Source organism: Dendrobates tinctorius, unplaced genomic scaffold, assembly GCF_039654945.1.
Source record: "Dendrobates tinctorius isolate UK_male_01 unplaced genomic scaffold, ASM3965494v1 ptg000069l, whole genome shotgun sequence".
NCBI classification, from domain to species: domain Eukaryota; kingdom Metazoa; phylum Chordata; class Amphibia; order Anura; family Dendrobatidae; genus Dendrobates; species Dendrobates tinctorius.
In genome coordinates, this window is record NW_027361737.1 from 18,956,468 (window position 1) to 19,028,556 (window position 72,089).

Here is a 72,089-nt window from a genome sequence, read left to right on the forward strand (position 1 = left end):
CGTGCCTATTAGCTAGTTAAATCCCGCTGTCAAACGCTGACTTTGGGCTTTAAATAGAGCTTCCGTCCAAGCGGCTGGAAATTAGCGCATTGCCGACCCCGTCACGTGATCGGGGGTCAGCGATGCGTTGCCATATCAACCTGAGGTCTCATAGAGACCTCTGTGGTTGTTGATGAGGCATTTCTATGAACACCACCCAGTGGTCAGCATGGGCAGCACGGTGGCTCAGTGGATAGCACTGCAGCCTTGCAGCGCCGGAGTCCTGGGTTCGAATCCCACCAAGGACAACATCTGCAAAGAGTTTGTATGCTCTCCCCGTGTTTGCGTGGGTTTCCTCCGGGTACTGATAGGGAATTTAGATTGTGAGCTCTATCAGGGACAGTGATGATAATGTGTGCAAACTGTAAAGCGCTGCGGAATATGTTAGCGCTATATAAAAATAAAGATTATTATTATGCTGTAATTCTGCTACATATAGGCACCTACAGTTGTGGCCAAAAGTATTGACACCCCTGCAATTCTGTCAGATAATACTCAGTTTCTTCCTGAAAATGATTGCAAACACAAATTCTTTGGTATTATTATCTTCATTTAATTTGTCTTAAATGAAAAAACACAAAAAGAATTGCCCTAAAGCCAAATTGGATATAATTCCACACCAAATATAAAAAAGAGGGTGGACAAAAGTATTGGCACTGTTCTAAAAATCATGTGATGCTTCTCTAATTTGTGTAATTAACAGCACCTGTAACTTAGCTGTGGCATCTAACAGGTGTTGGCAATAACTAAATCACACTTGCAGCCAGTTGACATGGATTAAAGTTGACTCAACCTCTGTCCTGTGTCCTTGTGTGTACCACATTGAGCATGGAGAAAAGAAAGAAGACCAAAGAACTGTCTGAGGACTTGAGAAACCAAATTGTGAGGAAGCATGAGCAATCTCAAGGCTACAAGTCCATCTCCAAAGACCTGAATGTTCCTGTGTTTACCGTGCGCAGTGTCATCAAGAAGTTTAAAGCCCATGGCACTGTGGCTAACCTCCCTAGATGTGGACGGAAAAGAAAAATTGACAGATTTCAATGCAAGATTGTGCGGATGTTGGATAAAGAACCTCGACTAACATCCAAACAAGTTCAAGCTGCCCTGCAGTCCGAGGGTACAACAGTGTCAACCCGTACTATCCGTCGGCGTCTGAATGAAAAGGGACTATATGGTAGGAGACCCAGGAATACCCCACTTCTTACCCCGAGACATAAAAAAGCCAGGCTGGGGTTTGCCAAAACTTACCTGAAAAAGCCTAAAACATTTTGGAAGAATGTTCTCTGGTCAGATGAGACAAAAGTAGAGCTTTTTGGGCAAAGGCATCAACATAGAGTTTACAGGAGAAAAAAAAGAGGCATTCAAAGAAAAGAACACGGTCCCTACAGTCAAACATGGCGGATGTTCCCTGATGTTTTGGGGTTGCTTTGCTGCCTCTGGCACTGGACTCCTTGACCGTGTGCATGGCATTATGAAGTCTGAAGACTACCAAGAAATTTTGCAGCATAATGTAGGTGTTAAGACTTCTGCCTCTCCTGTGCTGAAATCTAGGTCCTCACATTCTGCAGTCTCCTGCACTTTTCCTGCTGCAGAGGAGATTGCCCTACGGCAACTCTCTCCAGAGGCTAAGTCCTTTGTTCCCTCATCTGAGCATGCTCATGGGACGAACTCCCATTGGAGTTCGGGAGTCAGATGCCCAGGACCTGTGTCGAATCCCATTGGCTCTTCCTGGAGCCTTGGAGATTTCCGGAAGGTCCCGTTCGGTATAAAAAGCGCGCATGGCTGTTCCGCCATGCGCTAGTATTTTCATACTTGCTGCTGTATGTATGGTCATTGATGCTTGGACTGGTGACTGACTTATTAAGAAACCCCTTCCCTCTGATAATACGATTGTATGAGTGTTAGGGTTCAGCCAGTAGCAGCGCTAGGGCCAGCGCGCCTTAGCTCCATCTTGCTCAGCAGCTTAGCGTCTGCATTGCGCCAGCCTTATTGCAGCGCCTTGCCGCACTGCAGTTGCAGCTTATCTTTGCGTCCGCAGTTGCGACGCCACACACCTCATTTTACGGTAGGTCTAGACGGAGTAGTCCTGCTGTCTAAGGCTACTCCTGTGACCCTTAATACCGCGTCTGCGTCGCTGAAAGTCTGTGACGCTGAACAGACTCAGCGTTTAGTTTATGCTTTCTGCCTGCAGCTCTGTGAGCATAACAGAGCTTGCTTCAGTACACTCTGTGCAGTTAAAACCCTGTGCACATAACCGCCATAGTGCTGTGCCTCTTTTAGCAGCGGTTTTTCCATCCACCACACGGTGGACCCCCGAGTGGCGAAGGCACTTTATTTATTTTTATTTAGTGTCTTCCGCCACTCCTAACTTAATACTAGTGCCAGGGTCTGGCTAGAGATGGCAGAGCAGCAGCAACTTCTGCAATGTGTACGTCAGCTCGAGACTCGCTTGGTTACCCTCGAGAGGTCCCTCGCTGCTGCGCAAGCCACAGACGCTGCTGTTCAGGCACTCACAGATGCGGTAGGGCATATGTCCATGTCTTCCCTTGCGCCGACAGTTACCCGCCTCCCGATGCCCGATAAATTCTCTGGGGATGGCGCCTCCTGCAGGGGTTTCATCAGCCAGTGCTCAATACACCTGGAGCTGCTGGCTGCGCAATTCCCTACTGAGCGGGCTAAGGTGGCTTTTATTATCTTCCTAATGTCGGGCAAGGCCTTGGAATGGGTCACGCCTTTATGGGAACGTGGTGACCTCGAGATTCGGACCGCTGCCAACTTGCTAACTGCCATCAAGCAAGTATTTCTCGGTCCTTGGGTCACGCACGATACGTCTCTGCAACTACTCACCCTTACTCAGGGGTCACTCTCGGTTGGCCAGTATGCCGTCCGTTTTCGGACACTGGCGTCCGAGATGGAATGGTCCGACAAAGCCCTCGTCCCCATTTTTTGGCGAGGTCTAGCAGAGCACGTGAAGGATGCTCTCTCCACTAGAGAGATCCCCACCAGCTTGGAGGAGTTACTTTCCGTCTCCTCACGTATCGACCTCTGTTTTTCGGAGCACGGTATGGAGCGGGCTCACTCCAAGCGAAGAGCTGTTTCGGTTCCTAAATTTTTTGAACCTCTTGAGCTGTCTGAGCGGGAGGTTCTACCCCCTGAGCCCATGGAGGTGTCTCGTACCAATCTTAATACGGACTCGGACCAGGAATCCATTTGCGGTTGTCACCATGTATGTGCGGTTTCTCCGGAAGCCAGCTCCCCGCAATGGTAGGAGTCTTAACCAGTTATCGAGACTTTTGTCCCTCCTCATCTTAGGGCTCAGGTTCTCACCTGGGCACATGTGTCCAATGCGCCCCACCATCGGGGTAACATGCAAATCTCGAAGCTATTGGCTGGAGCGTATTGGTGGCCCCATATGGCTTGGGACATCAAAAAATGTATCTAGGCTTGCACCTCATGTGCTCAGAATAGCCTTCCTAGGCAGAGGGTGGCGACGGCCGCCGACTCACGGCGACGCTCTGTTGCATCGGGCGCTCGCGCCATTTCCCAGGTGTCTCTTCTGAAACCTGGTGACCTTGCCTCCATTGATGCCGTCCAGGTGTCCCAGTTTACCGTCTCACCTATCGGGACACCAAGCTCGCCTTCGGACGAGTTTGTGCCCTATGCCACCACAGGGCACAGGTTGATGGTCCGGAGGGCTCAGGGAGGAGGGGGCCCTAGGAGGGGGGTAATGTTAGGCCTCAGATTTCTGCCTCTCCTTTGCTGAAATCTAGGTCCTCACATTCTGCAGTCTCCTGCACTTTTCCTGCTGCAGAGGAGACTGCAGAGGAGATTGCCCTGTGGCAACTCTCTCCAGAGGTTAAGTCCTTTATTCCCTCATCTGAGCATGCTCATGGGACGAACTCCCACTGGAGTTCGGGAGTCAGGTGCTCAGGTCCTGTGTCGAATCCCATTGGCTCTTCCTTGAGCCTTGGAGATTTCCGGAAGGTCCCGTTCGGTATAAAAAGCGCGCATGGCTGTTCCGCCATGCGCTAGTATTTTCATACTTGCTGCTGTATGTATGGTCATGGATGCTTGGACTGATGACTGACTTATTAAGAAACCCCTTCCCTCTGATAATACGATTGTATGAGTGTTTGGGTTCAGCCAGTAGCAGCGCTAGAGCCAGCACGCCTTAGCTCCATCTTGCTCAGCAGCTTAGCGTCTGCATTGCGCCAGCGTTATTGCAGCGCCTTGCCAGCGGCTCAGGTCTTGCCGCGCTGCAGTTGCAGCTTATGTTCACGTCCGCAGTTGCAACGCCACGCACCTCATTTTACGGTAGGTCTAGACGTAGTCCTGCTAAGGCTACTCCTGTGACCCTTAATACCGTGTCTGCATCGCTGAAAGTCTGTGACCCTGAACAGACTCAGCATTTAGTTTATGCTTTCTGCCTGCAGCTCTGTGAGCATAACAGAGCTTGCTTCAGTGCACTGGGTGCAGTTAAAACCCTGTGCACATAACCGCCAAAGTGCTCTGCCTCTTTTAGCAGCGTTTTTTCCATCCACCGCACGGTGGACCCCGAGAGGCGAAGGCACTTTATTTATTTTTATTTAGTGTCTTCCGCCACTCCTAACAGTAGGGCCCAGTGTGAGAAAGCTGGGTCTCCCTCAGAGGTCATGGGTCTTCCAGCAAGACAATGACCCAAAACACACTTCAAAAAGCACTAGAAAATGGTTTGAGAGAAAGCACTGGAGACTTCTAAGGTGGCCAGCAATGAGTCCAGACCTGAATCCCATAGAACAGTGGTCCCCAACCTTTTTTGCACCAGGGACCGGCTTCAAGCAAGACCATTTTTCCATGGCCCGGCAGGGCGGGGATGGAGGTGTGACAGGGGCGGGGCTTTAGTCATAAGGGGGCAGGGCTATGGACGCGGTTGTAGTTTAGCAGTGCATACTTATCATGTAATTATAACATTTATAATGTGACTCAACTCACCATAGGTTTTGAATGAGTGGGAGTACCTGGCTTGTGTCTCTGTTCCAGTGGGAGCACTGGGCTACTTCTACTGATGACCGTCACTACTAATGATGATTGGAACCTACAAGGAAATGGAGCATTGAGCACTGGAGTACTGTACATGCTGATTATTTTCTAATCATCAGAAAATGTATGTGTGGTTCCCCCCGTCCTGTCCAGCTCTGTGTGGCTCCCCCTGTTGTATGCATGGCTCCCCTGTCCCATCCTTGTATACATGGCTCTGCTCCCATCCTCCCATCCTTGCATACATGGCTCCGATCCCACTCTCCCATCCTGTATACATGGCTCTGCTCCCACTCTCCCTCCCTTGTATATATGGCTCCACTCCCACTCTCCCCTGTATATATGGCTCCGCTCCCACTCTCCCTCACCTGTATATATGGCTCCGCTACCACTCTCCCATCCTTGCATACATGGCTCCGCTCCCACTCTCCCATCCTGTATGCATGGCTCCCCTGTCCCATCCTGTATACATGGCTCTGCTCCCACTCTCCCTCCCTTGTATATATGGCTCCGCTCCCACTCTCCCCTGTATATATGGCTCTGCTCCCACTCTCCCTCTCTTGTATATATGGCTATGATCCCATTCTCCCTCCCCTGTATATATGGCTCCGCTCCCACCCTCCCTCCCCTGTATATATGGCTCTGCTCCCACTCTCCCTCCCTTGTATATATGGCTCGGCTCGGCTCCCCCATCCTCCCCCATCATACTTACCCTCACATCACTGACCTTCATTACACTGGCTACCCATCCACTCCAGAATCCAGTACAAACTTATTACCCTCACCCACAAAGCACTTCATTGCTCAGCACCACCCTACATCTCCTCCCTTGTTTCAGTATACCATCCTACCCGCGCCCTCCGTTCTGCTGATGACCTGCCTGAGGTTAGCATCCTCAATAATCAGAACCTCCCACTCACGTCTTCAAGACTATACACATGCTGCGCCAATTCTTTGGAATGCACTTCCCAGGTCAATACGATTAGTCCCCAATCCCCACAATTTTAAGCGTGCCCTGAAAACTCATTTATTCAGACTGGCCTACCGCCTCAACACATTAACCTAATCTATCCCTATGTGGCACAGCCAAAAGTTTTTTACCATAACCAGTTTCCCCGCATCATGTTCCCACATGCTTTATGCATCCATTAGCCCTCTGCATCCGTACTGTTACACACTTAACACTATGGCTGGTCCATACAATCAGGGCAATTGTTACCACCCACCTTTCGTGTCTCCTCTTTTTTTCCTCATAGATTGTAAGCTTGCAAGCAGGGCCCTCATTCCTCTTGGTATCTGTTATGATCTATGTGATTATTGTTATGTTGTAATGTCTATTGTCTGTACAAATCCCCTCTGAAATGTAAAGTGCTGCGGAATATGTCGGCGCTATAGAAATAAAATTTATTATTATTCCTTCCCGTCGCTGAACTTCCCTCCCTGCATCTCACGGCGCTTCAGCTCCTGTGCGGAGCGGTCACGTGCTACCGCTCATTAAGGTCTATGAATATGGACGCCACGCCTATGGGAGATGAGTGGCGTCCATATTCATGACCTTAAATGAGCGGTACACTTGACCGCTCAGCGCTGGATGAAGCCGCCGCACCGACAGGGACCGCTAGGTGAGTATCAGCTGCTGCACCGCCGCCGGCTCCCCTTGTGTCGGCGGACCGGCAAGGGCACTGCAACGGCCCAGTGCTGGGCAGTGGACCGGTGGTTGGGGACCCCTGCCATAGAACACCTGTGGAGAGATCTAAAAATGGCTGTTTGGAGAAGGCACCCTTCAAAAATCAGGGACCTGGAGCAGTTTGCCAAAGAAGAATGGTCTAAAATTCCAGCAGAGCATTGTAAGAAACTCATTGATGGTTACCGGAAGCAGTTGGTTGCAGTTATTTTGGCTAAAGGTTGTGCAACCAAGTAATAGGCTGAGGGTGCCAATACTTTTGTCTGGCCCATTTTTGGAGTTTTCGTGTTTTTTCATTTAAGACAAATTAAATGAAGATAATAATACCAAAGAATTTGTGTTTGCAATCATTTTCACGAAGAAACTGAGTATTATCTGACAGAATTGCAGGGGTGTCAATACTTTTGGCCACAACTGTAGAGAGGCTGTGTGGGGCTCATGCTGTATATATAGGGAGGCTGTGTGTGGCTGATACTGTATATGGGAAGGCTCTGGGGTTCATGTCACATATGAGGGAGTCTGTGTGTGGGGCTCATGCCGCATTTGGGGGGGCTGTATGGGGCTCAATACTTTTGGCCACAACTGTATATGTAGCAGAGCCAATCGAGTCATACACATATTAGGTATCACCGCGCTCAAAATCGTCCGATCTATCAATAAAAAAAAGGAATTAACCCGAATACTAAACGACGTAGCGGGAAAAATAATTGAAACGCCAGAATTACAGTTTTTTGGTCACCGCGACATTGCATTAAAATGCAATAACGGGTGATCAAAAGATCGTATCTGCACATAAATGGTATCCTTAGCCCCCAAGGGTGGTTTGCACGTTCATGACCGGGCAAATTTTTACAATTCTGACCACTGTCCCTTTATGAGGTAATAACTCTGAAACGCTTCCATGGATCCTGGTGATTCTGACAATGTTTTCTCGTGACATATTGTACTTCATGTTAGTGGTAAAATTTCATTCAAATAACTTGCATTTATTTGTGAAAAAAACGGAAATTTGGCAAAAAATGTTAAAATTTCGCAATTTTCCAACTTTGAATTTTTATGCCCTTAAATCACAGAGATACGTCACACACAAAACTTAATAACTAACATTTCCCACATGTTTACTTTACATCAGCACAATTTTGGAACAAAAATTTTTTTTTTTGTTAGGACGTTATAAGGGTTAAAAGTTGACCAGCGATTTCTCATTTTTGCAACACCATTTTATTTTTACGGACCACATCACATTTGAAGCCACTTTGAGGGGTCTATATGATAGAAAATACCCGAAAGTGACACCATTCTAAAAACTGCACCCCTCAAGGTGCTCAAAACCACATTCAAGAAGTTTATTAACCCTTCAGGTGCATCACATGAATTTTTTGAATATTTAAAAAAAATGAACATTTAACTTTTTTCGCAAAAAAAATACTTCAGGTTTCTTTATTTTACCAAGGGTAACAGGAGAAATTGGACTGCAAAAGTTATTGTGCAGTTTGTCCTGAGTACGCTGATGCCTGATATGTGGGGGGGAACCACTGTTTCGGCGCATGGCAGAGCTCAGAAGGGAAGGAGCGCCGTTTGACTTTTTCAATGCAAAATTGGCTGGAATTCAGATCGGACGCCATGTCACGTTTGGAGAGCCCCTGATGTACCTAAACGGTAGAAACCCCCCTACAAGTGACACCATTTTGGAAACTAGACCCCCCAAGGAACTTATCTAGATATGTGGTGAGAACTTTGAACCCACAAGGGCTTCACAGAAGTTTATAAAGTACAGCGGTACAATTAAAAAAATCATATTTTTTCCACAAAAATGATCTTTTCACCCCCAATTTTTATTTTCCCAAGGGTAACAGGACACTAAAAGTTATTGTGCAATTTGTCCTGAGTATGCTGATACCCCACATGTGGGGGTAAACCACTATTTGGGCGCATGGCAGAGCTCAGAAGGGAAGCAGCGCCATTTGACGTTTTTGGCTGGAATTGAGATCGGACACCATGTTGCGTTTGGAGAGCCCCTGATATACCAAAACAGTAAAAACCCCCCACAAATGACACCATTTTGGAAACTAGACCCCCCAAGGAACTTATCTAGATGTGTGGTGAGCACTTTGAACCCCCCAGTGCTTCACAGAAGTTTATAACGCCCGGGCGTGAAAATAAAAAAAATCGTATTTTTTCCACAAACATGATCTTTTAGTCACCAAGTTTCCCAAGGGTACCAGGAGGAATTGGACCCAAAAGTTGTCCAATTTGTCCTGAGTACGATGATACCCCAAATGTGGGAGAAAACTACTGTATGGGCACACGTCAGGGCTCGGAAGGGAAGTAGTGACGTTTTGGAATGCAGACTTTGATGGAATGGTCTGCGGGTGTCATGTTGCTTTTGGAGAGCCCCTGACGGGGTGTATCCAGGGGGGGGCAGCCGGGGCAGTTGCCCCGGGCGCAGCCAGCAGGGGGGTGCAGTCAGGCCACCTAATGCAGCGGTCTGCAGTGTCCTCCCTGGCGGCTGCGTTCTGCCGCCCTCCGTCCTGTGTGTCGGCTGTTCTCTGTGTCAGCTGTCAAGCTGACAGCCGGCGCAGAGGAGGCCGCGCCGGCTCCCAGGCAGCAATTGTTGTACTTGGCGTCTATACAGACGCCAGTACAATTGAAGCTCTTACCAGAGCGCCGGGTCAGAGCGACGTCAGCAGCGTGATCAGGTCATGTGATCACGCTGCTGACGTCACTCCCCGGCGCCCAGAGCGAACGCTGGTGGTAAGTGTGCTCCTCTGTGGAGCTGAAGAACCACCGAAGATGGGAGATGGGGGGTGTTCATGAGTGGGGGGTTAATGAGTGGAGATGGGGGCTTAATGTGGGGATGGGGGTTAATGAGTGGGGGGGATTAATGAGTAGAGGGTTAATGAGTGGAGATGGTGTTAATGTGTGGGGATGGGGGTTAATGAGTGGGGATGGGGGTTAATGAGTGGGGATGGGGGTTAATGTGGGGATGGGGTAAATGAGTGGGGGGGTTAATGTGTGGGGGTTAATGAGTGGAGATAGGGGTTAATGAGTGGAGATGGGGTTAATATGTGGGGGTTAATATGTGGGGGTTAATATGTGGGGATGGGGGTTAATGAGTGGATATGGGGGTTAATGTGGGGATGGGGTTAATGAGTGGATATGGGGTTAATGTGTGGGGGGTTAATGAGTGGAGATGGGGGTTAATGTGTGGGGGGTACATAATGTGTGGGGGGATTTGGGAGTAGGGACGGGGTTATTGAGTGGGGATGGGGGATACTTAATGTGTGGGGGGATTTGGAGTGGGGATGGGGGGTTATTTATTGTGTGAGGGATTTGGAGTGGGGATGAGGGATTTAATGTGTGGGGGGATTTGGAGTGGGGATGGGGGGTACTTAATGTGTGTGGCGGACTGGGGATGGGGGATTTGGAGTGGGGGGATTTAATGTGTGGGGAGATTTGAGGACACAATGAAGAATATGTATGTATGAGGAAACAGTATGGGGGATGGGTGCAGACAGTAAGGGGTGTGAACGGGTAAATGTATGTGGACACAGTATGAGTAGCGATGGGAAAAATGTATGTGGACACAGTATGGGGAGTGAGGATGATGGGATGTGTGCAGACACAGTATGGGGAGTCAGGGGAATGTGTGAGCAGACAGTATAGAGAGTGTGGGGGTAAATATATGAGGAGACAGTATGGTGAACAGGTGGGATGTTAGAGGAAACAGTACGAGGAGGGAGGGGAATAGTGTGAGGCGACAGTATATTACAGATATTTTTATTTGGGAGAATTATAATGACACTTCTATCTTTAAGGGCATCGTGTGGAGATTTGCTGCAGAAGACCGGAGAAGATGGAAGTCTGCAGAGACGAGATGTGGATAAGAAAACGCATCATGGGGTCTGGACAAGAAGAAGAAAAGGAGGACGACTCCAGAGACGACGTCATCTATAAGGTACCTGGATGTAAATAATATTTGTGACACTGACTTATTCTCTTAATTTTATTTATGTTAGGAACATTAAAGGGGTTGTCCAGGTCAGTGATGAGTCTGCAGTCATTCTATGTGACTGCAGACTTCTGAATTCTCACAGTGCCGCTTGAACGCTGTTAGGATTCTCTTGTGCTGGTAATATACATACCTACGGTCACATGCTGACTAGACGTGTGTGGCGTCACTCAATGAAAATGAACAGAGCGAGGCCGGACACGTCTAGTCAGAATGTGGATAGAAATATATAAATCACATACTTGTGCTGTGCTGACTGTACATCGGCAAGGGAGAATCCTAAAAGTGTGCAGTGCATTCGTTGTGAGAATTCAGAAGCTGCAATGTCAGGATTCAGCTCTGCAGGTTCCAGTGTCATCACATGGACACCTCACTCATATGCGATTTTCATAGTTATGGTCTTGTGACAACGAGCATCTCATCCTGCTTTCAGTATTTTACTGGACATTGAGAGCATTAGGGAGAGCAGCTCGTGGGTACATGGCTAAGTGTGCAAGTCGCATATGTACCTGGGGGGGGGGGGGGGCGCCGAAACAAATTCTTGCCCCGGGTGCCAGAAAGCCTAGATACGCCTCTGGCCCCTGATGTACCTAAACAGTGGAAACCCCCCACAAGTGACTCCATTTTGGAAACTAGACCCCCTAAGAAACTTATCTAGATGTGTAGTGAGCACTTTGAACCCCCCCAAGGGCTTCACAGAAGTTTATAACGACCGGGCGTGAAAATAAAAAAATCGTATTTTTTCAACAAACATGATCTTTTAGTCCCCAATTTTTTTATTTTCCCAAGGGTAACAGGAGAAATTGGACCCCAAACGTTGTTGTCCAATTTGTCCTGAATACGCTGATACCCCATATGTGGGAGAAAACTACTGTATGGGCACACGTCGGGGTTCGGAAGGGAAGTATTGACGTTTTGGAATGCAGACTTTGATGGAATGGTCTGCGGGTGTCATGTGGCATTTGGAGAGCCCCTAATGTGCCTAAACTATTGAAACTCCCCACAAGTGACCCCATTTTGGAAACTAGACCCCCCATGGAACTTATCTAGATGTGTGGTGAGCACTTTGAGCCCTCAAGTGCTTCACAGAAGTTTATAACGCCTGGGCGTGAAAATAAAAAAATCATTTTTTTCCACAAAAATTAAATTTTTGCCCCCAATCTTTTATTTTCCTAAGGGCAACAGGAGAAATTGGACCCCAAAAGTTGTTTTGCAATTTGTCTTGAGTAGGCTGATACCCTATATGTGGGGGTAAAACACTGTTTGGGCGCATGGCAGAGCTTGGAAGGGAAGGAGCACCATTTGACTTTTTCAACGCAGAATTGGCCGGAATTGAGATCTGACGCCATGTTGCATTTGGAGAGCACCTGATGTGCCCAAACAGTGGAAACCCCCAATTCTAACTCCAACCCTAACCCCCAACACACCCCTAACCCTAGCCCTAGCCCTAACCCTAATGGTAAAATGGAAATAAATACATTTTTTTAATTTTATTATTTTTTCATAACTAAGGGGGTGATAACGGGGGGTTTGATTTACTATTTATTTACGGCGGGTTTTTATGTTTGGCAGCTGTCGCACGCTAAGAGACGCTTTTTATTGTAAAAATAGTTTTTGCATCACCACATTTTGAGAGCTATAATTTTTCAGTATTTTGACCCACCAACTCATGTGAGGTCTTATTTTTTGCGGGACGAGTTGATGTTTTTATTGGTATCATTTTTGGGCACGTGACATCTTTTGATCGCTTTTTATTCCGATTTTTGGGACGCAGAATTAACAAAACCTAGCGCTTCATGAATTTCTTTTGGGGGGGTGCGTTTACACCGTTCTGCGTGCGGTAAAATTGATAAAGCGGTTTTATTCTTCGGGTCAGTACGGTTACAGCTATACCTCATTTATGTCTTTTTTTATGTTTTGGCGCGTTTATGCAATGAAAACAATTTTATATAAAAAATAATTATTTTTGCATCACTTTATTCTGCAAGCTATAACTTTTTAATTTTTTTGCTGATGATGCTGTGTGGTGGCTCGTTTTTTGCGGGACAAGATGACGTTTTCAGCGGTACCATGGATATTTATTTGCGTCTTTTTAATCGCGCGTTATTTTACTTTTTGTTCGGCGGTATGATAATAAATCATTATTTTTTGCTTCGTTTTTTAATTTTATTTTTAAAGGGGTTAACTAATGGGACAGTTTTATAGGGCGGGTCGATACGGATGCGGTGATACCAAATATGTGTACTTTTATTGTTTTTTTATTTCCAAAAAATGAATTTATTAGGGAATATATATATTTTTTTTAATTTATTTAGCGATTTTTTAAAAATTATTTTTACACTTTTTTTCCTTTTTTTTAACTTTATTACATTGTCCCAGGGGGGACATAGCTGTCATGTGACAGATCGCTGATCTGTCACATCACAGATCACTGCGACAGATCAGCAATCTGTCACAGGCACTGCACAAGGCTTCCTCGTGCCTGCGCTTTGCACATTGCGCTGCTGTGGGGGGCTCAGGGAAGCACGGAGGGAGCCCCCTCCCTGCTGATGCTTCCCTTTAACCCACGGTACACCGCGATCATGTTTGATCGCGGTCTGCAAGGGCTTAACGTGTCGGGGGCGGTCCGTGACCGCCCCTGACACATTGTGCCGGGTGTCAGCTGTGATAATCAGCTGACAACCGGCCGCGATCAGCGGCGCTCACCACGTGGGCGCCGCTGATCTCTGTGACGTACTATCCCGTCCCTGGGAATTAAGTCCCAGGGCACATGGACGGGATCGTATGTCACATGGCAGAAAGGGGTTAAAAACGTCAGCTCGTCCTGCAAAAAATAAGCCCTCAATGGCCATAGTGACGGGTGCAAGGGTCCTAAGTAGTGATGAGCGAATTTGTTCAGAAAACAATCGCCAAACATAAATTCGGCACGAATATGGCACATTTGGATTCGTGATCGGAAACACGAGCAAAATTTTATAAAATCGGTAAAAATCGGTAACATTCGGTAAAGAAATCCGGGAAAATATCTGCGTTGCCACAGAAGTATTTTCAGCACTTTAGCAACGATAATGGTGGTGTATCATGAGCGTTTGCCACGTGTTTGATGAGGGGAGGAGTGTCATGCTCGCCATGTCTGTTATGTCCGCCATGTCTGTTTTACCTCATGACCCTGGAGCGGTGTGCACGCGCATCTCATGTCTGCTATCCTGCTTGTTCCCTAGAGCAGTGGGCACACTCACCTCATGTCTGCTGAGCTGCAAGATGCCTGCGTTTCTGTTTTGCCTTCTGTGATCTTCGCGTCATGTCTAGAATCCATGATCATCATGTGTCTTTCCTAGGATCCTGCACGGTCTGGTTCTGCAATCATCTCGTCATGTCTGAAACCTTGATCATGTGACGTTTCCTAAGATCCTGCACTGTCTGGTTCTGTGGTCATCTCGTCATGTCTGAAACTCTGATCATGTAACCTTTCCTAGGATCCTGCACTGTCTGGTTCTGCAATCATCTCGTCATGTCTGAAACCTTGATCATGTGACTGCGCTCTGTGATCCTGGAGCATCTGAACTAGGAAGTGCTCCCCTGGTCCTGACCCAGAAAAGGAGGTGCTGTGCCCTATATTAGACCGCCCCTTCCTGTGCTCACAGCCTGAGTATTGTGTGGTGTCCCTGCATGGCTGCTTGGTCTGTGGGGCGCGCCCTCTATTCTGTGCGTCTCTGCACACGCTTCGTACTCCATCTCTTGTCCCGTGCCTTGTCTTATGTTTGTCCGTTGTGCCATGTTCGTCCTTGTCCTGCTTGGACTTGTAGTCCTTCAGTTATTCTCTTCCTTGCCTGTTTTCGCTATGCCTTGTTCCTCCCTATGGTCTCAGTCTTTGCTTGCTCTGCCTTGCTCTCTCCTATGGTGCTCTGTAGTGCCCCCTGGCACACGCACCATCCCTCCTTTCTTTCCTTTTGTGCTCTTTTCCATGTCTAGTCCCAAGGCTCTGCCTTGGCCCGACTCTGGGCTTCAGCCTACGCTCCGCTGCTAGACTCTTTCCTATTATGCTCTCTTGCACATTTCTAGGCTAGTCCCAAGGTTCTCCCTTGGCTCGGCTCTGGGCTTCGGCCTACGCTCCGCTGCTAGCTCTGTTCTTGCTCTGACCTGTTTCCATGTTTCTGCCTATGCTTCCGTCCCTGGTTCCGTACACTGCCTAAGCTCTGTCTTGTTTCTCTTCTTGTCTTCCCTTGCGCTGTTTCTTCATGTGCCCTTTGCATGCGCCTGGCCTTCCTAGCCTCCTGTTTGTGCCCTAGCCGTGCCCGCCTGCTTGTGCCTCAGCCGTGCTCGTCGGTCAGTGACAGCTGTGTCGCCTGCCATGCCTTGGCCGGGTTCGCTGGAGTCTTGCCCGTCTGTCAGTGCCGCAGCCTGATCAGCTAGCCAGTGCCCCAGCCGTGCCCTGTGTGCTCCCTTGTACTTCACGCTGTTTCCGCACTGTGCTCTCTAAAGCACGCGCAGGCCCTCGCCTGCCCATGGCATACCTCCCCGTGCTTCTGTAAAAGTACGCGCAGGCTTTGCCATGTCCCCTGTCGTGCCCTCTTGCACGCACAGGCCCTAACCCTGTCCTGGGAACTTGAACCCTGGCGTGTCTCCAAGCACGCACCCTGCCTTGAACCCTGGCGTGTCTCCAAGCACGCACCCTGCCTTGAACCCTGGCGTATCTCCAAGCACGCACTCTGCCTTGAACCCTGACGTGGCTCCAAGCACGCACCCTGCCTTGAACCTTGGCTTGCCTGCCGGATTCCTGAAACCTGCCGACCGTTGCCAGAGGTCCGGAACCAGGTGACTACGGCCTGATATCCGGGGCTGATGTCTGCAGCCTGATTCCTGGACCCTGTCGGTCGTTGCCAGTAGTCCGGAGTCCGATGCCATCGCACCCTGTCTTGGATCCTGGTGTGTCCTAGCATGCATCCCTTCTAGGAACTCTTGTGTGATCCCTATCACGTATCCTGTCCTGGACCCTGGTATGTTTTCATGCACGTGCTATGCCTGGAACATTTGGCGTGCCCTTGCACGCATCCTGCCGTGTTTCACTGTTTGTGCCCTGCACCAGATTCCCTGTTATGCCTTGCACCTGAATAAAGTGTGAATCCACGTTTGAGGAAGAAACTGTGTGACCTCGCTTTATGTTTGGTATCCTGTCCGTCCTGTTGTCAGACACTCAATAGTGTCCCCTGAGCCGGCCGTCTGGTCCAGCTGCCGTGGTGGCTCACCCCCTCGGTCTTGCCCCTGACACTCCCTGTACAGGGGGTGGGTTCTCACTAGGTCAGCTTGCCCTAGGTGGGTGGGTGCCACGGCCCAGAGGGTCCACTCTAAAAAGGAAAATGGGCTCAGCAGTAGCCGAGTCCGTCACAAGGAGGTTTTCAGAGCTCAGAGGGGCGGAGTCCTTGTAAACAGTCTTTTTTTTCCATAACTCTGTGTGCACATTGCGGCTAGCCAATCAGGGAGCAGGAAACACCCACAATGTCCTGACACAATGGCTTGTGTCATTGGCTGCTGAAATCACGTGTCCCTCTCCATATAAATAGCGGACATCTTGTTTTAGCGCCATTTTGACAATGTAGCAGTGCAGAGAGGCTGCTCCTGATGCTGGCACTGTTAACAGCAAGATTTTAGCTAGTTAGGTGGTTGTATATCAGTTAGATAGTATAGCGCGCTACTGTCCAGCACTTTTTTTTTTTTTTTTTAGCCATTACTGATGTCCACAGACAAAGCGGCAGGACACATGTCCTCCAAGTGTGTCGTGCACTGCTTCTGTTGTTCTCCATGCACGAGTATAGCATTCTAATTAATATTTTTTCACAAGCTAAATGTGAAAGAGCCTGCTGTATCCCACCTTGTCATTTAATGCTGTGATGATATGAAACTGTCTGCAGACCTAAGGCGCATTAAAAAAAAGATTAAAAATTTTTCTGCTGCTGAATGCCACGTTGTCATTTTGTGACAGTGATATGAACCTGTCAGCAAACTTAAGGCACATTAACCCCTTTCTGACATCAGACGTAATATCCCGTCCATGGGACTCGGGCCCCTATGCCCATGGACGGGATAGTACATCTAGCGTGATCAGCGGCGCCCACGTGGTGAGCGCCGCTGATCGTGGCTGGATGTCAGCGGATTATCACAGCTGACACCCGGCACTATGTGTCAGGGGCGGTCACGGACCTTCCCCCGACACGTTAACCCCTTGCACACCGTGATCAAACACTATCGCAGTGTACCGGGGGTTAAAGGGAAGCATCGGCAGGGAGGGGGCTCCCTCCGTGCTTCCCTGAGCCCCCCACAGCAGCGCAATGTGCAGCGCTGCTGCGGGGGGCTCTTTCCCTGCAGGTCCCCGGATCCAAGATGGCGAAAGGGACCTTCGGGGGCCTGCAGGGAGCTGGCTTCCTCAGTGCCTGCAAAGTGCAGGCAAGGAGGAAACCTGCTGATCTGTCACAGTGATCTGTGATGTGACAGATCAGCGATCTGTCACAGGACAGTGATGTCCCCCCTGGGACAACCTAATAAAGTTAAAAAAAAGTGTAAAAATAATTTAAAAAAAAAAAATTCCCTAATTTTTTGGAAATAAAAAAACAAAACAATAAAAGTACACATATTTGGTATCGCTGCGTCCGTACCGACCTACCCTATAAGACTGTCCCATTAGTTAACCCCTTTAGCGAACCCCTTTAAAAAATAAAAAGCGAAGCAAAAAATAATGATTTATTATCATACCGCCGAACAAAAAGTGCAATAATGCGCGATCAAAAAGACCCATATAAATATCTATGGTACCGCTGAAAACGTCATCTTGTCCCGCAAAAAAAATGAGCCACCACACAGCATCAGAGAAAAAAATAAAAGTTATAGCTCGCAGAATAAAGCGATGCAAAATAATTATTTTTTTATATAAAACTGTTATTGCATAAAAGCACCAAAACATAAAACAATTACATAAATGAGGCATCGCTGTAACCGTACTGACTCGAAGAATAAAACCGCTTTATCAATTTTACCACACGCGTAACGGTGTAAACGCACCCCCCAAAAGAAATTCATGAAACGCTGGTTTTTGTTCATTCTGCGTTCCAAAAATCGGAACAAAAAGCGATCAAAAAATGTCACATGCCCGGAACATGATACCAATAAAAATGTCAACTCGTCCCGCAAAAAATAAGACCTCACATGACTCGGTGAGTCAAAATATGGAAAAATTATAGCTCTCAATATGTGGTGATGCAAAAACTATTTTTACAATAAAAAGCGTCTTTTAGCGTGTGACAGCTGCCAAACATAAAAACCACCATAAATAGTAAATCAAACCCCCCATTATCACCCCCTTAGTTAGGAAAAAATAAAATTAAAAGAATGTATTTATTTCCATTTTCCCATTAGGGTTAGAGGTGTGTTGGGGTAAGGGTTGAAGTTAGAATTGGGGGTTTCCAATGTTTGGGCACATCAGGTGCTCTCCAAATGCAACATGCCGTCTGATCTCAATTCCAGCCAATTCTGTGTTGAAAAAGTCAAATGGTGCTCCTTCCCTTCCAAGCTCTGCCATGCGCCCAAACAGTGTTTTACCCCCACATATGGGGTATCAGCCTACTCAGGACAAATTGTAAAACAACTTTTGGGGTCCTATTTCTCCTGTTGCCCTTAGGAAAATAAAAAATTGGGGGCAAAAATATCATTTTTGTGGGAAAAAAATATGATTTTGTTATTTTCACGCCCGGGCGTTTTAAACTTCTGTGAAGCCCTTGGGGGTTCAAAGTGCTCACCACACATCTAGATAAGTTCCTTAGGGGGTCTAGTTTCCAAAATGGGGTCATTTGTGGGGGGTTTCCACTGTGTACATCAGGGGCTCTCCAAAGGCAACATGACACCTGCAGACCACTCCATCAAAGTCTGCATTCCAAAACGTCACTACTTCCCTTCCGAGCCCCGACGTGGGCCCATACAGTTGTTTTCTTCCACATATGGGGTATCAGTGTACTCAGGACAAATTGTACAACAACTTTTGGGGTCCAATTTCTCCTGGTACCCTTGGGAAAATATAAAAATTGGGGACTAAATGATCATGCTTGTGGAAAAAATAAGATTTTTTTATTTTCACGCCCGGGCATTATAAACTTCTGTGAAGCACTGGGGGAGTTCAAAGTGCTCACCACACATCTAAATAAGTTCCTTAGGGGGTCTAGTTTCCAAAATGGGGTCACTTGTGGGGGGATTCTACTGTTTAGGTACATCAGGGGCTTTCCAAACGGGACATGGTGTCCGATCTCAATTCCAGCCAAAAAAGTCAAATGGCACTGCTTCCCTTCCTAGCTCTGCCATGCGCCCAAATAGTGGTTTACCCCCACATATGGGGTATCGGCGTACTCAGGACAAATTGCACAATAACTTTTAGTGTCCTGTTACCCTTGGGAAAATAAAAATTGGGGATGAAAAGATCATTTTTGTGGAAAAAATGATTTGTTAATTGTACCGCTGTACGTTATAAACTTCTGTGAAGCCCTTGTGGGTTCAAAGTTCTCACCACATATCTAGATAAGTTCTTTGGGGGGGTCTAGTTTCCAAAATGGGGTCACTTGTGGGGGGTTTCCACTGTTTAGGCACATCAGGGGCTCTCCAAACGTGACATGGCGTCCGATCAGAATTCCAGCCAATTTTGCATTGAAAAAGTCAAACGGCGCTCCTTCCCTTCTGAGCTCTGCCATGCGCCGAAACAGTGGTTCCCCCCTACATATCAGGTATCAGCGTATTCAGGACAAATTGCACAATAACTTTTCCAGTCCAATTTCTCCTTTTACCCTTGGTAAAATAAAAACAATTGAACCTGAAATATTTTTTTTTAAATATTCAAAAAACTCCTGTGAAGCACCTGAATGGTTAATAAACTTCTTGAATGTGGTTTTGAGCACCTTAAGGGGTGCAGTTTTTAGAATGGTGTCACTTTTGGTTATTTTCTATCATATAGACCCCTTAAAGTGGCTTCAAATGTGATGTGGTCCGTAAAAATAAAATGGAGTTGTAAAAATGAGAAATCGCTGGTCAACTTTTAACCCTTATAACTTCCTAACAAAAAAATGTTTTGGTTCCAAAATTGTGCTGATGTAAAGTAAACATGTGGGAAATGTTACTTATTAATTTTTTTGTGTGCTGTATCTCTGTGATTTAAGGGCAAAAAAATTCAAAGTTGGAAAATTGCAAAATTTTCAAAATTTTCGCCAAATTTCCGCTTTTTTCACAAATAAACGCAAGTTATATGAATGAAATTTTACCACTTACATGAAGTACAATATGTCACGAGAAAACAATGTCAGAATCACCGGGATCCATGGAAGCGTTTCAGAGTTATTACCTCATAAAGGGACAGTGGTCAGAATTGTAAAAATTGGCCCGGTCATGAACGTGCAAACCACCCTCGGGGGTAAAGGGGTTAAAAATTTTTATAATTTTTCAGTTGCAAAAACTTAGAAAACCCGCCATGTCACACGTCAGTTTGTTGGGTTTAATTAAGCTGTAGAGGCCTGATCCAGAGGCCAAAAAAAAAATCTTCTGTTCCTAGTGTCATACAGTAGGGGACCTGACTTTCAAATACATGATACAGAACGCCATATTTCATCTTGGAATTTACTGTTGTTGAAATTCAGCTGTTTGCAGAGGTGGTGCAGAGTTTAAAATCTAATTTTTTGTTGCTAATACTGTGCTCCTCCCACACTATCTGAGCAACATGACTGGGAAAAAGTGAGGCCGTGATGGAAGGGGAATTAGGTGTTCAAGTTGTATGTGCGGTAGGTGGTAATGTTTGTGAAAGCACTAGTGATGCAACGTCACGTCCTATGCAAAGACAATTGACAACTTGTGTTACTGTACAGGCTATACCACTACCTTTCTTTGGCAGACGCACAGTCTTGTCGATGATGCAAGAAGGAAATACAGAAAGGGAAAAAACATTTTTAATTTTTAAAAGGTAGATTACGCTTTCAGCTAAGGAACAAGAGGATTACTCAAAAATATAACGTGACTTATCACTGAGTATAATAAAATACCATACATGTATAGAAACTGCGACAAAGATTACTGATTGCATTTTAAAAATAACCATTATTATAAATCAAGGAAACTGTCCCTGTGTAATCACAGCATGTAAGAATATATGTGTGTACTGAATGTGTGTAATATATATATATATATATATATATATATATATATATATATATATATAGCGTATGTGTGTATGTTGTATAGCTCTATGTTGTAGAATGGGTGTGTACTATATGTGTGTATGTTGAATATACTATGGTGTGCGTGCTGTATGTTTGTTATGTGTGTTGTATATGCGTGTGTGCTGAATATATGTGTAGTATGTGTGTTATATGTGTGTGCATGTGTGATGTGTTGTGCTCACACACATTTTGTTACCTGTATTATAAATGTAAAATAAATATTCATGAAATTCACTCTTCTTTCCTTACTTCAGGTTTGTGCCATGTTATTATAGGGTTGTCCAGGAATACTATATTACCTAATGTGACAAGAGAAATGAAGAATTGATAGTGCGCACTGAATGGCTCAATTGCCAAGCCCACACTCCAAAAAACAGCGAGTACACTACTTAGGTGCAATAATTTTGAATTAATGGCATCCATTCATATACTTGATGGCCGTGGGCAAGCCTCAGCAATGTTACCACCCAGCGCGCCTAAGGGCCTTGGCACCGGTGGCAGAGTATGCCTGAACATCCACCTTAAATTCATGCTCACAAATAGAAGTGTTAGGCTGTGTGCACACGTAGCAATTTTTAAGCGTTTTTGCCGCGATTTTCGGCGCGAAAACGCTTAAAAATCGTGTACAGAACGCACCCCATGCATTCCTATGGCATTCCACACATGCTGTGCTAATGCTGCGCTTTTTTCCGTGGCGGAATCGCATCACGGAAAAAAATCGCAGCATGCTCATTCTTTTGTGCGGAATCGCAAAGAATTGCCGCGATTCCGCACCCATAGGAATGCATGAGAATCGCTTACTTCCCGCATGTGGCTATGCCCACCATGCGGGAAGTTAAGCGTCTCATGTGCGGTTGGTACCCACGGTGTGGAGGAGAGGAGACTGTCCTCCAGGCCCTGGGTACCATACCCCTGTAAAAAAAAGAATAAAAAATAAAAAATCGGGTATATTTACCTTCCGGTGTCCCGCGCTGCATTCCCGGCCTAGCGTTCCCAGTAATGCCTTGCGGCAAGGTCCTGTGATGACGTAGTCTCGCAAGATCGCTATAGTAACGTGAGTCTACTTCATCACAGGTCTCGCAAGGCATTACTGGGAACGCTGAGGCCCGGGATGGCAGCGCGGGACGCCGGAAGGTAAATATACCCCGATTTTTTATTTTTTTTTTAGCATTTTAACATCCTATCTTTTACTATTGATGCCGCATAGGCAGCCTCAATAGTAAAAACCTGGTCACACTTGTAAAACACTGTTTGACGAGTGTGACCAACCTGTCAATCACTTTCCAAGCGATGCTTCAAATCGCTTGGAAAGTGCTTGAATAACGCACGCGAAAATCGCGAACATAATCGCGGTGAAAAAACCGCGCGATTTCTGGGAAGGAGTCCGGTTTTTAGTGAGCGTTTTAAAACGCTATGTGTGCACATAGCCTTAAAGTGTTTTTTGATGAATGACCCTTAGAGCTTGTCTACCAAAAATGTTAGCAGCTAGGACCCCACCTTTGTTGGGATCCCAGTACATGGCAGTGGATTGTCACCTCTATTGGGAGCTTGCAATACCAGGAGGTGCTTCACTGTGTACTGTACATAACTCCCATTAGATCAATCGAGAGTTCAGTATACATATATACCCCCCATTCTAACAGTATAACTGACCACGGCATTTACCATTCAGCACTGGTGTCCATGCTTCAAATCCGCCGCGCGTCACATCTCTGACGTTTTCATTTGCCGGTTTCCTTTAAAAATCTGACTGATGTGTCCTAAGAGTCATTCATCCAAAATCGCCTGAACTATCTTAGCTACGTCCTTTATATTTATGTCCAGTGTCCTCAGGTAGCGCCACAATTCACATAAGTTTGTTAAATAAAAAAACTACAAATTACAACACATTTTTTACATCCACAAATACATTTTTAGAGGTTTGATAAATGTTATTTGGGTGCTTGTTCATGTCACCAAATTGAAATATAAAAGTAAAATATAGTATTAATAGTAAACGTAAACCCTGGGAGCTGTGCTCCAACGTATAGAAACTGACATGGTTCAGGCTTGTACAAAATGCTATTTTTATAGAATGATCCTGTATCTAGCTGTTTCTTAATATTGCTAACTAGTCAGACTGACGGCGGCCATAGATACAAAGATAAATTACTGGTAGGTGACGTTCACAACAAAATCATAGGAGTATCATTCGGAAAACTTAGGCGATTTTTTTCTCAATTGTCATGCGTATAGAATCCGCTTTTATACTTCAGCAAATATTAAAAACTGAAAAGACCTAATAGTTTCCTGTGTTAAAGAATTGCAATGCATCCATTAAAATCAGATGCTGTACGGTGGTTCCATTTCCTTGTGCAAGCATAGACTTGAATGGGTGAGTCTCATCTGACACATGGAATAGTGCATTATGCGCACATTTGGTCCAGGAGTAAAATATCTGCACCGTCCCATTGAATAACATTGCTCTGGGTGTTTTCCATTTGCTGCCTGTTTTCTCACGGACAGCACTCCGGCAGAAGATATGGTCGTGCGAACTTGGAGTTGAAGAATTTTTTCTCAAAAAGACATTTATCACCAATTAGTGTGAAGTTTTGATGGTGTTATGATTGCACCTGTAGGGTATGTGCACACGTTGCGGATTTGGCTGCGGATTTTTCTGAATCCGCAGGTAAAATGACCTGCGTTTTACCTGCAGATTTTGTGCGGATTTCACCTGCGTTTTTACACCTACGGATTCCTATAATGGAAGAGGTGTAAAAACGCTGTGGATTACTCACAAAGAACAGACATGCTGTGGAAAATAAACCACAGAAAGTTTGAGCAGAATTTTCTGCAGCATGTGCACAGCGGATGTGGTTTTCCATAGGTTTGCATGGTAATGTACACCGCATGGAAAACTGCTGTGGATCTGCAGCATGTACACATACCCTTATCATCCCGCTCTGCTCATAGTGTATAGGACTGCAGCAGACAAGCGTGTACGGGCGCTTAGGTCTGTTTCACACATCCGTTTTTTGGCATCCGCCATCCGTTTTTTGCATCCGTTTCTGTGTGAAAAAACGGATCCGTTTCGGTTTTACCGCAAACGGATGCAAATGGATCAGTTTTTTTGACGGATACGCGGTAACCGCGAATGGAAGTCTATGGGACCAAAAAACGGATCCTCCAAAAAAAATGGCGGATCTGTTTTTTAACGAAAAACGACGGATTTGGACGGATTTTAAAAAACGGAAGTGTGATCCAGGCCTAACCTGTTTCCATCAGCCCTAGCAGAATGAATGGAGCAGCATGGCACATGTTCAGCCATCTTTCCACTAAAACTTGTGTTCATGTGATTGCTGCACTAAGATAAATAGGGGGCTCTTCACACTCAACTAAGTAATTGGTGGGAATTCCCCTGCAGATCAGCTCCTATCTAATCTGCAGTGGAGCGACCACAGTTAATTTTTGCAGTTGGGTTTTATTAAAAGTTTTGCAGTGTTTGACTTCTACAAGCTCTCTGTTTCCCGCACATTGCTGGCTGCTGACTTAGATTAACTAAGAATCTGTCAGTGACCTTGTTCTGAAGTTTATTGTAACTCTTGTATCAGTCTTTTTCTGAGCTTCTTCCAGCTGATTTATGACTGCATGAAAGCTCACCTCAACTTTAATATGGGTTATGTTAATAAATGAGCCGAGAAGAGCTAAGAAAAAGTCAGAAGAGTTACAAACTCCCTGTCGAACTGTCAGATCTTTGGTTAACTTCAGTCAGCAGCCATCAATGTGCAGAAAAACAAAGAGCTTGTAAAAGAAAATAGTGGCAAAATGTGTAATGAAAACCACTGAGAAAAAAATATTTGTAGCCCAAAATACATTGCATTTAAAAGGAATCTGTCAGCAGGTCTTAGCTACCTCATCTGAAAGCAGCTCACCGACACAAAAAGAGGACTTAGAAATCCTCCAAAAATTTTTCGAAATAAGGCAGAGATGCTTACCTGCTCAGGCCTCCAAACAAATGCAGGGTGCAGTGCCCCGATTAACGATGGCAGCAACACAGGTGCAGTAATACCGATGAAACAACCACTCTCATCTGAAAGCAGCATAATGTAGGCAAAGAGACCCTGAATCCAATGATATATCAGTTTACTAGGTGCAGCGGTTGTGACACAATCAGTTTATAGATTTATCATGCAGCAGAGCTGAGAAAGCTGCCCCCGTCCCCACCAGTCTCAGGTTGTATAATGTCTATAGACAGTGAGCTGCTTATCAACTGTGAGCTGCTTATCACAGGAGTGAGCCGAGTCAAACTAACATAAAGAAACAGTGGTAGTTCGGGCAATGATAATCACCAGGTGATAAAACCTTCATTGTATGTAAACAGCACACAGCCTGACATGTGACACATTGCTGAAATCTGTTTTTTAACCCCTACCTCATGCATGCTGATGTCAGATTATATAGCAAAAACCTGCTGACAGATTCCCTTTAAGAATAAAAAAAAAATATTCCCAAAGGTGTCCATATCCTTCCAAGTGGTAATATTTCCCACTGGATTTTGCAGTATCTATGAGATGTATAACAGGGGAGGATTCCCCAACATATACTTCTGATGGGGGCCACTATACAGATGTAGGTTTTGTACTGGATGCCTGTGTATGGACCAGTGCAGCCTGCTGCATTATATTCCATGCAGTCATACACATACTGGCCCGTTAGAACACTCTTCTAGCCTACGTTGGGTGACCAAGTGACCACTGACATGTTAGATGTATGCGTCCAGAGCAATACTGAAGTTTAAAGGGAATCTGTCACCTCATTTTTCCCCTATGAGCTGCAGCCACTGCCATCTGGGGCTTAGCTACAGCATTCTGTAATGCTGTAGATAAGCCCCCGATGTATCCTGAAAGATAAGAAAAACGTGTTATATTATGCTCACCCAGGGGGCGGTCCGGTTTGATGGGTGTCACGGTCCGGGTCCGATGCCTCTCATCTTCTAGCAATGATGTCCTCATCTCAACAGGGCAGAGAATTACGCCTGCGCAGAAGCCGTGACAGAAGCAAGGAAGAGGACTTCATGGCATGAAGATGGGAGGCGCCGGCCCGGACCGCGACACCCATCGGACTGGACCGCCCCCCGGGTGAGTATAATATAACTTGTTTTTCTTATCTTTCAGGTTACATCGGGGGCTTATCTACAGCGTTACAGAATGCTGTAGATAAGCCCCTGATGGCTGTGGCCACAGCTCATAGGGGAAAAATGAGGCGACAGATTCCCTTTAAGACAAGAGGATGTTGCAAAACGCTACAGGAACACAGCCTAAACTATTCTACCCGATGGAGGTCTTGGCTGTTCTGCTTGTGCCTGGTTATTCTGGTTATTACCACTATGTGCTGGGTATAATAACCACTGAGCCTCGCCCTTATATTTTATGTGCTGTGTATAATAACCACTGAGCCTCACCCGTATATGCTATGTGATGAGTATAGGCTCATTCACACGTCAGTATTTGGTCAGTATTTTGCATCAGTGTTTGTATGCCAAAGCCAGGAATGGAACTTACCGAGAAAAAAATATAATTGAAAGACTGACTCCTGTTTTGGAGACATTCCTGGTTTTGGCATACAAATACTCATGGAATACTGATCAAAAATACTGATGTGTGAAAGAGGCCTATAATAACCACTGAGCCTCGCCTGTATAATCAATGTGCTGGGTATAATTACCACTGAGCCACGCCCGTCTATTCTATGTGCTGGGTATATTAACCACTGAGCCTTGCCCGTATATTATAACACTGTTATATCGGGGTAATATCAGAGCCGTGCCTTATCATATTGATACTTTCGCACAGCTGAGGACAGATCTTTGCATCTATGGCCACCGCAGGGTTAAAATAATTCCTCTCTACTGCATGGTTCACTCGGAGGGGCTGGCCTGTGATTTAGGGGACTCTCCGGCTGGTTGTCCCCCTGCTCACCTCTGCAGGGTCCGGCCTGTACTTCAACCAGCAAATCACCCAAGTGACCACCACAGAGAAGAGGGCCAGCACACTGGCCACTGACAAGCATATAGGTCCCGCAGGGGAGGGCGCAGGGGCCCCGCTGTATCTGTTCACAAACACCAGGCCTGCAAACAATAAAACCACCATAGCTATGAAGGAGAACACCACACACACGCAGCCCGCAGTCAGGACGGCCCTTTTACAGCTCTGGCAACTCTCATAACCTCTGCTAGGAGAGGGAGCAGTTGCTGGTTGTGCTTGGTTCGAGGCCGAAAAGGATCCCTGGCCTCGAGTAGCTGCTGCAGCCGCTGAGGCGACGTCGTGCCCCGGCTGTAGCGCGTAGCGATATTCCGCAGCTGCATGGAGCACAGCGCCACCTGCCGTGCCGTGGTGGTAACGCAGTTCCCGCTGCACAGGCGGATGATGGTGGTAGATGGGAGGGAGGATGTCCTGCGGGTACGGGTCGTCCTGCCGCACGTACATGGGGAAGGCCTCCGCCACCTTCGTGTTCACAGGCAAAGCTTCCACCCTGGAGTCCGGGACTACGGTCCGGTGCCGGCATATTGGGCAGCAGAGGCGCCATGGCCGGTCTTCCCTGCGGTGGAGGGTGCTCAGACACTCCTGGCAGAAGGTGTGCAGGCACTCCAGGAGCTTCGGGGCCCTCCTGTCCAGGTCAAAGTAATTGTAGCAGATCTTACACTCGTACTCCTCGTAAGAAGGGGTGAGGTCAGTGCACTGGGTCACGGCCATGCTGGTCTTCATGCCATGCCGTGTGCCCTCTATGGCAGGTGGCGCGGCCTGCAACAGAAAGCACCATTAATTCTGGACGGTACATGTCCGGGTACTCACAGTGCAGGTGGGTGACATGCCACAGGGGTCCTAATGTGACATTGTGCCTCCTCACCTAAGGATAGGGGCGACATAGCTTACGTCTTTAAAGGGGTTTTCCGATTGCAGAAGACCCCTAGATGCAATTTATTTTTAAAAAATGTCTTTTATTCCCCCTCCCCTGGTCCAGCACCAAGTCTCCGCCGTTTCTCTCAGTGTCTCGTCAGCGCTGCAGCCAGTCAGAGAGCTCTTCGGCACTGCCCTAGCAAACGACATGCAATGCTCAGAGCCCAGTGATTGGCTGCAGCAATGTGATGTCAACACTGATGGACAATATCAGACATCGGGAACAATGGCAAAGACTTGGAGCTGGACCTGGGGAGGGTGACTAGGGCAGACATTTTTTTTCTGAAACCAGAAACCCCTTTAAGGTGAGGGTTACATGGCAACATTAAGATCAGTGTGGCATAACACAGCCTGTGACTGCAACACAAAGTAGCAAATGTTTCTGAAGTTGGGACAAAACAGTGACTTTGGCTACAACAGGAGTCACATTGGCAGAAATCGCTCCGTGTCGCTGTTAGATGGCAGCATAATTCAGGTGTATGGGGGGTCACACTGCGGCTGTGCATGGCATCCCACCGCATTCACCAGCATTACGCTGCAGTGTAACAGCGGCACAGAGCAGTCCTGGGAAAATGACATAGACGGGCATATAAATCGGAACGCCGGCAGCTCTCCTGACCTCAGGGTGCCAGTGGCATAGAAATATAGGTAGCTGCCACACTTCGGTCCGGAGAGCCGCTGGCCAGTCCGTGCACAGCATTCCGATCTTGCTCCACGTGACTTTGCCCTAAACGTGTGGGATTTACTGTTGCTGGTCGCTTGCGACTTGTCTGCAGTTTGTTTTTCTTAGGCTCTTTTCGCAGGGCGTTTTTGCTCACGTTCGTTGGGCCCCGTCAAGGCTTGTGTCCAAACCCCCTTCAAAACGGGATTCAGACGTGCCGATGGAGTTGTAGATTATAATGGCGCTGATGGAGAGCGCATGCGCTCTGCCGTGTGCCATTTTCGGGCGTGTACACCTACTGGAGACGGACACTCAGACGCAGTCTGCTACATCCGGGGGTCCACCTCCAGTAGGCATATACATCAGAAAACGATACACAGCAGAGCGCACGCTCTGTATGCACCATTATAGTCTATGGCCCCGCCGGCACATATGTCTGAAACTTTGTCTGCGGGGGGTTCAGACGCGAGCCTTGACGAGGCCAACAAACGTAGCAAAAACGCAGTGTGAAAGGATCCTTATAATAAGGCTACGGTCACATGATCAGTATTTGGTGAGATTTTTACCTCAGTATTTGTAAGCCAAAACCAGGAGTGGGTGGTAAATACAGAAGTGGTGACGTGTTTCTATTATATTTTTCTCTGATTGTTCCACTCCTGGGTTTGGCTTACACATACTGAGGTAAAATACTGAACGTGTGAACGTAGCATAAGATCGCATCTCAAATATAGTCTCCCAACAAGCTGGAGTAATGTTTTTGGTCGTGTGACATGTTGCTATGTAGCTACAGCTTTAGATTGCAATGCAACATTACAACATTGTGTACAAGATGAGGGCTGCAAAGCGACTTTGGCCTTCAGGCATCATGTCAGAGACAGGTCCCTTAAGCGGAAAATATGAGAAATTTATGACTTTGCACAACTGATTTACAATTCTAGTTTGGCCGTAAAATAGAAACTAGTCCACTCCCACACAACTTGTGATCCATAATGACAAAGTCGCTTGTGCCCCTCCACAAAAATTGTAGCAGGTTTGGATTTCTGTCCACAGTTGGATTATGCTGCAGGGCGACTACGGAGAACAGCATTAGGTGCAGTGTGACATGTTGTGGGACCGTAGTCGCTATGGTGGTAGTACTGGCCCGAGTTGTGCTAAAGTTGTAGTAAGCTGAGACTTTGTCTTGTCACAGTTATAGTAAAATGCGCAAATTAAGTGATGTACTAACAGAAAAACTCCCGCCGCCGTGTGCGACTGTAGTCATGAGTCTTCTATAGTTACCTACACATTTCTGCTTTAGCAGTGCCATATAGATGAAGACTTGGGTGTGAGCTGCCCGCATCCGGCACATATGTGTAACAGCATAAAGGGCTATGGATATTTTTATTCACCATCTTATAAACCAGGCGGCCTGACGTTAATTCTAATACTAAGCCGCCCATGATGTTAATATATTGAATAAAGTGACTAGCTGATCACAATGCAGGTGTACTCACAATTCCCCGGAGGAGTAAGGAGATGTCACTTGTAGAGATGCACTGGCCGCCCCGTCCGGCGTTAGTGAATGTGACCAGTCATCGATATGTAGTGATGTTCAGGGTATCAGCGTCGGCTCTGGATGACAGTATTGCTCTTCATCCGGCTCCTTCCTTTGTCTCCTCCTTGTGATGCTCGCTTGGAAAGATGTTTTTCTCTCTTTTGAATTCATCTCATTCTTGTGCCACCTCGAGCCGTTGTCGCTTGCTGAGAAGCCATGGCAGGCTACATTTCTCTCGCAGGCTCGCCATCACTATATTGTCATCTTCCCCGGTTGCCAATGCCTTTCTGGTTTTATAACAAAGGCTGCATCTGCCGTGCTCTTTGCTTGGTGTCTTCTGCTCGCTGCCCAGTAATGTGATGTAACGCACAGGCTTTGTATGCAGGATTCCTCTTGCTAATGTGCAGGATCTGACTGGTCTGGAGGAGAAACAAATAGCAGCATCTTTCACCTTTTCTTCTCCTTCCTTGCAGCTGATTTATTTGTATACAAAGGCGAAGCGTCCCCGTGCGTGATATTTATACAGCATGCAGTCAGTGTATACTGTACATAGTCTGTGCCGCCTCTTATTGGATAGAGCGGAGCGTAGGAAAAAAGCCATAAGGTAGAAATGTCTACATGTCCAAAATGGGGAACCCGACTGGGGAATATTTTAAGAATTCACATTTTAATGCTTGGCAATCAAATGGTTAATTACAATACAGTAACTCCACACTTTAGACTTCTAACTCCAGCTCTGATTACTGCAGAAGGTACAGCTTCCAAAAAAAGCACCTGCTCTATGTGGCCTAAGGGTGTGTTCACACAGAGGATATGCAGATCCAAAAAATCCACAGTTTGTTTTGAAGTCCAGGGAAGGACATTGAATCTGTATGGTGTTACCTGGGAAGAAGCTGCTTTGCAAACCTCGGCCTACAAATGGCAACGCAGCTTTTCCCATGTAAAACAATTGGATTTGTTGTATAAGCGATTTTTACACCAAAATCTGTGCGAAAATATTCAGTGTGAATTTAACAGTACAATTTCACTTGACAACTGGTCTCCTGTAGGAGGTCTAACTTTATAATGGTGCCAGCATTTTCGCTTTAGCAACTAAGATGAGCACATTTGGGTGGAGTAAGACGACACCAGTGACCTGCTCATTGTTACGGCAGCTCTGTAGCATGTCTGTTTCAGAAGTGGACCAGTGGGATTAATATTGGAAAGCCCTTAGGCCTCTTTCACACATCAGGTTTTCGCCGTCAGGCGCGATCCGGCGCTTTTGACAGAAACCGGATCCGGCGAAATGCAATGCCGGATCCGTTTTCCCCCCCATTGACTTGCATTTGCGCCGGATCGCGCCGGATGGCCATGCGTTTCATCCGGTTTTCGCAGGATCCGGCAATGTGTCGCGATCCGGCGTCTGGAAAAAACGGTGACTGTAACGTTTTTTGTCTCCGTCGAAAAAGCCGGACACGCCGGATCCGGCGCGTCCGGCTTTTTCACACAATGAAAGCCTATGAGCGCCGCAATGCGCCGGATCCGGCGAAAGCCGGATCCGTCGGCCGGATCCGGTTTTTTGGTCTGAGCATGCTCAGTAGCTCTGCCCACAAGACATATATATAAAAGCAAGACAGTGGGACCCACAGCCACACCCAACATGCCACCCAAGACAGCAACCAGGCGCAAGAGAAGGCAGGAGACCACTGCAGCACCATCCGCACCACCACCACCCCAAATGGAGCAGCAAATAGAACATGCTGAGGAGGGGAGGCCAGCAGCAGATGAGAGACGGTAATTATCAAATCCCCCATTCCTCCAAACTAGGGCTATTGAATATCAAGATATTCATTGGCCCTTTGTTTCTCTTTATTCAACAGCCGCCCAAGAGATGCAGCAGCAGCAGCAGCACTGGCTTCACTGGCAGCAGCTGTAACACCACCCACAGCCATGGAGTCTGGCCAGCAAGAGGACAGCACATCTTCTGGGAGCCCTCCCTCGCATCGTCAGCGTTTGACGGTAAGTTTTTATTTCCAAAATCCATCTTCTCTGTAATATATGTCTATTCATTGCCTTTTATTTCAAAACAGGAATCACAAGATGAAGAGGAGCTCCCAGAAGAAGAAGGAAGGGGTGGACAGACACTTGGAGTGGGCTCACAATTCGTAAGTTTTTTGCATCAAACGCAGAAACACAACATCACACTACACACAACACATAGAAAACAATGTTCTGCAGACCACACACAGCAAACAAATGCCTACATCCAAAGACATAACTTTTTTTGTTTTCTTCTCTAGTCTTCCCAATCTGGTGCTTGGCCAAGAGGTCCTCGCAGTGCCTCCCAGGGTCGTCGGCGACAGCAACGCGGCGGTCACCAGCGTGTAAGTATAAATATTTTTGCTTTGTTTTTTTGCACTTTTTATTTCATTTCTTTTGTGGAGGCTAATTATGTTATTTTTGTCTTTTTCTTTAACAGCCTTCACAGCGTGCTCCCGACTCTGACGGTGAGGATGGAGGGATTGATGTGGACCGCCTCATCGATCTCGTCAGAGAAAGGGAGCCGCTCTGGAATATGGCTGACCGCCGCCACGCTGACCTGATTGTTACCCGACGACTCTGGGAGGAAATCTGTTCTCTCCTTGTGGGCCGCTGGGAGGACCTCAAAGCTCGGGCCCAGATTAAAGAGCGTAAGTATATACAGTACCGGTTGCTTGATGTAAACCAGTGTTTCCCGAACTCCAGTCCTCGTGGTCCCCACGGATCATGTGTTCAGGATTTCTATTTACTATAGAAATCATGAAAACATGACCCCTGGGGACCATGAGGACTGGAGTTTGGGAAACACTGATGTTGTATACTAACCACTCCTTTCTTGTTTCAGGGAACAGAATTGTGAATCGGTGGCGGTCTGTGAGGGATCGTTTCAAGAAGGAGTTCAATAAAGAGATGCGGGCCCCGAGTGGATCTGGAGGACGCAGGAGCAAGTACAAGTACGCAGAAGCCCTGTCGTTCCTCCGGGAAACAATGGTCACCAGAAGGTAAATATTACACACCACATGTGAAAAAAAATGTTATATGTAAAAAAATTTTTCAGCCAGGGCCATACCATGTCAGTATTTTAATTGTTTTTTTTTCTCTTAATTCCACAGCACGGTGAGCAGCACTCGGGAGCCGGCACGATTGGACCCTTCTGAGGCGATCCCTGAGGAGACCGGCACCGAGGGACACTTCGACCGCCCCGGTACATCTGCATCTTCCCAGCCTTCCCACACATTTGACCCATCTGTCCCATCCACCAGCACAGGAGCATCGTGGCCGCCTACATTACATGAAGCTGCTGGTGAGGAGATCGCTTTCCCTTTACCCCACCCTTCTGCCCCTGCCACCTCTAGTACACCTGCGGGTACTGGGCGGCAGCGGCAGAGGGGTCAGGAAAAGAGTTATGCGCCAGAGTTCTTGCATCTGAATGCATCTTTCCAGAACTGTCTCAAAGTCTTGTCAGAGCAAATATCCGCAGGCTATCAGCAGATCAACTCCAGCATTCTGGAGGTGAAGACACTTCTGCAAACCATGCATTCAGAAGCAAGATCTTCGCCAAACCACACCTTTTTCAGGTCTGTTGTGGAGCGCATGGAAACGCTCTCTCCTGCCCAGCAGATGCATGTAATGCATTCATGCCACGCTGCTCTCCAGCAAGTTACCTCCCAACCTCCTCCTCCTCCCACCACAGTAGTTCCTCCACCTGCACCCCCTCCAGCCACTTTCCATTCTCCCCCTCCTATTACATCTACACCCCCTCCAGCCACTTTCCATCCTCCCCCTCCTATTACATCTACACCCCCTCCAGCCACTTTCCATCCTCCCCCTCCTATTACATACCATCCACCTCCAGCCACTTTCCATCCTCCCCCTCCTATTACATACCATCCACCTCCCCAGCACCATCCACCTCCCCAGCACCATCCACCTCCCCAGCACCATCCACCTCCCCAGCACCATCCACCTCCCCAGCACCATCCACCTCCCCAGCACCAGCAACCTCCCCAGCACCAGCAACCTCCCCAGCACCAGCAACCTCCCCAGCACCAGCAACCTCCCCAGCACCAGCAACCTCCCCAGCACCAGCAACCTCCCCAGCACCAGCAACCTCCCCAGCACCAGCAACCTCCCCAGCACCAGCAACCTCCCCAGCACCAGCAACCTCACCAGTACCAGCAACCTCCCCAGCACCAGCAACCTCACCAGTACCAGCAACCTCCACAGTACCTGCAAACTCCCCAGTACCAGACATCTCCCCACTTCCAGCAACCTGCCCCGTACCAGACATCTCCCCACTTCCAGTAACCTGCCCCGTACCAGACATCTCCCCACTTCCAGCAACCTGCCCCGTACCAGACATCTCCCCACTTCCAGCAACCTGCCCCGTACCAAACTCCTTCCCCATACAACTTGCCATCAACATCATCTGCTCCTACAGTCCCTGCCCAACCCTCCACTCCACCACCCACCACCTCTTCTGCTTCCCACATGTCCACCCATTCTGTAGTTTTTTCAACACCTTCACCTCTAACTGTTCCTTCCCCACCACGATCCCAGTCCTCTCTCCACACTCCCAGTGTCGAAGTGTCCCGCAGCCCCTACAGCAGTATTTCCACCACACACTACACAGAATTATAATGTGTGTATTTAAATAAAAATGACCAGTTTTATGGTTTCAGTTTTATAGTTTCAAAGTTTTATTAAACAAGTTTATTAAAATTTTAAAAAAGTTTACTAAAAAAAACATTTTTCAATAAAAGTTAAATTATTTTACACTGGTTGTCTGTCATTTCTTTCTGCGGCGAAAAAGGTTAAATACAGGGTATTTAAAAGGTGAAATGGTATTCAAAACTAGGTATATAACTGTGGGTAAATTTTAGCTTTTTGCCACAGTTGTGTTCCTGGTTGTGTTTGAAGCAAAGTATTTCACCTAAAAAGTTGTGTTTATTGTTGGTGATTTCCTAACAATGTACACAACTTTTGTTAAAAGGTGAAATACTTTGCATAAAACACAACCAGGTTCACACCTGTGGCCTAAAGCTAAAAATAGAGACCATGACAAGATAGCCAACTTTGGTTGGCAAAGGTATATACTGTTGGTCCAGAAGGTACACAAGTTTGGTTAGGGCACAAATCTTTCACACTCTGTCATCCTGCCAGTGTACTCTGCCTTGAGGTGACATAAAGTATAGTGCAAAATTGTCCCTCATTACTGAAACCGTCACAGAACTTCTAGTGGTAATGTCATGGTAATCTTGCAAGGTGGTTTCTTCAGAGGTGTCCTCAATGGAAATGGGTTCCTTGCAGATAACAAAATTGTGGAGTACCACGCACGCTTTGATCACCTCGTCCACAGTTTCTGTCTTGAGGTTGATCGCAGTCAATAGGACCCGCCATTTGGCTGTCAGAATACCAAAGGTACATTCAACCATTCTTCTTGCTCTTGTGAGGCGGTAATTAAAAATGCGTTTTGGTCTTGTCAATCCTCTGCTAGAGTACGGTTTCAAAAGGTGTTCTGACAGCTGGAAGGCTTCATCCCCTACACAGACAAATGGCATAGGTGGACCAGATGTTTGCGGCAGCGGTCTAGGTGGTGGGAACTGGAAGGTGTTTCCATACAGTTTACGCCCCATGGCAGACAGTTTGAAAACTTGAGAGTCATTGGAGCGGCCATAGGCCCCAATATCAACCGCAATAAATTTGTATTCCGCGTCAGCGATGGCCATGAGGACAATTGAAAAATATTTCTTGTAATTGAAATATTCCGATCCCGATCCAGCTGGCTTTACAATGCGGATATGTTTCCCGTCCACAGCGCCCAAGCAGTTTGGAAACTGACATATCTGTTGAAACTTGTCAGCAATTTCAATCCACCTCTCTGTTGTGGGCTCTGGTAAAAACTCTTCAGCTAAGGAGTCCCACAGTGCACGGCATGTGTACTTCACAATTCCAGATATGGTGGAAATCCCGAGTCTGTACTGGAAATGCAGTGACGAAAGGGATTCTCCAGTTGCAAGAAATCTGTGGGGAATTAAAAAACAATAAATTAGTTTTAAATCACAGCATTACATACCAAAACTGACCTATAACACTTGGAGATACAAATTACCACCAACAAGATTGCAGTGAAAGTGTGCTCTGATGCGATCACATCCAATAAATGTGGCTTACCTTAAAGTCACCATCAGACGCTCTGCGGGTGAAACAGAGAAGCGGCAATAGGTGTCCGCTTTTCTTATGAGGTGTGCAATGCACTCCACCAAGTAATCAAAATTCTCCATTTTCATCCTAACATATCCAAAAAATTTATCCGGGTTTCGTCGAAGGTCCATGCATAGTGTAGAATAGACCCCACGCGTCATTCTCTTGGCTGTGATGGGGTGGATCCACAAACGTCGTCTACGATGCCTGATGCGCTGCTGTCTCGCTCTCTCCTTCTCCAGAACAATCACCCTCAAACGATTCGCCTCCGCTGTAAAATCCGCCAAATTCTTCAAAATATTTCCAATCACAACATCCATCTTCGCCAGTAACTTGCTCTTCTCTCCAACCTGCACTTTCTCCTCTACAACCTGTCAAAGAAGGGCTGTAGGAACACGCTATATATAGTTTTCCAGTAGCCAATCCCGTTCGGAAGGCCACAAGGGTCAATTTTAAAAACCGGATCCGGCGTAATCCGTCGAAAAAACGGATAGAAAAACGGATGAACCGGATGAGACGGATCCGGTTTTGTCTGTCCAGAAAAAGACGGATCCGGCAGAAAACCGGATCCGTCACATCTGGTTTTCAGAAACATTTGCCGGATCCGGCGTTCCGGCACGACGCCGGATCGCGCCTGACGCCGAAAACCTGAAGTGTGAAAGTAGCCTTAGGCTGTGTTCACACAGTGCTTTTTGCAGCATTTGTTTCCTTCCCGCATGAAAACAGAATGTTGGAAGGAAAAGCACTACATATATTACTTATGGTTTTCATGTGGGGGGTTTTTATGGGTTTTAGCCAGGGCTGTGGAGTTGGCAAACCAAACCTCTGACTCCGACTTCCCAATTTCCATGACACCGACTCCACAGTCTGTGGAGGGCTGTGGAATCTTAAAGCCTCTTTCACACTTCAGTCTTTTAGAATCAGTCACAATCCGTCAAAGTGTTGAAAAAACGGATCCTGTGCAGAACCGGATCCGTTTTTTTGACGGATCCGTCAAAGCAGGAGTTGTAGGAATTTTAAAGGTGGAGAGAGAGAGAGAATTTTTCTGTGCCAGAAAGGCTGTGGGGGTTAAACTAAATGAAGAGAAATTGTTTCGGGCATGCTCAGTTTGAAAAAACGGAATCCAGTGACGGATTCGGTCTTTTGACGGACAGAGACGGATCCTGCGCCCATAGGCTTCCATTATAGCCAACGACGGACGGCTCTGGATCCATCGCTTTCTGACTTTTTGACGTACACAAAAAACTTTATCCATTACTTTGTCCGTTGTCTCCGGCCGACGGACAAAGAATTTATGACGGATCCGTCAAATGACGGATGAAACAGAGGGCCATCCGTCACAATCTGTAGCTAATACAAGTCTATGAGAAAAAAACGGATCCAGCTGGCAAATTTGCTGGATCCGTTTTTTTTTTTTTTCACAAAACGACAGATTTTGACTGAAACAAAAAGACTGAACTGTGAAAGAGGCCTAAGCCTAACCTCCGACTCCTCAATTTCCATGACTCCGACTCCACCAAAATGGGCTCCGTCTCCGACTCCACAGCCCTGGTTTTAGCAACTTAGCAAAAACAGTGAAACATTTGATGTGGTTTTTTCCTGAGGAAGGAGTTCTGTGAGACTCTGAAACGCGTAGAATAAAGACCACTGTATTATTAATCCGAGTTTTTAGTGATTCGCAGCGCGGATTGTCTGAGCACATTTTTCCTGTTCTGAATCTTCCACGTTGGTCCCTCGTGGATCTGTGGTTCTGCAGCAGCGAATCCTCCATTGCCTGTTACAAAACTCCATTTGGTGAGTGTGTTACTTGCAATTGTTTTCTGCACACTGGATAATGCACTATTGCGCCATTTCTCTTTTACAGCAATCTTAGGGCAAAAAATGTGTCATGTGAATGAGATTTTAGAAATGTTATTTGTTGTTACTGTAAAATGCTGTGTTCTTTACCAAAGCACATACAAATATACACTGTGTGAACATACCCCTAGTGTACCATAAATGCAAGATCTGGATTGTAAAGGGGATATTACAACACGCAACATTTAGGACATTTCCATAAGATATGACTGGTCCCAAGTCTCTCATTACTCTATATCGGAGGTAAAAGGGGAGAGCAGCCACCGGTGTCGTAATTGGGAGCAATGTTCTTTTCCTTTCCTGTAAACCTGATTGGAGACCAAATCTAAGATATGAACAAAATGAGCATATACCCTGCTGTAAGTAAGTAAAAAGTAATACTACATATAAATAACATAGGGTACTTAGTAAACATTGTTTATGATCAAAAAAGCGTAAAAGCCAACCCTCCACGACAAAGTGTGCCCAATAGGGACGGTCCTATAAACTAATATTAAAACCTTCCCGTGTGTCAGGCAATGTCAATGTAGAGGGGGGCAGAGCAGGACCAGAGCCCAACTGTTCGGACCCTCAGCCATGGGTGTTGGAGCCCAGCACAATCTTCCGTCCTCTCTTCTACCATTGCTCCTAATTGTGCATAGTATCAGGGTACTAGGGGTCCTGACTATTGTTATGGATGTAACAAAATGCTTTTTTTTATGATCAAACCAGGTTACAAATTAATCATTGCAAGGCCATTTCAGAAATTACAGGCATTGTTTAAGGTGTCAACCTTGTGTAATGTATTCAAGCCAAAAGCGGAAAATGAGATAGATATAGCAGATAGGATCAGAAAATGTGAAGAGATGACAGAAGGGTCAAAGAAAAGTGAATACAAATAATACAAGAAACAAGGATACGACGAAGGGAAAAAGCAAGAGGGAGAGAAGAAGGAAACAAGGACTCCACAAGAGGCAACGCACCAGAGACATAATGAGCTGTCATCTATGTAGCGCAGTACAGAAGGGAGAATAAGCACCTGTCACCACATAGCATAATGCACGGAGGAGCCGGGGAGACGTCCAGCATTTCTCCTGTCTGGTGTCTCTTACATGATGGATTGCAATGTATTCCTATTACCAGGACCTTAGTTTTATTATTTATGTTTTATTTTCTTTACTCTTCACCCTTTTTTGGAGGAAGTCTTGGTAAAGAATCATTTCGATAATTTTGCATAATGTACGTACAGACATTTCTAGATTTCTGGTCTCACTTTACAATTGTGACTCTGGAAATAATATTGTAATGTGGGGAATTACTATATATAAGCTTGGGATGATGTATAAGCGTACAGCAGTCTGCTGAAAGTCACAAGGCTCCGCAGTCAATGTTTACTATACAGTCACGAAGGAGAATGATAAACGTTACGTGATCTCCATAATGACAGGGAGTAATTCATTTATGTTTACCTGTAGACGCATACAGGATCTTACATGCTGCGTGTTATTATGTGGTAGGGTAGGTCACCCGTTTCATCAGAGTGGCATCAGTTTTTCTCGGTAGTGGGGGGGAAATAAAGTTATAAAGTTACTTCACCTCCTCTAGTCTGTCAGTCAATGAAAATTGGACTGCACTCGGATGTTATCTGACTGTGGTCCGATTTTTTTCACAAACCCATGGACTTGTATTAATGATTTTGATCCGATCCCCTTCGGATTAAAATGGGTCATGTACACGAGCCCTTACTGTTAACATTTGGCAAATTATATTGTATGTGCATGTAGTTCTTTCAAAGAAAAGTCCAGTAATACCTTTACCATCTCCTGGTTTTCATGGGCCCCAGGCGAAAGACTCTCAGTGGGCTCCTTTAGCACATACCATGATTCATGATGCACAGATACGGCAGAGAAATATAGGTATAGTACAATGCCAAAGATTTCACTTCTCGCATTACATTGGTGATATTGTAAATTCTACAATATCGTACAGCAGAGGGGACTTTGATGATCCAGGGTGCACAGGTTTCAGGGTTTCAGTATCTGTAGTATTAGAGGTAAAGGGGATATTGATAAATGTACCCTACCAGGAGAAACTGTACTCAGCAGTGCACCCTTTACAAAAGTCAGTTTCCTCCTATATAGTCCTCCATACAGTATAATGAGCCCCATATATTGCTCCATACAGAATAATGAGCCCCATATATTGCTATGTACAGTATAATGAGCCCCATATAGTATAATGAGCCCCATATTCTGCTCCATACTGTATAATGAGCACCATGTATTGCTCCGTACAGTATAATGAGCACCATATATTGCTCCATACAGTATGAGCCCCCATGTATTGCTCCATACAGTATGAATCCCATATAATGGACCCCATATATTGTTCCACCCAGTATAATGGGCCCCATATATTACTTCATACAGTAAAATGGGCCCCATATAATGCTCCATACAGAATAATGAGCACCATATAATACTCCAAACAGAATAATGGGCCAAATATAGTGAACCATACAGTATAATGAGCACCATATATTGCTCCATACAGTATAATGAGCACCACATATTGCTCTTTACAGTATGAGTCCCATATAATGTTCCATACAAAATAACAGGCCCCATATATTGTTTCATACAGTATCTTGGGCCCCATATATTACTCCATACAGTAAAATGGGCCCCATATAATGCTCCAAACAGAATAATGGGCCCCATATAATGGTCCATACAGTATAATGGGCTCCAATGCCTAATATAATACTCTGTACAGGATGGACTCCATATATTGCGCCATGCAGAATGGGCCCCATATATTGCTCCATACAGAATGGACATCATACAGTGGGTATGGAAAGTATTCAGACCCCTTTACATTTTTCACTCTTTGTTTAATTGCAGTCATTTGGTAAATTCAAAAAAGTTCATTTTTTCTCATTGATGTACACTCTGCACCCCATCTTGACTGAAAAAAACAGAAATGTAGACATTTTGCAAATTTAATAAAGAAAAACTGAAATATCACATGGTCATAAGTATTCAGACCCTTTGCTCAGACACTCTTATTTAAGTCACATGCTGTCCATTTCCTTGTGATCCTCCTTAAGATGGTTCTACTCCTTCATTGGAGTCCAGCTTTCTATATAAGACCTCACAGTGCATGTCAGACCAAATGAAAATCATGAGGTCAATGGGACTGGCCAAGGGGCTCACAAACAGAATTGTGGCTAATGACAGTGACAGTAGGTGCGGATGATGGGAGTAACAGTCCCAAAAGCCACCACCTGCTGTCGTTCGGACTTTAATATAACGCTCATAGGAAGCATTTAAGGAAACCAGGATGGATGAACACAGAACTTAAGCACATGCTAAAAAGGAAGAAAAAAATGTTTATAAAATGGAAAGAGGGAGGCATATCTAAAGAAGAATATAATGCTGTCTGCAGAACCTGCAGGGCACAAATCAGATTAGCTAAAGCTGAAAATGAACTGAGGCTTGCAAGAGATGTCAAAAGCAATAATAAAGGATTTTGGGGATATGTCAAAAGTAAAAGAAAAGTCAAAGATGCTATAGGATTTTTACAGGATGAAAATGATGAAATGGTAAGACAGGATGTTGAGAAGGCTGAACTTTTAAATTCCTATTTTGCATCTGTTTTCTCTCAGAAAGGAAATGCAACATCAACTGTTATTCACTGTCCTATTAAGGGAATAGAAGAATCCAGGATATCTATAAACAGAAAGATAGTGAGGAAACACTTAGCTAACCTAAATGAATTCAAGTCTCCAGGTCCAGATGAATTACACCCCAGAGTACTGAAGGAGATAGCAGAAGAAATTTTTGAACCCCTCTCCATAATCTTTGAAAATTCTTGGAGAACAGGAGAAGTGCCAGAAGACTGGAGAAGAGCAAATGTTGTTCCTATCTTCAAAAAGGGGAAGAAGGTGGACCCAGGCAACTATAGGCCGGTGAGTCTGACTTCTATACCAGGAAAGATCTTTGAACAAATTATTAAACAACATGTATGTCAATACCTGGATAAGAATGAAGTGAGGGGATTCATAACTGGCTTAGTGATCGGACCCAAAGAGTGGTCGTAAATGGCTGTACATCCAGTTGGAAGAATGTCTCAAGTGGGGTACCACAGGGCTCTGTCCTGGGCCCTGTATTGTTCAACATCTTTATCAACGATTTAGATGAAGGAATTGAGGGTAAACTGATTAAATTTGCTGATGACACAAAGCTAGGAGGGATAGCTAATACTAGAGAAGAGAGAGAGAGGATTCAAAAAGATTTAAATAAACTGGAGAAGTGGGCAGCAACTAACAGAATGGTTTTTAACAGGGAGAAATGCAAAGTACTACATCTGGGCAATAAAAATGAAAAAAGCATATATAGAATGGGAGGAATAGGGCTAAGTGACAGCACATGTGAAAAAGACTTGGGTATACTAATAGATCACAGACTGAATATGAGTCAACAGTGTGATGCAGCAGCAAAAAAGGCAAATGCAATTCTAGGATGTATTAACAGAAGCATACAGTCTAGATCACGTGAAGTCATTATTTCCCTCTACTCCTCTTTGGTCAGACCTCATCTGGAATATTGTGTCCAGTTTTGGGCACCACATTTTAAAAAAGACATCAACAAACTGGAGCAAGTTCAGAAAAGAGCGACCAGAATGGTGACCGGTCTGCAAACCCTGTCTTATGAGGAAAGGTTGCAGGATTTGGGAATGTTTAGTTTGCAAAAGAGAAGACTGAGAGGAGACTTAATAGCTGTCTACAAATATCTAAAGGGCTGTCACATTGTAGAAGGATCAACTTTATTCTCATTTGCACAAGGAAAGACTAGAAGCAATGGGATGAAACTGAATGGGAAGAGACACAGATTAGATATTAGAAAAAACTTTTTGACAGTTAGAGTGATCAATGAGTGGAACAGGCTGCCACGAGAAGTGGTGAGTTCTCCTTCAATGGAAGTCTTCAAACAGAGGCTGGACAGACATCTGACTGGGATGATTTAGCGAATCCTGCTTTGAGCAGGGGGTTGGACCAGATGGCCCAGGAGGTCCCTTCCAACTCTACGATTCTATGATTCTATGATTCATCATTCTCCTCTGCTCGCTAGCAGAGCAGGGGAGAATGATGACAGTCGGCTTCAGCACCAGCCGCTGGGGAACAGCGCTTACTGTAGCGCTTCTTCCCTGGCAGCTGTTTGTGTGGTACTGATGTGGCTCGATGTTGACACCAGGGCTGTGGAGTCGTGGAGTCGGAGTCGGTGCTCATTTTGGTGGAGTAGTTATAAAATGGACCGACTCCTAAAATATATAATACATTGGGTACAATAGTTCAATGCAGAATGTGCTGAATATTTTTTTATAAGAGTTTGGGAAGTTATGAAATGTCCTATAAATGGCTGTTCTATTCCTGATCTAAGGCTACATTCACACACAGCGTTTTTTGAGGATACGTTTTTCAGCTGTAAAATCAGCTTTTTAAAAAACAGCATCACCTGAAAAGTTTTTGAGCTCATAGATAATGTTTTCAAAAGCACAAGCAGATTAGAAAAACGCCACACAAACTGACATGCTCATTCAGCCCAAAAACGGATCCTCACAAAACAATGTGTCTGAATGTCATATCTTGAAACCCATTGAATTTGCAGAGATTCCCAGAGTCACTGTAAAAAACAGATCCGTAAAAAAGCTGTGTGGGAATCATGGCTGTAGCCAGCGAGGGGTGGGGGGGAAGGTGCCCCCCCAGAAGCAGGGGCACGCGCCTATCAAAACTCACTAGTATGCTGCAGTGCTTCAGGGGGCAATCTCCCCTCCTCTGTCTTGTCTTCTGCCGTCTTGAGAGAGGAGGGGGAGGGGTGCCTGCCCTGCACAGGATCCGATTCCTGGGCCCTGAGCTGGAGAAAGTGAGAAAGTTGTGCACACGCTGCAGCTGGAAATAAGAGATAGTCTGCAAGAGGGATATTCTGCCTTCAGGCACGATGACACAATGTGCAATCCAGCATACAGCATAAACCACAGCTCTGTCTTCCAAAATAAGCAGACTGTTCTCTGTAGTCTAACTTGTTTATTTGTGAAGAGTATAGAACATGCACGGTAAAACTACAAGGAATACAAATAACATGCATAAGTATTGGACAGATGATCAGAGCTAACACAATCACAGAAGTGTACATTGTGATGCAAACATTACATAGGAATACATTAGTTTACGATTACATTACTGAGAACTGGCAACTAAAGGGTTAATGACATCTCTTGGCTGCTAGACAGTAAATAACACCTCTCTGAATCACTGCATTGCAAGAAAGATTAAGCTTACCAGATATGCTTTAAGCGGATAACGAATTCAAGTTGGAGATTTAAGATGGAGGACAGGTAAACACGTGCATCCTATGATATACACAGAAGCAAAATGGCCCTTCTTAATCCCAGAATACATTGCTTCCTTCCCACAAAGCACTGCTTCAATCCCATAGTGCATTGCTTCTGTTAAAGGCACAGACTATATAATGCTATCAAAGACACTGCTATAAATTCAGCCACCACTAGATGGTGCTATAATTAACCCAGCACATAATACAAACAGACTGCCCTATATCAGAGGGCAGAATAAGGGACATGCTGGAAATCTGATTGGAAAAGTGAGGAAATTGGTTATTGCCGCCAGAACCCCTAAAATTGATTCCATCTTGAAGAGACGTGCTGAGAAAGGGGCAATTGGCGATCAAGCCACTCGGTGGGGCAGCACTTATTTAATGAGTGAGCGATTGCTTGAACTAAAACCGTTTCTTATAGATATGGGCAACCCTCAGGTAACCCTAAATGAAGGTCAAAGGACACAGGTGGCTGAATTGAAGGAATTGCTTAATCACCCATTTACCGTGACTAAAAAATTACAAGCTGAGGATTTAACTCCTGTCATTTTCATAAGGGAGTGGAAGAACTTGCTATTTTTTGCCTGTCCCAAAGAGGAGGTTTAATCGCAGATGGCATTTCTGCTTCAATGAAACGGAGAGAGACACTGCTATTGGAAAATAAAATTTTTCTGGCAGCTGTTTATGTGGACCCTAGTCATCGTATACTGCTTGATGATCAACAGCTTACTAATAGAAAAGAAGCACTGACTGAGGTAGCAGTTAGGATGAGTGGCCTACAGGAGGACTGTCAGGCGCAAGTAGACTTGGGTCCTGACAGTGCTACTGCTGCCATATCTTCATCCTCATCAGATGAGGAGTTTGACTTTTGACAAGTATTTGGATGACATGGAGCAGGCAAAGCGTTGCCGCAAGGAAAAATTTTTTACTCCGTCTCCTATAGCTAGCAGATTGACCATATTTCAGCAGAATGTTTCACTTGCTCTCAAAGAAATAGAAAAATTCAATCGTTCATCAAAACTGACTGTGCATGAGGCAATTCCTTTATACCCGGAAATTGTTAGAGATGTTGCCCATGTGGTTACGGCTTTGCCTCAAACTCTAGTTAGCGTAGAGAGGTTATTCTCTAGCCTTAAAATTATTAGGTCAGATTTGAGGTCATCTATGAAGGAGGATCTGATGGAGGCAATTCTATTTCTTAGAGCAAGTTCATAGACCGCACAAATGTTATTTAGTATGTCTTTGTTGAAAACTGTTTTTTTGCCACTTACATAGTTTATTACATAGTGTTTTATATATATATACACTCACTGGCCACTTTATTAGGTACACCATGCTAGTAACGGGTTGGACCCCCTTTTGCCTTCAGAACTGCCTCAATTCTTCGTGGCAGAGATTCAACAAGGTGCTGGAAGCATTCCTCAGAGATTTTGGACCATATTGACATGATGGCATCACACAGTTGGCGCAGATTTGTCGGCTGCACATCCCTGAAGGGGCCCAAAGAGTGCCAAGAAAAAATTCCCCACACCATGACACCACCACCACCAGCCTGAACCGTTGATACAAGGCTGGATGGATCCATGCTTTCATGTTGTTTACGCCAAATTCTGACCCTACCATCCGAATGTCGCAGCAGAAATCGAGACTCATCAGACCAGGCAACGTTTTTCCAATCTTCTACTGTCCAATTTCGATGAGCTTGTGCAAATTGTAGCCTCAGTTTCCTGTTCTTAGCTGAGAGGAGTGGTACCCAGTGTGGTCTTCTGCTGCTGTAGCCCATCTGCCTCAAAGTTCGACGCACTGTGCGTTCAGAGATGCTCTTCTGCCTACCTTGGTTGTAACGGGTGGCAATTTGAGTCACTGTTGCCTTTCTATCAGCTCGAACCAGTATGCCCATTCTCCTCTGACCTCTGGCATCAACAAGGCATTTCCGCCCACAGAACTGCCGCTCACTGGATTTTTTTTCTTTTTCGGACCATTCTCTGTAAACCCTAGAGATGGTTGTGCGTGAAAATCCCAGTAGATCAGCAGTTTCTGAAATACTTAGACCAGCCCTTCTGGCACCAACAATCATGCCACGTTCAAAGGCACTCAAATCACCTTTCTTCCCCATACTGATGCTCGGTTTGAACTGCAGGAGATTGTCTTGACCATGTCTACATGCCTAAATGCACTGAGTTGCCGCCATGTGATTGGCTGATTAGAAATTAAGTCTTAACACACAGTTGGACAGGTGTACCTAATAAAGTGGCCAGTGAGTGTATATATATATATATATATATACTATATACAGTGGGGCAAAAAAGTATTTAGTCAGTCAGCAATAGTGCAAGTTCCACCACTTAAGAAGATGAGAGGCGTCTGTAATTTACATCATAGGTAGACCTCAACTATGGGAGACAAACTGAGAAAAAAAAAATCCAGAAAATCACATTGTCTGTTTTTTTTTCATTTTATTTGCATATTATGGTGGAAAATAAGTATTTGGTCAGAAACAAAATTTCATCTCAATACTTTGTGATATATCCTTTGTTGCCAATGACAGGTCAAATGTTTTCTGTAAGTCTTCACAAGGTTGCCACACACTGTTGGTATGTTGGCCCATTCCTCCATGCAGATCTCCTCTAGAGCAGTGATGTTTTTGGCTTTTCGCTTGGCAACACGGACTTTCAACTCCCTCCAAAGGTTTTCTATAGGGTTGAGATCTGGAGACTGGCTAGGCCACTCCAGGACCTTGAAATGCTTCTTCCGAAGCCACTCCTTCGTTTCCCTGGCGGTGTGCTTTGGATCATTGTCATGTTGAAAGACCCAGCCACGTTTCATATTCAATGCCCTTGCTGATGGAAGGAGGTTTGCACTCAAAATCTCACGATACATGGCCCCATTCATTCTTTCATGTACCCGGATCAGTCGTCCTGGCCCCTTTGCAGAGAAACAGCCCCAAAGCATGATGTTTCCACCACCATGCTTTACAGTAGGTATGGTGTTTGATGGATGCAACTCAGTATTCTTTTTCCTCCAAACACGACAAGTTGTGTTTCTACCAAACAGTTCCAGTTTGGTTTCATCAGACCATAGGACATTCTCCCAAAACTCCTCTGGATCATCCAAATGCTCTCTAGCAAACTTCAGACGGGCCCGGACATGTACAGGCTTAAGCAGTGGGACACGTCTGGCACTGCAGGATCTGAGTCCATGGTGGCGTAGTGTGTTACTTATGGTAGGCCTTGTTACATTGGTCCCAGCTCTCTGCAGTTCATTCACTAGGTCCCCCCGCGTGGTTCTGGGATTTTTGCTCACCGTTCTTGTGATCATTCTGACCCCACGGGGTGGGATTTTGCGTGGAGCACCAGATCGAGGGAGATTATCAGTGGTCTTGTATGTCTTCCATTTTCTAATTATTGCTCCCACAGTTGATTTCTTCACTCCAAGCTGGTTGGCTATTGCAGATTCAGTCTTCCCAGCCTGGTGCAGGGCTACAATTTTGTTTCTGGTGTCCTTTGACAGCTCTTTGGTCTTCACCATAGTGGAGTTTGGAGTCAGACTGTTTGAGGGTGTGCACAGGTGTCTTTTTATACTGATAACAAGTTTAAACAGGTGCCATTACTACAGGTAATGAGTGGAGGAAAGAGGAGACTCTTAAAGAAGAAGTTACAGGTCTGTGAGAGCCAGAAATCTTGATTGCTTGTTTCTGACCAAATACTTATTTTCCACCATAATATGCAAATCAAATGAAAAAAAAACAGACAATGTGATTTTCTGGATTTTTTTTTTCTCAGTTTGTCTCCCATAGTTGAGGTCTACCTATGATGTAAATTACAGACGCCTCTCATCTTTTTAAGTGGTGGAACTTGCACTACTGCTGACTGACTAAATACTTTTTTGCCCCACTGTATATGTAATCGATATTACATAGTGTATTACATATTTACTATTTAGTTTTTTGTGTTCTAAAGTTGTATTCCAATAAATACAGTTGAGCGACTTTGGTCGGATTGGGTTTCATGAAACAAAATTTGTTTCAGATGAAACTGGTCCGACTAGGGCAAAAAAAAGTCGGCGTTTCGTCCGAAACCCGACCCCAATGCAAGTCAATGGGAAATAAAAGTCGGCATTGAGCAGATGACATTCATCCACTGAATGCCGACTTTTATTCCCCATTGACTTGCATTGGGGTCGGGTTTAAACTCCAACTTTTTTTTGCCCTAGTCGGACCAGTTTCATCTGAAACAAATTTTGTTTCATGAAACCCGATCCGACCAAAGTCGCTCAACTCTACTAATAAATATATATTATGTTCTATCTAAATATCTTGATTATTGTATCATAAAAATGATTAAATGTCTGATGACCACATTGTACTACAATAAATTTTTCACTTAAATATAAGCAATATATGTGGGAGTCGGAGTCGTGGAGTTGGAGTCGGAGTCGGTGTAAGCGAAATTGAGGAGTCGGAGTCGCAGGTTTGGCTTACCGATTCCACAGCCCTGGTTGCCACACACATGGACACGGATATCTCCGGTACTGTTTTTTCCGGTACCGGAAATATACGGACGTGTGAAAGAGGCCTAACAGTCATCTAAATAGAACATGCACCTCTATGACATGATCGTGGGGCGCCAATAAGTTACCATGGCAGCTGAGGGCTAGCTGAAGACCCGTCACCGCCAGTTTGGGGCTCGGATCAAAACATATTTAGCCAATGGTATCAACAAAACTGTCAGCCCGTTACACAAAAAGCAAGCTCTCACCCAGCTCAACTGACAGGAAAACAAGTATGTCGGGTCACGGAAAATGGCGACACAAACCAAGATGTTTTTTTTAAACAAATTTCTGATATTTTTTTCTCATAAATGAAAATAAATGTATGCAAGTTGCTATTGCCGTAATTGTACGGACTTGGAAAATTTTAATTCAGAGTAAATTTTACCACATAATGTGCACTGTAAAAACAAAATCCCAAAAAAACATGGCTGAATGACATTCTTTTCAAAATTTCACTTCAGTTGTATTTTTTTTTTCCTGATTTTCAGTACATTGAGGCTATGTGCACACGTGCGCAATTCCGCAACTCCCTGCCGCAGGAAATTCGTGGGAAATCCGCATGCCGAATTCCCGCGAAAAACTAGCGTTTTGTAAGAGTCTCCTCTCCTCCAGTCCCTGGGTACCATCCGCACATTTTCCGCTTACTTTCCGCATGTTGGGCATAGCCAAAGTAAGCGGAACAATGCATTTCTATGTTTGCGGAATCCCCGCAATTCCGCAAAAACAATGAGCATGCGTATTTTTCCGCGATGCGATTCCGCCGCGGAAAAATACGCAGCATTAGCACAGCATTGCTGAATGTCATTGAATACAATGGGTTGCATTGTGCAAGCGTCTTTGTAGCATTTTCGCTGCGAAAAAACACGGCAAAACCGCTAAAAATCCGCAGGGTGTGCACATAGCCTGAATGCTAAAATTAATGGCGTCATTCAGATCTACAACTCGTCCTGAACAGCCACATTGAACAGACCCCAAACCTATTTTTTTCGTATTGAAGCATCTAATGAGTGTATGCAAAGACCATTATGAAGGCAGGAGGAGTAGAGTCAGCTCTGACATCTCCTATTGTGTTTAGTGGATTATGTGTCATCAGCTGCGTATCGAGGTGTTACCTGTCATTGTAATCCTGCCACTGATGATAAGAAATCTTGTTAGAAACTTTTCGGCAAAGGACAAGAAGTATGATTCTAAGGCCGGAGTCACACTAAAGGTACTGTCACACTTAGTGATGTACCAGCGATCCCAACCAGCGATATGATGCGGTCAGGATCGCTGGTACATCGCTAAGTGGTTGCTAGTGAGCTGCCACACAGGCAGATCTCACTAGCGACATCGCTGGGGACGGGGGTCGCTACTTACCTGTCAGTCGCGGCGATCCTGCGTCCTCCCGCCTGGCTCCACGCGTCGCTCGTCGTCACAGCAGGAAGCGCCGCAGGAAGCTGACGACGAGAAACAGTCCAGCCTGTTCTTGCGCGATCAGCGATAACCAGCGGGGGAGCGGGTTGTAGGTAAGTATCAGACACAGCGATATCGCTAGCAATATCGCTATAACGTCACAAGTTATAGCGATATTGCTAGCGATTTCTCTTAGAGTGACAGTACCTTAAACGTATGAAAAACTGGTCGGCGTCTCCCTGCCGAGAGTCACACAAGTCTCATTGGAGTACAATCCGATTTTTCACACCTAGTAATCACACTGCATTCGGATTTAAATCGGATGCTATCTGATTGCAATGCAATTTTAACATGAGCTTTTACATATCGGAATTCTCTGTCATTTACACATCATTTTCAAAGGAAATATTTGTCAAAACACACACACATATAATAGAATAAGAGCCGGCAATTCATGTGTCTTGTACGGTAAAATCACAGAGTGACAGGTTAGAATAGAATACATAGATATATAGAGGTCAATGACACATACACACATACATACAGTGGGGAAAAAAAGTATTTAGTCAGTCAGCAATAGTGCAAGTTCCACCACTTAAAAAGATGAGAGGCGTCTGTAATTTACATCATAGGTAGACCTCAACTATGGGAGACAAACTGAGAAAAAAAAATCCAGAAAATCACATTGTCTGTTTTTTTTTCATTTTATTTGCATATTATGGTGGAAAATAAGTATTTGGTCAGAAACAAGCAATCAAGATTTCTGGCTCTCACAGACCTGTAACTTCTTCTTTAAGAGTCTCCTCTTTCCTCCACTCATTACCTGTAGTAATGGCACCTGTTTAAACTTGTTATCAGCATAAAAAGACACCTGTGCACACCCTCAAACAGTCTGACTCCAAACTCCACTATGGTGAAGACCAAAGAGCTGTCAAAGGACACCAGAAACAAAATTGTAGCCCTGCACCAGGCTGGGAAGACTGAATCTGCAATAGCCAACCAGCTTGGAGTGAAGAAATCAACTGTGGGAGCAATAATTAGAAAATGGAAGACATACAAGACCACTGATAATCTCCCTCGATCTGGTGCTCCACGCAAAATCCCACCCCGTGGGGTCAGAATGATCACAAGAACAGTGAGCAAAAATCCCAGAACCACGCGGGGGGACCTAGTGAATGAACTGCAGTGAGCTGGGACCAATGTAACAAGGCCTACCATAAGTAACACACTACGCCACCATGGACTCAGATCCTGCAGTGCCAGACGTGTCCCACTGCTTAAGCCTGTACATGTCCGGGCCCGTCTGAAGTTTGCTAGAGAGCATTTGGATGATCCAGAGGAGTTTTGGGAGAATGTCCTATGGTCTGATGAAACCAAACTGGAACTGTTTGGTAGAAACACAACTTGTCGTGTTTGGAGGAAAAAGAATACTGAGTTGCATCCATCAAACACCATACCTACTGTAAAGCATGGTGGTGGAAACATCATGCTTTGGGGCTGTTTCTCTGCAAAGGGGCCAGGACGACTGATCCGGGTACATGAAAGAATGAATGGGGCCATGTATCGTGAGATTTTGAGTGCAAACCTCCTTCCATCAGCAAGGGCATTGAAGATGAAACGTGGCTGGGTCTTTCAACATGACAATGATCCAAAGCACACCGCCAGGGCAACGAAGGAGTGGCTTCGTAAGAAGCATTTCAAGGTCCTGGAGTGGCCTAGCCAGTCTCCAGATCTCAACCCTATAGAAAACCTTTGGAGGGAGTTGAAAGTCCGTGTTGCCAAGCGAAAAGCCAAAAACATCACTGCTCTAGAGGAGATCTGCATGGAGGAATGGGCCAACATACCAACAACAGTGTGTGGCAACCTTGTGAAGACTTACAGAAAACGTTTGACCTCTGTCATTGCCAACAAAGGATATATCACAAAGTATTGAGATGAAATTTTGTTTCTGACCAAATACTTATTTTCCACCATAATATGCAAATAAAATGAAATAAAAAACAGACAATGTGATTTTCTGGATTTTTTTTTCTCAGTTTGTCTCCCATAGTTGAGGTCTACCTATGATGTAAATTACAGACGCCTCTCATCTTTTTAAGTGGTGGAACTTGCACTATTGCTGACTGACTAAATACTTTTTTTCCCCACTGTATATATATATATATATATATATAACATAGGTAGAAAAAAAGCCGGCAAATCATTTGCCGTGTTCTGTAAAATCACCGTAGGAGCCGACAGGATAGAAGTGATGGATTACATACTGTAAATACAAATAGAATAGGTAGATATATCGATGCCTGTGATATATACAATTAGTACAGTGTGTGTGCAGTAGGGTGACCGCAAAAAATCGATGTCGGAATTTTGTCCGTCTGGACCCCACAAAACGATTCCCCTTTCCAGATATTGAGATAGCCAAAATTTGAGCTCGATCAAACGACGTTAACCCGTGCTGCTCGTCGCTCAAAGTTTGAAAAAATCCAAATTGAGGTATTTTAAGATTTAGGTATTTTGCATAGTCTGTTAGACTATAAAGAATGTGACAACAACATTGCAGAAATAGCCCTGACCAAATTTTCGAACCATTTGTGGTATTTGAATGCAGAGTTGGTGGGATTATCGTTTTTTGATCCCACCATTACAGACAATGAAAAGTTGTTAATGGCTAATAAATTGCTCAGTAGCACAGATGAACCATCAGAGCACGCTAGGGTTGTAAATCCAAAAGTTAGGAAAGAAAAATTAAAAGAGGTAGGAAGTAACCGACTTTAACGACCTTCTGACAAAAGATGAAGAACAAAAGCAATATGTCCTGCAAGTTGTAAGCAAATGCCGAGCATTATATTCTGACGTTTCAAAAACTACTTTAACAAAAGCTCTAGAATAGATTAGATAACTATGTAAAATTATCAACTCATGTAGGTTAGCGTGCTCTGATGGTTCATCTGTGCTACTGAGCAATTTATTAGCCATTAACAACTTTTCATTGTAATGGTGGGATCAAAAAACGATAATCCCACCAACTCTGCATTCAAATACCACAAATGGTTCGAAAATTTGGTCAGGGCTATTTCTGCAATGTTGTTGTCACATTCTTTATAGTCTAACAGACTATGCAAAATACCTAAATCTTAAAATACCTCAATTTGGATTTTTTCAAACTTTGAGCGACGAGCGGCACGGGTTAACGTCGTTTGATCGAGCTCAAATTTTGGCTCTCTCAATATCTGGAAAGGGGAATCGTTTTGTGGGGTCCAGACGAACAAGATTCTGACATTTTTTCCCCCCCATATGAGATCCGGTCACCCTAGTGTGCAGCTTACAGTACTTGTATTTAATATAAGATTATTTTTCTGAAAAAAATGCCATGGGCTCCCACATAATTTTCCTAACCAGCTGAGGGAAAGCCAACAGCTGGCGGCCGATGTTTGTAGCCTGGGAAGGGGGTAATACCCATGGAGCTTCCCAGGCTATTAATATCCGCTCATAACTGTATACTTAGCCTTTACTGGCTATTAAAATGGGAGCCCCCTAAAAATGATGTAGGGTTCCCCTATAATACCCAGCCAAGGGTATACAGACAGCTGCAGGCTGATATTAATAGCCTAGGAAGGGACCATAGATAATGCCCCCCAGGCTAAAAACATCAGCTCTCAACTGCCCCAGAAAAGGCGCATCTCTAAGATGCACCAATTCTGGCATTTAGCCTCGCTGTTCCCACTTGCCTTGTAGCGGTGGCAAGTCTGGTGATAGTTGGGGGTGTTGATGTCACGTTTGCATTGTCAGACATGCAAAACAGAAGCCGCGGAGACACCATCACATGTTTCTCAACGCAAGCAATGACCAGGGGCAATACCCCGAAACAGCTGTCTGTGTATGGATACCATGTTTTGGCATAGGTGGTTTCCTTTATTGGAGACTGTCCTTCCCGTGGTTGTTCCTTCCCGGTGAAAGACCTGGCTGGTCATTGCTTGCGTTGAGAAACATGTGATGGTGTCTCCGCGGCTTCTGTTTTGCATGTTTTGCATATTTCCCATAAGGGCTGGGGGCAGTGTTCTAGAATCACTGCGTTGAGAAACACGTGATGGTGTCTCTGCAGTGTTGGATGTTGATCTCCATGAGTTCATTCATCCTCATTTTACACAGTCTTTTACTAGGCATTGCTCCTACCAGCCAGTTTCCTACTCCACACTGATGAGGGGCAATACCCCGAAACAGCTGTCTGTGGATGGATACCATGTTTTGGCATAGGTGGTTTCCTTTATTGGAGACTGTCCTTCCCGTGGTTGTTCCTTCCCGGGGAAAGACCTGGCTGGTCATTGCTTGCGTTGAGAAACGTGATGGTGTCTCCGCGGCTTCTGTTTTGCATATTTCCCATAAGGGATGGGGGCAGTGTTCTAGAATCACTGCGTTGAGAAACACGTGAAGGTGTCTCCGCAGTGTTGGATGTTGATCTCCATGAGTTCATTCATCCTCATTTTACACTTTGCATTGTCAGGTGACATCAATCCCCAAGGAGAGTAATGGATAGGCGTCAATAAGACGCCCCCATTACTAAGCCCATAGTCACATTGTAATAAACCACAGACGCCCAGAAAAAAGTCCTTTAATTGAAAGTGTGAAGGGTTAATACTAAAATCAGAGTTGAAGTTTCGTTTTATCCATTCTCTGGAGGTTTCGTTTCTCCATTTTTGTTGTTGTAAGATAAATTTTTATAATTGGCATGGGATGTCATGAAACCAGACTGTTACCATCTGTATAAGATAAGGGAGGCGGGGGTTGTAAAACTCTGAAGAATATGCCATTATACTACTTTCTATTTGGATACGGACATATATGTAGTTTCCGGTTTTCTGGCAATATTATTGGCTTATAAAGTGAAATGATGCTATTGGTACTTGAGAACCTTGCATAATTAAGCAAAAGATTATAAAAGATGTGACTAAAATAAAGGGGCTTAGTGATCTGCCTCGATCCTCCCGTACAGAGACCCCAGTCTCCGTGTGGTCATTTGAGTTGCTAGCAACACTGGAATAATTTGGACATCACTGGCTCAACCATGAAGGGTTAATTTAGCCCTCCCAAAATAGCTACCCAGACAGTGGCACGCAACGTGGGGCCCCTGAATAGGGACGCCTCTGCCCCCGGAGGACAAGACAAAGGACCCTCGGAGCGGACACAGGTGTTGGAAAATTGGGACTGATCACCCCCCACGACCACGGTAAGTTGGCAGTTATACTGTTCAGACTGACCGTTGGTGTGGTTTTCCTGTGCTTGTTGCTGCAAAGAGGATCTGAGGTTTGTCCCCCTGGTGGGGTGATTCATGGGTGTAGTTCCGTTGGGGGCCCAGTGCTCGAACCGTACCTCATAAGGGACGGACACCCCGGATTGACCAGTGATTGTGACTCTCTTTATAGTCAAAATATCCTGAATTCCTGGTCATTGTTAGTTATCAGGCGTGGTGAGTGATCGAAGATGGGTAGGATACGTAACTCAGGTATATATAGAAAGATATATATAACCAGAGGTGTCCGGAGGGATAGTCTGAGACGCCCGCCTCCTTTCACTGAGTACCGCGAATTTTGGGCTTCCCAGAGGGGTTGACCCTGTGGAACAAACGGAGACGGCTGCCCCAGTATTGTGCACAACTCAAGTAAGGATATTTAGCTCTAAAGGAGAGAATTATGTTTCTGTGGAAGAAAAAGAAAAGTTTGGAATTGTGTGAAGGATCAGATACTGTTAGTCTTATGATTCAAAGACGAGGAAAGAAATCTGTCAGGAATGCAGGAAAAATATTTTCGATTCTGGGATTTCCTAAGGGTGGGAGGTTACAGCCTACGCTATGGGATGAAGGAGTTAAAAGGTTGACTGATGACGGATTACTTAAAGGCGCTGAGGAATTCCGTGGCTTGGCACATGAATTGTATAATGAAGGTTATGTGGAAACTGAACAGCAAGTGAATTCTGATTGTTTCTGTTACTGTTATGTTGAAGAAGGAAAAATTGTCTTATTATGGCAAAGACGGAATGTATTGTGGTTCAAGAAAGTGACTGTGCTGTGAGAATGTGATTGGTTACGAAGGAACTAAGATTGATATTAATGTGTCAGGGAAATAGTTAAAAGTGATGATTTGAAAGAAGAGGTCTCCCTGCTAGATGACAATTGTACAAAGAGACCGAGAGTTGCAGCCCCCACCTCTGCTGACGGCACCTATTATCATCTGCCGGCAGCCTTAGTCCCCGTTATTGCTAGTGGTTATGAGTAGCCACCCCTTCCATTTACCAGCTCCAGAAAAAAAAAAAATAAGTTTTCAGAACACTTTAACCTGCTCTGTTCAGGAGAAAAAAAAGAAAAAGAGCAAACAGCAGCCTCTAGCCCCCACCGCAGCTGCGATCACACAGTGTGCCCTTCAGCCCACACAGCAAACTGCCCCTCCCCTCAGACTTCAGCTAGTGAGAATCTTGCTCCTCAGCCCCTCCCTGCTAATTCTCGTTACTGCTCAGTTTGTAATCTCTCATATGCCCTGTAAATTTACTAGGGGCAGATTCATTATCACAGTTCCGCTCCGGAATACAATTCCAAGATGATGGTGCAGATGTTTTTTTTTTGTTATATAATCCCTATGTAGATGAAGACAGTGAGGTAATCTGTATTTTGCATGCCCTTCCTACAGTTATGATGGCCCTGATAGGCTCAGATCCACCCCCAATACTGCCTGAGGATCAATGACTCACCCCATACCTCTCAGAGATACTATCTAAAATCTGGTCAAAAGGGCCAAATGATATAGGGAAAATGCCTGTAGAACCAGTAAAAGTGTTTCTCAAACCTGGTGCCTAATCCACATACTCTTTTGTCCCAAATACCCCAGGATGCTGCTTGGTTTACAGTTATTGATCTTACCAATGCCTTCTTTAGCATTCCGTTACACAATGACTGCCAGTTTCTATTTGCATTCACTTAGCAGGGACGACAGTTAACATGGACAGTTATGTCACAAGGGGCCCAAAACAGTCCAAACCAGGTTGCAACAAAATATCAGCAGGTGTCTTTTGCCATTTCTGCCATTGTTAGCCTCCTTAAAGCATCTGGCAGCACTGAACTGTCGGGCTTCGGGCTCGAGACTTCAGTTCTGCCTTGGTCAAGTGATATTCTTGGGTCACTGTCTCCTTCAGGGTGCCAGACACCTCGCAGAAGAAAGAAAAATAGCTGTCAGCTCCCTTCCTTTCCCAAAAGATGAAGCTGAACTCCAGCGTTTTCTTATGCACTTATTGTTGTCAGTGGATACCGGATGCATCCCGCATAATGCAACCCCTTTACAACGCCTTGAAAGACAGTATAATGAACTATAAGGAAAGATGGCAGTGATGAGGATTACCTCCAACATGATTGTTCCCAACTTCTGACTGAAGAATCAGCTACTCCACCAAATGTCAGTGAGAATCCACTCCCAAATCCTGATCTGGTGTTATACACGGATGGTTCAAGATATGCTGACGAGTTTGGTAGATTCCACACGGGATATGCTGTTACCACAGAGGACACTGTAGTGCACGCAGCTGCACTCCCGCCTTCACAGTCAGCACAAGAAGCAGAACTCCAGGCTCTGTCTACTGCATGTACTTTGGCCAAGAACAGACGGACTAATATATACACGGACTCACGGTATGCATTTGGTATTGCTCATGATTTTGGGGCTCTATGGGCCAATTGAGGGTTTATTACTACTGCCGGAACCCCAGTGAAAAATGCTGAAGCTGTTAAAACCCTCATGGACTCAATCAAATTACCTACTCAGGTGGCCATTATCAAAGTTAAGGCGCACGGTCCTCGGACCAGTCCACAGACTGTTGGCAACACATTTGCGGATATGCAAGCAAAAGCCGCCGCTCTCTTACCCGCTGAACCAACCATACCAACTATGGTGACCACACGCTCTCAGCGTACAGTTACAAGCAGCATTGACCCTACAAGAACATGAGGATCTACAACAGACTGAAGTTTTCTGTCGGACCCCGCGAGACCGCTTAATGACAATGCAGAGAATGTCTCCAAAGGAAGAGGTGAAGCAATGGAAGACTGATGGGGCACAAATGGATAATGGTCTCTGGAAAAAGGACCAACTCGTGTGTCTCCCTAAGCGGATGTACCCTGCTATTGCCACATGGGCCTACACATCGAGGAAAAAATCAGGCCCTCGCACTGGTGCAAAAATTCTACTGGGCCCCGGTTCTCCATTTGGCCGGAAGCATTCCCTGTTACCAACATGACTGTAAAGACCACATCGAAGAAACTGGTGATGGAAGTTATATGCAGATATGGGGTTCCAGAAGTCGTTGAAAGTGATCAAGGCCCGGCCTTTTCTTCTCATGTGTACCAAGAAGTTCTGACAATGCTTGGATCCACTGCAGCCCTCCATACTCCGTACCACCCACAATCCAGTGGTGAAGTTGAGAGGCTGAACGGCACACTGAGGGGACAATTGACCAAAATGATGCAGGAGACTACGGCTCCATGGCCAGAGCTCCTACCCATTGTACTATACCATATTCATACTACCCCTATTGCAAAATATGGCCTGTCCCCATATGAGATATTGTTTGGTACTAGGCCCCCAGTTGTAAATTTCCAGCCCCAGCAGTTATCAGAAGAGACTGACCGTGTTGTTCAATATGTTATTCTGCTTAGTAAAAATCTTGCTAACACCTATGTTCTAGTTTTCTTTTCCTTTCCAGATTCAGCAGAAACCGGCACTTGTCATAACCTGAAGCCTGGTGATTTGGTAGTCGTGAAGAGGCATGTCAGGAAGCACGGACTAGAACCCTTGTATGACGGTCCCTATGAAGTCCTCCCCATCACCCAACAAGCCAATAGCAAATGAAGGGGACATAATGTTTTGGTTTTTCGCATTTTCCATATTATTATTGGTAGAAGTTAAAAGTTAAAGTTAGAAGATATTCAATGACTCAGAGATCAATACGATAAAGACAGTGATCGTACTAAGGACAGTTGGTGGTCAGACACCTTCTCCTTTCTCAATCCAGACAATTGATTTAAGGGAATTGGGGGCTGGATAGCTGGGATCTTACAAAGCTTGTTACACACTGCTGCCTGTATCCTTGTTGTATATGTAATACTAAACCTTGTTCTTTGGTGTATTTCTGTATGTATTAGGAAATTCTGCACTAAGCCAGCTAATGATGATACCAAAGGTGTCGTTGCCCCTGCTCTTCTCTGCACCGATCTCAAAAGGCTACTTGATGAAGATGTTGAAGCCAAGCACATGCCTACCTACAAAAGTTCCCTACCACCGTCTTCAAAAATTGTTATTCGTGAACTGCAGTATACAGGGGGGATGGGTGCGCCGCGACAGCCATGACTGGTAACACGGCATCAGTCATGTGAAGACCAGTACCCCTCAAGCTGTTAGCTTGGGATAGCACCTCTGATGCTGCATATGTGTTAAGAAAAATTTATCTAGGGGGGAATGTGAAGGGTCAATACTAAATTCAGAGTTGAAGTTTCGTTTTATCCATTCTCTGGAGGTTTCGTTTCTCCGTTTTTGTTGTAAGATAAATTTTTATAATTGGCATGGGATGTCATGAAACCAGACTGTTACCATCTGTATAAGATAAGGGAGGCGGGGGTTGTAAAACTCTGAAGAATATGCCATTATACTACTTTCTATTTGGGTACGGACATATATGTAGTTTCCGGTTTTCTGGCAATATTATTGGCTTATAAAGTGAAATGATGCTATTGGTACTTGAGAACCTTGCATAATTAAGCAAAAGATTATAAAAGATGTGACTAAAATAAAGGGGCTTAGTAATCTGCCTCGATCCTCCCGTACAGAGACCCCAGTCTCCGTGTGGTCATTTGAGTTGCTAGCAACACTGGAATAATTTGGACATCACTGGCTCAACCGTGAAGGGTTAATTTAGCCCTCCCAAAATAGCTACCCAGACAAAAGAATGACACAGACTCCTTTAATAATCTTAATTAAACCATACTTACAACCTCACCAATTCCCCCGCTGCCCTCGTCATCTGCAAAAGCGTAAAAAAACACAAAACAATATTCCTCACCATTCCGTAGAGATGCTGATAATCCATTTGTTCCACGACAGGTCTAGCCCTGCTACATCTAGATGGCAGGCTGGTCGCATCATGCAACCATACAGCCTGTCATCCCACAGACACTGAGCACCATGTGCTCAGTGTCTTCCTGTGAACACCTATTCTCTCTCTAAGGGCATCGCAAGCGTGAGAAAGTTCTGCTTGCAGTGCTGTCAGACAGGTCCTGGGAGTTCACAGCCAGGGAACTCACTTCACCTTTCTGACGTCAATGCGAGTGCTTATGTATGTATGTATGTATGTATGTATGTGTGTGTATATACAGTATATAATATATACACTGCTCAAAAAAATAAAGGGAACACTAAGATACCACATCGTAGATATCACTGAATGAAATATCGCAGCTGCAAGTCTTTATTCATTACATAGTGGCATGCGTTGAGAACAAGAAAATATAAAAATGATCAATGTAAATCAAATTTAATATCTCATGGAGGTCTGGATTTGGAAGGATACTCAAAATCAAAGTGGAAAATCAAATTACAGGCTGATCCAACTTCAGTGAAAATGCCTCAAGACAAGGAAATGATGCTCAGTAGTGTGTGTGGCCTCCGCGTGCTTGTATGACCTCCCTACAATGCCTGGGCATGCTCCTGATGAGGCAGCGGATGGTCTCATAAGGGATCTCCTCCCAGACTTGGACTAAAGCATCCGCCAACTCCTGGACAGTCTGTGGTGCAACGTGACGTTGGTGGATAGAGCGAGACATGATGTCCCGGATGTGCTTAATCGGATTCAGGTCTGGTGAACGGGTGGGCCAGTCCATAGCTTCAATGCCTTCATCTTGCAGGAACTGCTGACACACTCCAGCCACATGAGGTCTGGCATTGTCCTGCATTAGGAGGAACCCAGGGCCAACTGCACCAGCATATGGTCTCACAAGGGGTCTGAGGATCTCATCTCGGTACCTAATGGCAGTCAGGCTACCTCTGGCGAGCTCATGGAGGGCTGTGCAGCACTCCAAAGACATGCACCCACACCATTACTGACCCACTGCCAAACCAGTCATGCTAAAGGATGTTGCAGGCAGCAGATCGCTCTCCACGGCATCTCCAGACTGTCACATGTTCTCAGTGTGAACCTGCTTTCATCTGTAAAAAGCACAGGGCGCCAGTGGCAAATTTGCCAATCCTGGTGTTCTGTGGCAAATGCCAAGTGTCCTGCACAGTGTTGGGCTGTGAGCACAACCCCCATCTGTGGATGTCGGGCACTCAGACCATCCTCATGGAGTAAGATTCTAACCATTTGTGCAGACATGCACATTTGTGGCCTGCTGGAGGTCATTTTGCAGGGCACTGGCAGTGCTCCTGTTCCTCCTTGCACAAAGGCTGAGGTAGCGGTCCTGCTGCTGGGTTGTTGCCCTCCTACGGCCCTCTCCATGTCTCCTGGTGTACTGGCTTGTCTCCTGGTAGCGCCTCTAGCCTCTGGACACTACGCTGACAGACACAGCAAACCTTGCCACAGCTTGCATTGATGTGCCATCCTGGATGAGCTGCACTACGTGAGCCACTTGTGTGGGTTGTAGAGTCCTTCTCATGCTACCACAAGTGTGAAAGCACAACCAATATTCAAAACTGACCAATACATCAGCCAGAAAGCATTGGTACTGAGATGTGGTCCCCATCTGCAGAACCACTCCTTTATTGAGGGTGTCTTGATAATTGCCAATAATTTCCATCTGTTGTCTATTCCATTTGCACAACACCATGTGAAATTGATTGTCAATCAGTGTTGCTTCCTGAGTGGATAGTTTGATTTCGCAGAAGTTTGATATACTTGGAGTTATATTCTGTTGTTTAAGTGTTCCCTTTATTTTTTTGTGCAGTATATATATATATATATACACTCACTGGCCACTTTATTAGGTACACCATGCTAGTAAGGGGTTGGACCCCCTTTTGCCTTCAGAACTGCCTCAATTCTTCGTGGCAGAGATTCAACAAGGTGCTGGAAGCTTTCCTCAGAGATTTTGGACCATATTGACATGATAGCATCACACAGTTGGCACAGATTTGTCGGCTGCACATCCCTGATGCGAATCTCCCGTTCCACCACATCCCAAAGATGCTCTATTGGATTGAGATCTGGTGACTGAGGAGGCCATTTGAGTACAGTGAACTCATTGTCATGTTCAATAAACCAATCTGAGATGATTCGAGCTTTATGACATGGCGCATTATCCTGCTGAAAGTAGCCATCAGATGTTGGGTACATTGTGGTCATAAAGGGATGGACATGGTCAGCAACAATACTCAGGTAGGCTGTGGCGTTGCAACGATGCTCAATTGGTACCAAGGGGCCCAAAGAGTGCCAAGAAAAAATTCCCCACACCATGACACCACCACCACCAGCCTGAACCGTTGATACAAGGCAGGATGGATCCATGCTTTCATGTTGTTTACGCCAAATTCTGACCCTACCATCCGAATGTCGCAGCAGAAATCGAGACTCATCAGACCAGGCAACGTTTTTCCAATCTTCTACTGTCCAATTTCGATGAGCTTGTGCAAATTGTAGCCTCAGTTTCCTGTTCTTAGCTGAGAGGAGTGGTACCCAGTGTGGTCTTCTGCTGCTGTAGCCCATCTGCCTCAAAGTCCGACGCACTGTGCGTTCAGAGATGCTCTTCTGCCTACCTTGGTTGTAACGGGTGGCAATTTGAGTCACTGTTGCCTTTCTATCAGCTCGAACCAGTCTGCCCATTCTCCTCTGACCTCTGGCATCAACAAGGCATTTCTGGCCACAGAACTGCCGCTCACTGGATTTTTTTTCTTTTTCGGACCATTCTCTGTAAACCCTAGAGATGGTTGTGCGTGAAAATCCCAGTAGATCAGCAGTTTCTGAAATACTCAGACCAGCCCTTCTGGCACCAACAATCATGCCACGTTCAAAGGCACTCAAATCACCTTTCTTCCCCATACTGATGCTCGGTTTGAACTGCAGGAGATTGTCTTGACCATGTCTACATGCCTAAATGCACTGAGTTGCCGCCATGTGATTGGCTGATTAGAAATTAAGTCTTAACACACAGTTGGACAGGTGTACCTAATAAAGTGGCCAGTGAGTGTATATATATATATATAAATATATATATATATACACACATACAGAAAAAAAATGGAAAAAAATCAGGCAGCACTCCAGTTCAAAGAAAAATTGTGGACTTTAATCCAGCGCCAAGTGGTGCAACGTTTCGACCTCACAGCACGGTCTTTGTCAAGCACAGTGTTACCATAGAATAGTGCACTTTTTATACATATCTCTTCAATTTGCCAATATATAAAAATTAGCATACATTAAATATAAATCATAATCAAAGTGTATAAAAAATTGCATTGCAGTAAATATAAGAACCATCATAATGTTTACATATATAAGGTGCATGTTAGAGTGCAAAAAATGATATCCATCCGTACCTACAATCATTGATACAGCTAGATTAACAATGATTAAAAGATGTGAAACACCTATGTGATATTTAAAATGCATAAACATTATAAATCACCTGGAACACTCAGACCCATCCAACATGTTGTAGTTCCACCATAACAGTGTTTTCAGAGCACAACTGAACATGTCAATAATCAGATACTCCCGATTGGCCACTCGACAATGATGTCAGCGATGATGTCAACGCACATGCTCACTAGGCACTTCCACTCCCTGCTCCACCATTACAAGTGCTGACAACTATGCCCACACAGTATTTCATAAGAAAAAACAGCATTTATTCACAAAAGAGATAAGTCTCAATACTTAAATGGAATGGAGCACTTGTAGTAATAGTATTAAGTGATAAACTGGACACCCAAAACATTCAAACCAATGGCTGTGCATAAGCCACAAGTACTATGCCACATGCCCCCTAGAGGACAAAGGCGGAGTACCAGCACACAGACAGCAACCACAGAGGGGATTAACCACCTGTGTCACCACTATGCACTGTGGGCTAAATGCACCTGCCAACAATCATTCACCATATAAACTAGGTGCCAGATGTCACTCACAAAATTCGGGCCTTGGGATAAATTTATCTCATATGCTTTATACAATATACAAAAAGAACATACAACAATTATTGGGAAGATAAAATTATTGAAATTTTATTAAACACAATTAAAATGAATCATACTCACAAAATTATTCAGATCAAAGCAGAGTGTGCTCCATGCAGCCAAAAAATTAGAATCAAGTGAGCAGATATACAAGCAACCGAAAACACTATGGAGGTAACAGACAGGACCCTAACCACTATATTCACAACAATAATAAATCCAGTGGACTAGGATCTATGTAGAACAAAATTACAGTACGTCATATAAAGCAGGGCTGTGGAGTCGGAGTCGTGGAGTCGGAGTTAGTTTTGGTTGGAGTCGGAGTCGGTAGAAATGTACCGACTCCAGCTTTGAAAAATTTTTATTAATATTTCATAATTGAACTTTCATATGAATTTTATAAATGTTACTCAAATATATATGTTCTATTAAACTATGAACAACAGTGATAAGCAGTTCTGCTGGAGATAGAGACATTTCTTACTTCTTGTGTGTCACTGTTCTCCACTGCCCTTATCTAATCTTATACTTGGTTAACCTCATGCTGCCCCAACCCCCCTACTTACAATGTATGAAACTGAAAGTGAAAATGTGTTGCAAATTTTTAGTAGTAAAGCTCCTCCTCTAGACTAGATCATACTAGGTGTGTGTCTTCCAAGCATCTCACAGCTGCCTGCTACTCAGAAGAGGAAGACTGTAAGAAGTTTCAACAAACTTTGCATCAGTTAACTGTGAGTACATGAGGAATAATAACAGTATTACTGAGCACTATATCAGTTGTACGACCTGGCAATAATTTTGTACAATTGTTTTTAGGAAAAACAATTGTCATTTGGATTGTGAATGCAGAATTAAAAACCTGAGAATGTCAAAGAAGCATCACATTAAATAAGCTGTATTTGAACATTTCACCATCACTCAAGATAGAAAACATTATGTCTGTCAGTGTATGACAAATGATCCAGACGAAAGCAAATGCTGTGAAGCCAAGATGAGTGCATATTCAGGCAAAGATAAAAATGCTCCTACCAGAGCTTCTAATCTAAAGAGACATTTACAGCGCTTTCATCCAGAAGTACTGAAAGCAGTGGATGAGAAAGACTGCATCCAAACCAATGAACCAGTGCCCAGCTCTTCCAGCCAAACAAAGGAGCAGAGAACTTTGCAGCCATCAGTTGCAAGATATTTTGTCAGTGACAAAGTTACTGTGACAATGACAGTAGATACATTTAAAAAACAGATCATAGAGCTTGTTGTAAAGGATAGTGTGCCTATTTCATTATTTTCACGACCAGCTTTTATGTGTCTGAATGGGGAAATGGCCAGCAAGCTTGGTGTTTCTCTGGAGAGAGAGAGTATTAGAAAATTAGTAATCGAAGAAGCTTTTAAACAAAAGAACTTAAAAAAACTCTCAAGGGACGCTTTCTGTTTCTTAAAATGGATGCCTGCACACGTCACAGAGTGAACTATTTTGCCATCAATGTCCGATTTGTTTGTGACAAAAATGAAATAGTTACCAAGACATTGGCAGTAAAAGACACCAAAGCTCATCACACCAGTGAGTTTCTCCAGGTCTTAGTGGAAAAGGTTCTGCAAGACTATGAACTTAAAAAAGAGCAAGTTCTTTCTGTCGTAACTGACAATGCTTCAAATATGATAAGTACTATTAAGCTAATGAATGAGAGTAATGATGGTGACCAGCAGCTAGAAGAACATTCTGGGTCCACAGACACAGAAATGTTTGAAATAGAGGAACACAGTATTGTAACTGAGGAACAAACTGAAGTTGCTTCAGATGAACAGCAACATGATAGTTTAGATGATCTTGTTGAAACTGTGTCAATATGTTCTTTCATTCATCACATGCGCTGTGTTGTGCATACGCTACAGCTGACTATAAGAGACAGTCTGCAAGAAGGACATGCTGCTGCACTGATTGGCAAGGTGAGAAAATTGGCTACTGTTGCCAGAACCCCTAAAGTTGACCCAATTTTGAAGAGACGTGCTGGAAAAGGGGCAATTATTGATCAAGCCACACGATGGGGCAGTACTTACTTAATGATTCAGCGCTTGGTTGAACTGAAAACCTTTCTTGTAGACATGGCTAACCCTCAACTGACGCTAAATGAAAGTCAGTGGAATCAGGTGACTGAGCTGGAAAAATTGCTAGAGCACCCATTTACACCCATGTAGACCCAATGCATCGGATTCTTCTAGATGATCAACAGCTAAGTAAAGGAAAAGAAGCTCTGTTTGAAATAGCAGTAAGGATGAAAGGGTTGCAGAACAGTCAGGAGGAACAAGAGAATTTGGTCATCCTGCCACATCTTCACCCTCATCATCAACTGATGAAGAATTTAATTTCGAAAAATATTTGGATCACAAGGACCGTGCAAAGCGTTCCCGCATAGAAGAAGAGTCATCCCCATCAAGGAACACAGCCAGTACATTTCAGCAGAATTTTTCATGTGCACTAAAAGAAATTGAGAAATTTGACCGTTCATCAAAAATAACAGTGCAACAAGCGATTCCTCTGTATCCTGACATTGTCAGAGATGTTGCCCAAGTGGTTACTGCTTTGCCACCAACACAAGTTAGTGTAGAGAGGTTGTTCTCTGCTCTCAAAATAATTAGATCAGATTTGAGGGCATCCATGAAGGAGGATCTGACAGAGGCAATACTTTTTCTGAGGACAAATTTATAGATTTCTTCTTATTAACTGCATAAAAGTGTTTATTGCATATTTACTTACAGTTTAGAAAAGTTTATAAAAGTTATTTGCTATATTCTAATTGTATTCTAATAAATGTAGTTTTTGCTCTAAGTGGTCTGATTACTTATATGATGGTGAGAAACTGAATAAGCACGATGTTTAATATTTTACAACAGTAAATTTGTTGTTATGAATTGGCCATTTATGAAGGAGTCGGAGCCTGATAAAATCCAGGAGTCGGAGTCGCAACTGTAGCTTACCGACTCCACAGCCCTGATATAAAGTGCATAGTGCTTAAATATACAGTGTCATAAATTCATACAAAGTTTATACCAAAGTGCATCGTGCTGTAAGAATAATCATTGTACTAATGTAGCCCCATGAGACCAGGGAATGTCCCCGTTTCAGTTAGCCCAATTGTGCCAAGCAGCAGTGCTATAAGGTGCATGAAATAAGGGCGGTTATTCATAAACTGGCCAGGAGGCTTAAATAATGTACAGTGTATACCTGTCAATTGGTGGCATGGAGATGAAAAACCTCGACACGCGTTTCACTGAGTCACTTCTTCCAAGTCGATACCCCCTATAAAAACAATTAGTCTGATCGGTAATCACCGTAAATGTAAAAAATTCAAGAATGCGAATTACGTTTATTTGTTCACCACAATTACACAAAAAAAGCTGTAACAAGCGATCAAAAATTCACATCTATCCCAAAATGGTACTAGTAAAAACGTTGACTTGCCCCTCAAAAATAATTTATCATACAGCTCCATCGGACAAAAAATAAAAATGTTACGGGTCTTGGAAAATGGCGACACCACAATAATAATTTTTTTTTTCAAATCTCAGAATTTTTTTTACACCACTAAAATAATTAAAAAACTGGAAATGTTTGGTATCGCTGTAATCGTATTGACGAGGAGAATCATATATTGTAGGGTAATTTTTACCACAAAATGTACACCGTGAAAACAATTCCCAAAAAACATCAGAATTGTGTTTTTCTCCTATGCCTCCATGGGGGACACAGAGACAGTGGGTGTTATGCTGCTGGCCACTAGGAGGACACTAAGTGAACCAGAAAAAAAGTTAGCTCCTCCCCTGCAGTATACACCCTCTCGCTGGCTGAGATTTCTCCAGTTCTTACTTAGTGTCTATAAGCGGCACTTGGGTCTGGTTTCAGACCCCACCGTTTTAATATTATTTTTGAATTTTCTGTAAATTTTTATTTTTTAATTAACGGAGTGAAGGGGCGACGGTTCCTTTCTACGGCCCGCTCTCCCCCGAACCAACAACAGGCAAGCATGTGGCGTAACCATAGAATCGTAGAGTTGGAAGGGACCTCCTGGGCCATCTGGTCCAACCCCCTGCTCAAAGCAGGATTCGCTAAATCATCCCAGTTAGATGTCTGTCCAGCCTCTGTTTGAAGACTTCCATTGAAGGAGAACTCACCACTTCTCGTGGCAGCCTGTTCCACTCATTGATCACTAACTGTCAAAAAGTTTTTTCTAATATCTAATCTGTGTCTCCTCCCATTCAGCTTCATCCCATTGCTTCTAGTCTTTCCTTGTGCAAATGAGAATAAAGTTGATCCTTCTACAATGTGACAGCCCTTTAGATATTTGTAGACAGCTATTAAGTCTCCTCTCAGTCTTCTCTTTTGCAAACTAAACATTCCCAAATCCTGCAACCTTTCCTCATAAGACAGGGTTTGCAGACCAGTCACCATTCTGGTCGCTCTTTTCTGAACTTGCTCCAGTTTGTTAATGTCTTTTTTAAAATGTGGTGCCCAAAATTGGACACAATATTCCAGATGAGGTCTGACCAAAGAGGAGTAGAGGGAAATAATTACTTCACGTGATCTAGACTGTATGCTTCTGTTAATACATCCTAGAATTGCATTTGCCTTTTTTGCTGCTGCATCACACTGTTGACTCATATTCAGTCTGTGATCTATTAGTATACCCAAGTCTTTTTTTAGTATACCCAAGTCTTTTTCATGTACATTTTCCTGCGACAAATGGGGCTGTATTCCTCTGATGATGGTTCCACGGATACGAGGGCAAGCGCAACAGGAGTGCATGGAGAAAGACCTGAACAGCGCTTTTTCGGATGCCCGGAATCAGCTCCAGATCTCTCCGTCCCCCTGCCCAGAGGGAGGATCAATTGAGCAATACCCCCCTGTAAAACCTCCAGCTCTGCTACATCGCATGGAGGATGAGAAAGACCCCAGACAACGAAGACCTGACAGCATAGGAGTGGAGGTATGGGGTTGGGTCCTTGTCCTCGGGAGAAATGCTGACTTAGCGTCAGTGGCGGTACACTGGCGCCCGGTCGTGCCCCCCCCCGCCCGGCGCTTACCGTGGGGAGGCCAGAAGTTTAGCCCCCGGCTTTTTCGGCCTGCTAGGCCGCAATTTAGCACCGCCCTCGATAGCGCTGCTCCTACCCACCCCGACGCCTACCGTGGGTAGGCCAAAAATTTAGTCCCCAGCTTTTCCGGCCTGCTAGGCCGCAATTTGAATAGCGCCGCCCACGCTAATGTCACCGACCCCTCTTGGCGCCTCTCATTCTCAAAGAGACGCGCAATTCTAATCTCGGGGGCCATGTCTGTTACCTCTGCCGCAGTTAACCCTTTCAGGAGCAGCCGAATAACGGGTGACTCCACAGGGCCACCGTTTTTTCTTCCCGGGGGACATAACACAGGACCATGGGTAAGCTGCATCTGCCCTCAGATTAAAGCTTAACCCCTTTCCGACACAGTCCCTGCAGCTGCAGTCAGACTCTGCCGTTAACCCTTTCTGGAGCGCTATGCCTCACTCTAAGGAGGCTAAACGGGCTGCTAAGAAGCACTCTGTGTTTTTTCTACCGTGTGTACCACTTGCAAGACGGCCTTACCCAGTGCACAAACTAATCCATTATGCACGGACCACGACCCGGCCTGCACCCCGACCTGCGCTCCAACGCCCCTCGCAGCCGCTGTTGACGGGCCTCCTTCGTCTGGTACCCCTGAGTGGGCTGCGCCCCTGTTATGGTCGGTGGAGTCTCTGACCCAGGCTATATTCTCCCTCCAGGAGGACTGTCTCTGGAAAAGCAGACCCATGGCGGGTCCCCCAGTCGCGTTCGCTCCTCAGCATCAGCGACTCCTGTCTCTCGCCCTCTCCTGAGGTTCACAGCAAGCATGACTCTGAATTCATATCTGTCGCGTCAGCCCCTCAGAATCCCCCATCTCATCAAGAGTCGTTTGATTCTCTTATAGAATCAGTCAACAGGATTCTGAAGTTAGATGAGGAAAATATTCCCGCTCCAGCACTCCCTATCTCATTTAAGGAACAAGCGTGTGCACTGGTTATTTACCAGCCGTCCAGTAAGTTAGGGATTGGCCACATGAGCGGTTCACAGGGCAAAAGTTTACTCTGGCTAAATACCCTTTTGATCCAGACCTAATGAAGGGTCGATTACAGTTCCCTCCGGTGGACCCTCCTGTACTGTGTCTTGCTTCTACAACACTCCTATCTGTTTCTGAGGGTTCCTCAGTCAGAAACCCCTCCGATCGTCAAATTGACTACCCTGCCATCTCAATTTTTTTGGAAGCTTCAGGAGCGGCGTTTTCCATCCTTTGCGGCAGTTTAGGTCACTAAGGCATGGCCGCTTGGACAGAAGTCCTGATTACTTCCTTCCTGGGCACCAGTCTTTCTTCGGAGGCAACCACTGTCGCCAGCCAGATGCTTCACACAGCAGACTTTGTAGTAGACGCTCCTTTTGTTGCCGCCAATAGCGTGGCTCAAGCTGCCGCTCATGCGATCTCCATTAGAAGAGCCCCAGGGCTCTGCAGCTGGTGGGCGGATACCACATCTAAAAGATTGTTGACTTCTCCCCCCCTTTTCAAGCAGGTCGTCTTTTTGGAGAGAGACTGGACCAGCTCATTTCTGGTACTACCGGAGGGGAAAAAGTAAATTCCTTCCTCAACAAAGGGCTGTTCGGCTGTTTTGCAACCAACAGCCGACGCATTTTCGATCTCGCAACAATTCCGGTTGGTCCTCCTCTACCTTCTCTTTTGGATCAGGTCGGTCCCCGCGAGGAGACAGGCTCCCAGATCTCATACAGACCTAACCGTTCTTGGAAACCCAGGCCTAGGGCTTCTGGATCTAGGGGAGCCAGATCTCATAGATCTACCCAATGATGACAAGTGGGTCAGGGAGCTGGTGTCCTCTGGATACAAGATAGAATTTTCTTCTCTCCCTCCAACTCGGTTTTTCCTTTCCTCTCCCCCCAAGGAAAAGACAAGAGCCTTCCTTCGGGCTGTTCAGGCTCTGTTAAGGGTCGGAGTCATCATTCCGGTCCCTCATCACGAAAGGTTGAGAGGATTATATTCAAACCTTTTTGTGTTTCCAAAAAAGGACAGGACAATGTCACCCATTCTGGATCTCAAACTGTTAAATCAGTTTGTCAGGGTACGGCGACTCTGATTGGAATTTCTCCGATCAGTTGTCGCTTCCATGGAAAAAGGACAGTTCCTAGCATCCATCGACATCAAGGACGCTTACCTACACATTCCGATCTGCCCGTCCCTCCAGCAGTTCCTGCATTTTGCAATTCACAAGGAACACTGCCAGTTCGTAGTCTTGCCCTTTGGACTCGCCACCGCCCCCAGGGTCTTTACC

General features: G+C 45.1%; 1 protein-coding gene and 1 long non-coding RNA gene across 3 annotated transcripts; one reads left to right on the forward strand and one right to left on the reverse strand.

The window, feature by feature from the left end:
• Positions 1 to 26,195: 26,195 nt before the first annotated feature.
• On the reverse strand, positions 26,196 to 31,163 carry RNF228 (ring finger protein 228). 2 transcript variants are annotated; one of them, XM_073581123.1, is made up of 2 exons: positions 30,079 to 31,163; positions 26,196 to 27,768 (listed from the first exon to the last, which is right to left on the reverse strand). In XM_073581123.1, exon 2 carries the CDS (start codon positions 27,730 to 27,732, stop codon positions 26,911 to 26,913), a length of 822 nt encoding a protein of 273 aa, XP_073437224.1. In that variant the 5' UTR covers positions 27,733 to 27,768; positions 30,079 to 31,163; the 3' UTR covers positions 26,196 to 26,910. The 2 variants fall into 2 exon arrangements, with proteins under 2 accessions (XP_073437224.1, XP_073437225.1); XM_073581124.1 differs by lacking the exon at positions 30,079 to 31,163 and adding an exon at positions 27,875 to 28,217.
• LOC141095236 (uncharacterized) lies at positions 27,466 to 60,380 on the forward strand. The gene is made up of 2 exons (XR_012233345.1): positions 27,466 to 27,601; positions 59,258 to 60,380. It is a non-coding gene; the product is annotated as an uncharacterized lncRNA (long non-coding RNA).
• The last annotated feature ends 11,709 nt before the right edge of the window (positions 60,381 to 72,089 follow it).

Bases quoted from the DNA above. Each gene is read 5' to 3' on its own strand.
- RNF228 (XM_073581123.1), bottom strand. From the start codon at position 27,732: ATGAAGACCAGCATGGCCGTGACCCAGTGCACTGACCTCACCCCTTCT.